At 49.1% G+C, this 71,650-nt stretch overlaps 1 protein-coding gene across 1 annotated transcript; it reads left to right on the top strand.

The window, feature by feature from the left end:
* Positions 1-14,695: 14,695 nt before the first annotated feature.
* LOC128827336 (IgGFc-binding protein-like) lies at positions 14,696-43,036 on the top strand. Its single transcript, XM_054011195.1, has 12 exons — positions 14,696-14,709; positions 16,655-17,391; positions 18,737-18,790; positions 23,117-24,343; positions 29,106-29,443; positions 29,831-30,404; positions 30,803-31,401; positions 33,280-33,847; positions 37,802-38,391; positions 39,622-40,192; positions 41,322-41,521; positions 42,484-43,036. Exons 1-12 carry the CDS (start codon positions 14,696-14,698, stop codon positions 42,631-42,633), a joined length of 5,622 nt encoding a protein of 1,873 aa, XP_053867170.1. The 3' UTR covers positions 42,634-43,036.
* The last annotated feature ends 28,614 nt before the right edge of the window (positions 43,037-71,650 follow it).

The raw sequence follows: 71,650 nt of genomic DNA, 5'->3' as shown, positions 1-71,650 counted from the left end.
TGCGTTGGGTCCCACAGGGATCAGTTCTGGGTCCGGTTCTGTTCAATATCTTCATCAATGGTTTAAATGATGGCATAGAGAGTACACTTATAAAGTTTGCGGATGATACCAAGCTGGGAGGGGTTGAAAGTGCTTTGGAGGATAGGATTATAATTCAAAATCATCTGGACAAAATAGACAAATGGTCTGAAGTAGATACGATGAAATTCAATAAGGACAAATGCAAAGTACTCCACTTAGGAAGGAACAATCAGTTGCACACATATAAATGGGAAATAACTGCCTAGGAAGGAGTACTGCGGAAAGGGATCTGGGGGTCATAGTGGATCACAAGCTAAATACGAGTCAACAGTGTAACACTGTTGCAAAAAAGTGAACATCATTCTGGGATGTATTAGCAGGAGTGTTGTAAGCAAGACATGAGAAGTAATTCTTCCGCTCTACTCCGTGCTGATTAGGCCTCAACTGGAGTATTGTGTCCAGTTCTGGATGCCACATTTCAGGAAAGATGTTGACAAATTGGAGACAGTTCAGAGAAGAGCAACAAAAATGATGAAAGTCTAGAAAACATGACCTATGAGGAAAGATTGAAAAAACTGGATTTGTTTAGTCTGGAAAAGAGAAGACTGAGCAGGGACATGATAACAGTTTTCAAGTACATAAAAGGTTGTTACAAGGAGGAAGGAGAAGAATTGTCCTTCTTAACCTCTGAGAATAGAACAAGAAGCAATGGGCTTAAATTGCAACAAGGAAGGTTTAGATTGGACATTAGGAAAAACTTCTAACTCTCAGGGTGGTTAAGCACTTGAATAAATTGCCTAGTGAGGTTGTGGAATCTCCATCATTGGAGATTTTTAAGAACAGGTTAGCCAAACACCTCTCAAGAATTGTCTAGATAATACTTAGTCCTGCCATGAGTGCAGGGGACTGGACTAGATGACCTCTCAAGGTCCCTTCCAGTCCTATGATTCTAACTTCCCTCCAGCCTGATAGTTCACCTTTCAATATGGTCTGTTGAAGTCTCCCCTTTAACAAGTTGCTTATCCACCTTTCAATTCTCATATTAATCCCCATCTTCTCCAATTTAACTAATAATTTTTCCTATGTAGAACTGTATCAAATACCTTATTGAAATCCAGGTAGATTAGATCTCTGCATTTTCTTTGTCTAGAAAAGCACTTATCTTCTCAACGAAAGAGATCAGATTGGTCTGGCATGATCTACCTTTTGTAAAAATACGTTGTAATTTATCCCATTTACCTCTATGTCCTTTACTAATCTCTCTTTCAAAATTTGTTCCAAGACCTTTCATACAATTGAGGGCAAACCAACAGGCTGTAGTTTTCCAAATACCTTTTTTCCCTTTCTTAAATATAATTACTATATTTGCAAATCTCTAGTAATAGGATATGATTCCTGAGTTTACAGATTCATTAAAAATCCTTGCTGTTGGGCTTCCAATTTCATCTACCAGTTACCGGAACATGTTTGGAGGGAGATTATCTGAGCTGCCCAAATTAACTTGAGTTTGGCTTCCACCTGTGGTCATTTGTACTTCCATATCCTCAATCCCATTATCCACTGTGACACACTGTACCTCATGTAATACCCTGTACCCCCATGTTCACCACTGTTATATGGTTATGATCTATTTTGTACAAAATATGCCTTGTGAGGCATCGTTTGAAAAGTCACAATCTACTGAACATCATTGTCCTGTTAAAATGTGTGTATCAGCATTATATATGGAGTTCTGAGATGTTGCTATAGGTTTATTACTGAAACGTTGTAATTCTGGGGAACACCCACAGACTAGCTCCTCACTATCAGGAAAGGACTGACCACAGGTGTTAAAAAACTATCAGCTACTGAAACTACCATCAGAGGGCACTGTAAGCAGAAGATCTTCTTGTCATCCCCGAGATGTCTCAAACATCACGAACACAGACTGTGCGAACAAGAAATTTACAATTCACCTGAAAGATGCTTAGAATTTCACCTACACAGAGAAATGTTTTGTCTACACCTTAGCGGGGAGGTGGGAGTGGGAAGAGGGGGTGGATCCTCAAAGAGAGGAAGAGAGTATAAGAATGGAGAACACACAGAGGTGAAAGTAAGCCGGTCCAGTCCGGCACCATGTTGGACTGGACCAGCTTCCCCAGACCGGAGCCCCTGGTCCTTTAAATTGCCACCAGAGCCCCACTGCCAGAGGCCTGGGTGGTGGAGGCGGCTCAGGCGGTGATTTAAAGGGCCCTTTAAATCGCCACTGGAGCCTCCAGCTCCCGCCGCTGCCCTGGGGACTGCGGCAGCAGGGCTCAGGCAGTGATTTAAAGGGTTTGGGATTTTTAAGGCCTGGCTTGACAAAGCCCTGGCTGGGATTGGTTCTGCTTTGAGCAGGGGGTTGGACTAGATGACCTCCTGAAGTTTCTTCCAACCCTAATCTTCTAGGATTCTATGAGTATCGGCAGGAGTAGGGGGTACAGAATACCAAAGCATTTATTTTCAGACACGTTTGTAATTCAGCAGCAACACCATGTGGCTGCTCTTGGGACTGACAGGGAGATCACAGGTTTTGGTTTTATTTTTAGCAATTTTTGAGTGTTATGTAGAGATCCAAAAACTAGTGGGGTTTCAGGCCTTTCACTATTTATATGACATAATAAGTCATCTCTTTGTAACATCCCCTTATGCACATTAAGGCAGTACTCTTTCCAAAAGCACCATGTTCAAGCTAGGCTTGGCCAATACAATTTTTTAAATAATTTTGGTAGATAATATCAATGTTTATTTTTAAGCATTTTTTATTTTTTCTCTATTTAAATTTTCAGGAATTTATTGGGGAGTCAGCCAGTAATTATTTAATAAAGGATGCAGAGCTTCAAAACGTTAAAGCTCTACAGCCATTAAAAACACAAATGGTCAACATCAGGTGTCAAACTACACAAAGTACCTAGCCTTAAAGCAAACTGTAACCAGCTCTCTAGCAGCACAACTTCATTTTCCTGTCTGTAAATTTCGCTTATTGTTGTTGGAAATATTTTTTGTGGTTGTGTGTGTGTGATGGTGAAACTGACATTTATCGACATTTCCCAGTAAAATCCAAGCCTTCCAAACCTAGTGCATGCCAGCCGGGTCTGCAGAGGCCAATTACTAGGCAACAGGTGTGCTTTTGAAATAAGCCACTAGTCCAAGTCACTGCCCCATGTAGTCCTTAGACACGTAACCATTTCTGCTGGTTTTCCAGTGTTGATTGGATAAACGCTGATTGATCCATGGATTTGGTATTGCGGGTGTTTTATCAGTAAAAAGAACAGGAGTACTTATGGCACCTTAGAGACTAACAAATTTATTAGAGCATAAGCTTTCGTGGGCTACTGCCCACTTCTTCGGATGCATACAGAGTGGAACATATATTGAGCACACACACACACACACACCATGAACAGGTGGGAGTTGTCTTACCAACTCTGAGAGGCCAATTAAGTAAGAGAAAAAAATTTTTTGAAGTGATAATCAAGCTAGCCCAGTACAGACAGTTTGATAAGAAGTGTGAGAATACTTACAAGGGGAGATAGATTCAATGTTTGTAATGGCTCAGCCATTCCCAGTCCTTATTCAATCCTGCGTTGATTGTATCTAGTTTGCATACCAATTCCAGCTCAGCAGTCTCTTGTTGGAGTCTGTTTTTGAAGTTTTTCTGTTGTAAGATGACAGACCTGCGGGTGGTGTAGCCAGCATAGGATATTTGGGTGGGCCCTGACTTCAGCTGGGTGGGCAATTATGGGGGGGTTGGGAGGGCTGGAGCAATGGGGGGGCACGCCTCCCCCCCTGCCCCTGCAGCTGGTTTTGCGGGGGGCAATGGAAGGACCCTTTGGCCAGGAGCTCCACAGGTCCCCGGGTGCACACCCAGCTCCAAGAGGAGACGCTGCTCTCCAGCACACATAGCTCCCGGCTCCCAGCTCTCTTCCAGGTTCCACCACCTGATGCCAGGCCTGGCTCCCGCAGGCAGCGGGCCTATCTTTTTTGAAGATCTCCTCTACTGCCGCTGGCCGCCACTCACTCACCCTCCTCCCAGTGGCGGATTAGCCACTGGGCCAACCTGGGGCCTCAGGAAAATGGGCACTCCTGCGCCCCCACCCGCTCCGCCTGGTGCTCCAGCCTGGAAGCGGGGTCAGGACACGGGGGCTTGCCCTGCTCCACCCACCTGGGCTAGAACAGAGTCTGGGCTGGGGGGTGGGCCTGGCTGCTAAGTGGGTGGGCCATGGCCCACCCAGGCCCACCCATCGTTATGCTCCTGGATCAGACCCAGGAAGGCCGAAGCTGTGTACAGGGCCGCTCGGGGGGGAGGCAAGTGGGGCAATTTGCCCCAGGACTGGGCCCCGCAGGGGCCCCCGGCCCCACAAGAATGTCTGAGGCTCCCCCGGCCCCGCTCCCGCCTTTCCCCATCCCCCGGCGCCTCAGAGCGCCGCATCAGAGCGGCCCTGGACAGCGCTGCAGCGGGGCCTGAGCTACTCCCACTGAGTCAGAACCGCGTGGTAAGGGGGAGCGGCTGCGAGCTCTGGTCCCACTGGAACCATGCCACTGCAGCGCTGTCCAGGGGCCAGGGCAGCTCCTGGACGTGGTGCGCTGAGGCTCTGAGAGAGGGTGGGGTTAACCCAGGAGCGCTGTCTGCTGCCGGGAGGACAAACGAGCTGCCGGGCAGGGTGGGGCCCCTGGCTGGGTGACCATTCAAACGGGCTGGAGCCTGAACCGGGGTCTGGGGCTGCTCCTGCTCCAGACAGCGCTGCTGGGGGTGGGGGGGCGGTGGTCAGGGAACGGGGCGGGTTGGATCGTGGGCATTCCGGGGGTCTGTCAGGACTCGGCGGGGGCAGTCAGGGGACAGGGAGCAGGGTGGGGTCCCGGGGTGGTGGTTGAGGGGGGGCAGTGAGAGGACAAGGAGCAGGAGGGTCAGGGATTCTGAGGGAGGCAGTCGGGGGGGCAGGAAGTGGGTGGGGGTCAAATAGGGGGCAGGGCCAGGCTGTTTGGGGAGGCACAGCCTTCCCTACCCTAAAGCTCATTCATCAGTTTGAGGCTTGCAGACAGCTATTTAACACAATGAGCCAAGCTGTTATCTTTTCCCTTAGGGCTACCATCCCTTTCACTTCTCAAATGCCAAAGTATAGTCTACATTTAATTTCAGTGCCATAGGGAGATTCATGTCAGGGGAGGGTAGCTTCATTGAAAATTAGCCACTTTAGATTAACGGTGATAGAGCCAAGAGAGCCATGGAGGAGGGATCACATGAGAAGAGCACTATCCTACACCATCTACCTCCTTCACAACCCTACAAAGGGAGACCGCCCCCCTCCCCTGCATTCCCCAAGGCTCCAGAGGGGTTATTTCAGTGGTTCTCAAACTTTTGTACTAGTGACCCCTTTCACATAGCAAACCTCTGAGTGTGACCCCCCCCCTTATAAATTAAAAACACTTTTTTATATATTTAACACTATTATAAATGCTGGAGGCAATGCGGGGTTTGAGGTTGGAGGCTGACCGCTCGTGATCCCCAGTAATAACCTCGCGACCTCCTGAGGGGTCCTGACCCCCAGTTTGAGAACCCCTGGGTTAATTTAATTTTAGCACCGTGTGTCCATTCACATGCATGTGCTATTTTTGAGCATTTCAGTTTTCACAACATAGGCTCATCCCAGATTCTGGAACAAGCTCAAATGCTCAATTCGTGGAGTATGTCCATAAGCTATACTAAGACAAACCCATAGTAACCAGTTTGTGCGGGACCCCGTGGAGCCAGTCTCTAGGAAACAACCTCCATGAATTTATCTAAGTCCATTAATGGCTATTAGCCAAGATGGGTAGGGAATGGTGTCCCTAGCCTCTGTTTGTCAGAGAGTGGATGGAGATGGACGGCAGGAGAGAGACACTTGATCATTACCTGTTAGGTTCACTCCCTCTGGGGCACTTGGCATTGGCCATGGTCGGCAGACAGGATACTGGGCTGGATGGACCTTTGGTCTGACCCAGTACGGCCATTCTTATGTTCTTATGTTCTAACCTAAATGAACCCAAAGTTATGGAGACAGATATGAGTCAAGGAAGCCAGCAGAGTATCAGAAACCTGGAAAAATCTCTGACTGGATGGGCTCAGGCATTTGGTCACAAGCTGAGGTGGTTCAAAAGTTTTGGATTTTTTTTAAGCAGAATTTTTTTATTGTTTCTTTAAACAATCAAAGACAGCAAGCAGCAAATATTTGGCCACACACTTCTGAAACCCCAAACCATGTTCAGGTTTTGGCAGACTAATTTCAGTTTTTCAATTAAAAAAAAACACAACAAATTTTGAAGGAAAGCAGACATTGTCCGTGATTTTTTCTGCTTTTTAAAAACCCCTAGTTTTCGATCCAAAAAAAGTTTTGACGGAAAATATTTGTCCAACCCTTTTAATGAGCTTTAGTGCTTTTTAGCACTAGCTGATGCTGAGAACCAGTGATACCTTGTAAAGGTTACTTGAAAAGAAGTTTTCTCAAAACTGGGTTTGTGCCAAGATGCGGGAGGTTTTTAAATGTTTATTTTTCCCAGGGCCACCCGGGGAGGGGAGGGGAAGCAATTTACCCCGGGCCCCGCAGGGGCCCCCACGAGAATATAGTATTCTATAGTATTGCAACTTTTTTTATGGAAGGGGCCCCTGAAATTGCTTTGTCCCAGGCCCCCTGAATCCTCTGGGAGGCCCTGGCTGTGTAGGCTTCTTGCCCTGGCGACAGTGAGAGAGCGGAGGCATGGTAAAACAGAGTCCTGATTGGCTTCATTCAGAGCAATTCCAGAGCATCGGCTCTGTGACACTTGTATATTAGTCTAGTCTAGTATATTAGTGGTTGTTAAAGTATAGGAGTGTATTTGGTGTTTAAGCTTCACGAAAACTAATGGGATGTTGCTTGCATTGTTTTCACTCATCTGTATCCCATTATAATGTAGTAACAAACATTTTACATTGTGTATAGTCCTGTAACTAAGTAACCATCAAACAAGAAAGAAGACTTGTGGAATGCAAATGAAAAACTTTAGCAGAAAAGTGCTAATTTAAAGCAAGTGGTTATTGTGTGTGATGAGCGGAGGCCAAAGACTCAAAATGTGGTCCTCACTCTCTGCCATCAAAGGAAAAGCCCACGCGGGTAGTGACACTGTCAGCTTGGTTTCTGTGAGAAGAAGCTGCAAGTATGGATTTAAGGAAATATCCTGCATCTACGGTAGGGAGTGTTTGGACTCTTACAGGGAATTGTATCGGATACAAAGCAGAGATCCCCAGAGACAATCTGGGTACTCTGAAAAGACTTTATTTATTACATCACTGCCACCAGCTGGAATTACAAAGTGTGACTCACCTGTGCATATATTTTATCTGCTTCAACTCTCAATAACTCTCATCTCCTTTTCTTAGCTAATAAACCTTTACTTACTTTACTGTAGAATTGGCTGCCAGCATTGTCTGTGGTGTAAGATCTAGAGTACCCATTGATCGGGGGTAAGTGACTGGTCTCTTGGGACTGGAGCAACCTGATGTAGTGTGATTTTTGGTGTAAGTGACCTTTTATCACAAAGTCCAGTTTGTCTGGGTGGCCAGACAGACTGGAGAGTCTAAGGGTACTGTTTGACTCCATGGTAGGACAGTACAGTGATCAAGGAGTTCACCTTTGTCACTGGGCTGGTGAAATCTAATCATAGACCATACAACCTACATGGGGTGTCTGCCCTGTTCTCTGACACTCTGCCCTGAGGTAGCACTCACAGTCGTGAGGCACTTCAGACAGCGTGACAGCCCATGTCCCATTCCCTGGTTCCCTGAGCTAGCATTAGAAAGCGTTGAATCAGGGCCTTTTGCCTATGTCCAGTTTGCACCCTGGGTCTGTTGTCTTCTCTCTCTGTCCACCCACTGGATCCCACTGTCCCCTGAATTCCTCTTCACTTCTGTGCTTGTCCAGGGTGCAGCTAGCCAGTGTCTCTGCCCCACTCAGCTGACAATTGTACCCTTGTGCTCAGAGCCTGAGATGAAAGGAAAAGGGACATGAGGGAACCTTACAAAAGATAGGATAAGAGAATCTGAGTCCCAACATCCTCATCAGAGTTTGTATTGGGGCCCAACCGTGATCAGGGCGCTGGGCGCTGCGCAGACCCTGACCCTAATCAGGGCCTCCGGCGTGCCGGGCACTGTGCAGACCCCGACCGCGACCAGGGCCCCAGTGTGCCGGGTGCTGCACAGACTCCGACTGCGATCAGGATCCTAGGGCCTGCAGTAGGGTCCAGTAGGTTAGAGCTGGGGACTGGGAGCCAGGACTCCTGTGTTCTACCCCTGTTTTGGGCAGGGGGAGAGTGGGGTTTAGTCATGGGGGGTTAGGGCAAAGTGCAGGGCTGGGAGTCAGTCTGGGGATAAATGTTGTTCTTTGTGCTGAGAGTCAACAATTTTGACAGGTGTGCTGACACCCATTCTCCACACAAGAGCCATCTCTGTACCTCAGTTTCCCCACTCATCTGAAAGCCCCAGTATCCCAGTATGGCTCTTTTGCCTGCTAGTGGCAAAACCTTGCACAGCAGCTCTCCCATCAGCTGCTTTTTTTAAGCCAGTGGTTTTCAACCTATGGTCCACGGACCCCTGGGGGTCCCCAGACTATGGCTAAGATTTCCAAACAGGTCTGCACCTCCATCTGAAATTTGTTAGGGGGTCTGCAAATGAAAAAAGGTTGAAAACCACAGTTTTAAGCTATTGCTCCTTTGCCTTAGGCAGAGCTGGTCTGTGGTCGTAGACTTACAGGTTGCTAGTTCAGGCCCCTGTGTGATCCAACTGGTGTTATTAGAGCAGCAGGATAACAATACCCCTCTCGGTTTGTAAGGAGATGCGATCGCTCTGAATGAAAATCCTCCCCTCTAAGCTGAGTATCACAGTATGAAATCATTGACCATCAATAATCCACAAACATTAGCTTGCGAAATCACATTGCGGGTCCAGGTGCAAATCCTGGAGGCCTCTTCCCCCAGCCCTTTCAGAGCCGGACCTGTTTATTCAAGTTGCTTTTTGGAGCTCAGGTTATTTACAGAGGCAAATACTCAGTTCCTTGGAAAAGCCAGTCCCCTAACCTGGCTGGGCCGCATTCCAGCCCCCAGCCCCCGCTCATTCAGCCATCCTAGGGGCTGAATTCCTTCAGCTGTAATCTCTGCATTGCAAAGTAAACACTCAGCCTTTCTTCCTCTTTACTTCTATTGAATGGGGAATCTGATAATGGGGCTTTATCCAGCCTCAAGGCAGAGCACTGAGCTGACTCAGGGGGGTGGAGAATGGGGCACTGGGTCTTTCCCCTCTAGGGAACTCAGGTTCCGATCCCAGGACCGGCTCGGGGGACATGATGTGTCAGTATTAATGAGAACACCCAGCGCTAGGCAGGGCAGAACAAGCCTCGGAGCAGTGGCCCTGCTGTGAGTGAGGGGGGATCGGCCCAGAGCCGTCAGCTCAGGCCCTACCACTTGTCCAACACAGACGTCTCCATTTCTTCAGGATCCGGGCAGTTCTGGCCAAAACCATGTGGGAGGCAGACTCATACCACAAAGCATGTCCCCTGGGCTCCGCGGTTTGCCTTGGCAGCCTGCGTTTATTGACTATACTTCCCTGGAGCTACAGAGCTTCCCAGGCCAGCATAGGAGCTGGGTCAGCTAAACACGGCCAGGCTAGCAGGACAGGAACACAGTGCCCTTCGATCCTGGGAGCAGAGAAAGGATTATGATCTCAGCTTCTCTGGAGTCAATCTGGAGTCACCCCCTGATTTCAATGGGGCCAGGGCCACATGCAGTTCTTGGTCACACCTGACACGGTGGCTACGGGTAGGATCTCTGGCGGGACGGAGGCACTGCAATGCTGAGCATCACAGCACCCTAGAAAATCCCAGGGACCCCTACCCAATAATGCACAAAGCCTGAGGGAGGTGAGATGCTCCTATGCCTCAGTCAGGGTGAGAGAGGTGCCTGAGAAGGGGATCCATGAAAGCCACCACACCAGGTGGGTCCTACCCTTCTCACAGAGTTTGAAATCCAAGCTGCAGGCAGGCCCCTGTGACAGGTGAAGGAACTGCAGCTGTATGTCCCTCTGTATGGTCCACAGAGGGCAGCGACCCTCAGCCTTCCGGCTCTCCAGCCATTTTGGGCAGAGACCTGGGTTTCTCTCCTTCCTGGCTGGGATACCTCCAGCAGCCTGCCTTCATGGCCAGCCTCTCTCTGCACTTGGTTTGCTCTCCAGAGACTAATAAGAGAGCAATTGTTTACAGTTGCAAGTTACCACACAGCTTACCCTAAGCAAGCACATTTATTCCGAGGGCAAAAGCAAGACAGAGAAAACACATTAAAACAATAAACAGGTTTCAGGGTAGCAGCCGTGTTAGTCTGTATCCGCAAAAAGAAGAACAGGAGTACTTGTGGCACCTTAGAGACTAATAATAAATTTGTTAGTCTCTAAGGTGCCACAAGTACTCCTGTTCTTCTTAAAACAATAAAAGAACTACCCACATAAGGCGATCCCCCCCCCCCCCGAGCTGTCTCCAGCACGAGTTCTGCCAGGTGTCTTGCCAGCCCCACAAAACGGTCTCTTTTGTGGTCCAAAGTTTCAACAAGCTCATAACAACCTCAGTTCAGAGGCAGCCCACTCATGGCCAGTTTAATCCCTCCTTTATACAGGTTGGGGGACTTTGAGTGGGACTTTCCAGGAGCAGGTGATCACTGGGTGATGGGTCTTTCGCTGCAGGGTATAGCTTCAAAAGGCCTCCAAGTACTTCTAAGGCTCCCTAGTACCTCCTAGGAAACACACATCACACGCATTGTCCTGTGGAGTCCTTTGAAAGTCCTACCATTTCCCCAAGGCTGACATTAGACATGCTGTGATGCATTAGACATGCTGTGATGTTCTGTACCTTGGGGGAACATCCAGCACCCCCATGTTCATCCTTATAATATGATTGGGTGGTATCCAATGCAAAGTTTGTCATGTCAGGTGTCTTTGGAAGGCTCATGATGCACTGAACTCTAATAAATTCGTTAGTCTCTAAGGTGCCACAAGTACTCCTGTTCTTTTTGCGGATACAGACTAACACGGCTGCTACTCTGAAACCTGAGCATTGTTGTTACAGTGATCTTATAGTAATTATTATTATAGTAATGTTATGGGTTGTAATTTCATGTATATAGTTATGAGGCTGACAATGTGTCCTCATGGCTTAAAGCAAGCCCAAGCAAAAACTCCCCAAGAGCAGAGGGGCAGTTCACACCTCATCAGGGCATGTATGGGACAAACCCAGCCCAGCCTCACAGGAACAAAGGACACTGGCCTAGGCAGCAACAAAGGATATGTTGGACTCTCGAATGAGCCACGCCCCCTTCCTTTGGTCAGTTTGGGACTGCGATGAGGTAATGCTCACCTGACTTTGAATGGGGGGAGGGAAAAGCTGAGAGGGAAGAAAGGACATGATAAAAGGGAGAGACATTAGCCATGCTCTTCCACTCTCTTCTACCTCCATCTACAGACATCACCACCAAGTGACTGAAGCGCTGATCAAAGGGAAGAGCCTGGCTCAAGGGCAACCAGCCAGCCTGTGGTGAGACGCATCTAAGTTTATAAGGGCATTGAAAGTGTTAAGATCAGCTTAGAATGCGTTTTGCTTTTATTTCATTTGACCAAATCTGACTTGTTATGTTTTGACTTATAATCACTTAAAATCTATCCTTGTAGTTAATAAATCTGTTTGTTTATTCTACCTGAAGCAGTGCATTTGGTTTGAAGCGTGTCAAAGACTCCCCTTGGGATAACAAGCCTGGTACATATCAATTTGTTTGTTAAATTGACATTGTGACGGGTTGGATCACAGAAACCCTTTTGGGAGCTGCCACCCAATGTGCCAAGACTACTTCTGCCCCTGCTTTCCCTGCCAGCTCAGGACCCCAGCACCCTGTTTTGCTGAGCCGGACACTCCCATCTGTTCCAACACAGACCCAGGGTCTGAATTACTTTCCCCAAAGCTGCAGGTTTACCTGAAAGCAGCTAACAGAAGTGTTTCTGTTTTTAACACTCAAATGCCCAACTTCCAATGGTGTCTAAACCCAAATAAATCCGTTTTACCCTGTATAAAGCGTATGCAGGGTAAACTCATAAATTGTTCACCCTCTATAACACTGAGAGAGAGATATGCATGGCTGTTTGCTCCCCCAGGTGTTAATACATACTCTAGGTCAATTAATAAGTAAAAAGTGATTTTATTAACTACAGAAAGCAGGATTTAAGTGGTTCCAAGTAGTAACAGACAGAACAAAATAAGTCACCAAGCAAAATAAAATAAAATGCGCAAATCTATGTCTAATCAAACTGAATACAGATAATCTCACCCTCAGAGATGCTTCAGTAAGTTTTTTTTCTCAGATTGGACACCTTCCAGGCCTAAGCATAATTCTTTTCCTTGGTACAGCCCTTGTTCCAGCTCAGGTGGTAGCTAGGGGATTCTTCATGATGGCTCCTTCCATCTTTGTTCTGTCCCACCCCTTCATATATCTTTTGCATAAGGCGGGAATCCTTTGTCTCTCTCTGGGTTTCCACCCCCTCCTTCTCAATGGAAAGACACCAGGTTAAAGATGGATTCCAGTTCAGGTGACATGATCACATGTCACTGCAAGACTTCATTGCCCACTTGCCAACACACACATATACAGGAAGACTTACAAGTAAAAAACACCCATCTGCAGACAATTGTCCTGGTTAATGGGAGTCATCAAGATTCCAAACCACCATTAATGGCCCACACTTTGCATAATTACAATAGGCGCTCGGAGTTATATTTCATATTTTTAGCTTTAGATACAAGAATGATACATACATACAAATAGGATGATCACACTCAGTAGATTATAAGCTTTGTAATGATACCTTACAAGAGACCTTTTGCACGAAGCATATTCCAGTGACATTATATTTACTCATTAGCATATTTTTATAAAATTATATAGACTGCAACATCACAGACATTCTCATATAAGCTTGCAGAGTCCAGCGGACATAACTGGACACTGCAAGATGGAGGTTCCTAGGGCTGTGTCTGGGACCGGAGAGACTGACTAGTGTCATTCAGTTGCACAATCCAAGAAGCAGCTTACATGCCAGAGGCTGTGCGTGAACAGCCCAGGAGTGGGGGTTCTCACAGCAGAGCAGGGCAAGGCTGGCTCCCAGAGTCAAGGATTGGAGTGATCTAGCAGATCACCAGTCCAGATAACACCAGAGGGGAAAGTCACACACACTCACCATAAACCATAAATTCAATCCAAGCCAGCTGAATTCAGTACGATTTATTTTAACTCAGTCAGTCTTGTCCAGGATCTCGTCCTTTGCCACGGTGCCCGCTCTCCACTTGTGATCCACAGCCTGGAGCCAGCTGCCTGGGGTCAGACAGGCTCGGGGCTCGCATTGCTGCTTGAGGGAATGAGGTGGGGCAGGCCGCTGCCCCACACAACCTGGCCAGTGAAGGAGAAGACGGTGGAGCCTCCCTCACTTATAACTGAATCCAGGTTCAATTCCCCCAGCTGCCAGAGAGAGAGGAAGGAGTGAAACCAAGATCTCCCACCACTCAGGAGGCTGCTCTACCCACTGCCGATGGGACATTCCGAGGCCGGGCCCCCCCACTCTGCTGTTTGAACCTGTAGCTCTCGGCATGGATAATGGAAGAGTTATTGGAACAGGAAGACAGGGCTCAGTCTCTCTTCTGTCAGGGGAGAGGTGGCTACCCTAACCCCCAGGGCTAAAGACTCATTCTCATGCTCATTCGCTCTCTCTGGCCCCATGTCTAGTTAAGTGGTCACCCCTCTTGTGGTCTAACTCCAGATCTAGAAAGGAAGTAGGTTAGAGCAGGGGGCTGGGAGCCAGGACTCCTGGGTTCTATCCCCAGCTCTGGGCGGGGAGTGGTGTCTAGTGGGTTAGAGCAGGGGGGCTGGGACCCTGGACTCTTGGCTCTATCCCTGGCTCTGGGATGGGAATGGGGTCTATTGAGTAGAGAGGGTGGGGGCTGGGAGCCAGGACTCTTGGATTCTATCCCCAGCTTTGGGAGGGAAGTGGGATCTGTTGGTTAGAACGGGGCAGGCTGGGAGTCAGGACTCCTGGGTTCTACCTGCAGCCTTCCCATTTCAGCCCGCTCCCTAGCCATGCAAATCTCTGCGTCCCATCCCCAGCCAGCTCTTTGCTTTGCGTTTCACACTTAGCAACTGATCACTGGCCAGGCCTGGCGTGATTTACTGCCGTGCTGCACCTGACCTATGCAATCAAGGGCAGCTTTGTCCAGGGACATGCTCCCACTGCGTCATTTGCATTTGCCTGAATGTTTGCTCTGTTGAGATATCCGCTTGTGATCTGTATATCAGCACAAACCACAGAGTCCTTCCTCTGCAGGAAACTCTGACATTCCAGTGACTGGTCCCTTTGTTTGGATCTGGCTGGCAAGCACTTAAGAGGGAAGTGTCTCAAGACAGAAACAGCAGCAAGGCCGGCCAGAGGATGGTTTATACGGGACCTGGGCAAAAATTTTCTATTGGAACTCCCCCTCCCCACCATGAAAAATGCCTTTTCTACAAGTTTTTGCCCCAAAAATTGCAATTTTAGGTGAAAATGTTTAGGGGGTGGTTGTTAAAAAAAACCATGAATCTGAATTAGTGAGTGTGGCGGGGGGGGGGGGGGGGGGGGATGATGATTCAAGGAGGGGGTGCTGGGAGCCAGGGCTCCTGGGATCTAGCCACAGCTCTGAGAAGTGAATGGGATCTAGTGGGTTGGAACAAGGGAGCTGGGAGTCTGAGCTCCTGAGTTCTGTTCCCAGCCCTGGAAGGGGTGTGGAGTATAATGGGTAGGGCAGGGGAAGCTGGGAGTCTAGTGGTTAGAGAAAGTTATTTCCCAGCCAGCTTTAGTTTCTCCATATTTTGTGAGAAAAGCATGAGCGAACTCTGTTAACCCTTAGGGCTCACTACTGGATTTGATATGAAATTCTAGCAGGAGCAGGGCTCAGCCATGAATTTTACTCTGGTTCCCTTTGATTTTATGAATTGTTTAATTACATCAATTTTTGGATCTAGTTAAACAGGTGCCATACCCTGTGTAGACGCACTGATATGGGATTCATTTGCCTGCATTGATTTAACCTCACGTACTCAGGACTTGTCTACACACCAAGCTTGCCCTGCTTTCCATATAGGGTTTGAAATCGATTTAATTAAACTGGTGCAAATGCCTTTATCTTCGGGTATGTCTTCACTACCCGCCGTATCGGCGGGTATCAATCGATTTATCCGGGATCGATATATCGCGTCTCATTAAGACGCGATATATCGATCCCCGAACGCGCTCACCGTCGACTCCGGAACTCCACCAGAGCTAGTGGCGGTAGCGCAGTCGACGGGGGAGCTGCGGCCATCGATCCCGCGCCGTCTGGACCCCAGGTAATTCGATCCAAGATACTTCGACAGCGTAGCTGAAGTTGCGTATCTTGGATCGATCCCCCCCCCGCCAGTGTAGACCAGCCCTTCAATGAAACAGTTCTGATTACCTCCAGTAGAGGGCAGTGATCACACGCACACAGAGTTCAGAACTTGTGACCTGGGAAATTTTCCTAGCTTAAGCTCTGATTTCATTGCAATTTTCTGTGGGAAAATGTTGATTCTGACAATTTTCCTATATTCCAATGGAAAAACGTGTGAAACAACTTACATTTCCCCACACACACTTGTCTTGTTGAAAAAAATAATTGATGTAGGAAAGTAGTTCTTGCATTTCCTTTTCCTTTTTTAAACTCCTTTTCCAGATGACAAAATAAAAAGAGGGGGAAAAAAAAATTTTTTTCTTTCCAAATCCAACATTAAATGATATTTTAAGTGGAAATAAAACAACTGTTTTCATTTTTTTAATCAAATGGAATTTGAAATGGAATTAAATTTTTTGTTACAGTTTTATATGTCCCGCAGAACACAAATTTCAAACTGTCAAAGAGGAATTTTTTCCATGGAAAATTTAGTAGGAAAAATTCTAGCTTCTCAAAACTCAAGAAACAAACAAACCAAAAAAAAAATCTCTCTCTGTGTCTTTCTATCTATCCTCTACATGCAAATCTCTCTCTCTCTCTCTGTGACTCTTAGAAAGACCGATAAGAAACCATTTTTGTTAGTTTTGTTAGTCTCTAAGGTGCCACAAGCACTCCTGTTCATTTTTGTTTAACGTTTCCACAGAAAAATTTTCCCAAAAATAATTTTTGGGGGTGGAGGAAGAAATCCAAATGTTTTCATGAAAAATTCCAATGTGGGGAGGTATTTGGGGGTGAAAAATGTTTTTCTTTGAAACTGACAGCCAGCGATGCTGATGTCACCAAATGGACTAATGGCAGATGAGACAGAGCTGCCATAGATTGCATGATGGGCTGCTATTCCCAGTTGTGCTACTAAATTACCCTGTGACCTTAGGCATGTCTCTTCTCCCCTGGGTGCCTATATCTTCCATCCCACTATATCAGTGTTGACTGTAGGCTATTTAGGGCAAGGGATTGTCTCTCAGTGGATGTCTCTGCAGTAACTAACATGATGGAGCCCTGATCTCGGTTCCTGCGTGTCTGTGCAGCGCCCAGCGCAATGAGACACTGATCTCGGTTACTGCATGTCTGTGCGGCGCCCGGCGCAGCGAGATCCTGATCTCAGTTACTACGTGTCTGTGCAGCGCCCAGCGCAATGAGAGGCTGATCTCGGTTACTGTGTGTCTGTGCAGCGCCCAGCGCAATGAGAGGCTGATCTTGGTTACTGCGTGTCTGTGCAGCGCCCAGCGCAATGAGAGGCTGATCTCGGTTACTGCGTGTCTGTGCAGCACCCAGCGCAATGAGACACTGATCTCGGTTACTGCATTTTTGTGCAGCGCCTGGCGCAGCGAGATCCTGATCTCGGTTACTACGTGTCTGTGCAGCGACCAGTGCAATGAGAGGCTGATCTCGGTTACTGCGTGTCTGTGCAGCGCCCAGCGCAGCAAGATCCTGATCTCGGTTACTGCGTGTCTGTGCAGCGCCCAGCGCAGCAAGATCCTGATCTCGGTTACTGCGTGTCTGTGCAGCGCCCGGCGCAGCAAGATCCTGATCTCGGTTACTGCATGTCCGTGCAGCGCCCGGCGCAATGAGACACTGATCTCGGTTACTGCGTGTCTGTGCAGCGCCCAGCGCAATGAGACACTGATCTTGGTTACTGCGTGTCTGTGCAGCGCCCGGTGCAGCGAGATCCTGATCTCAGTTACTGCGTGTCTATGCAGCACCCGGCGCAATGAGATACTGGTCTCAGATGCTATAAAACAACTGTGTAGATGCTGTGGCACAAGTACTGTCTCAGACTAGCCACCTGAACTTGGACCCAGAGGAGCAGGAGGGTTTGGGCTCAGGCCACTAGCTCACCTGTGTTGCAATGTCCACACTCCTTTAGCAAATTAGCTGGAGGAGATCTGGCTCGTGCCTGTCTCCCAGGCTGGCCAGCAGCAGCAGACACATGCCCTGCACGTCCTGGCACTCCAGGAAGCTGTGACTAATATCTTGCTCCATAGGTGTCACCTTAAAATACGGGGCAGGGTGTCTTTTGCTATATAAAGCCCTCAGGATCCGGTTCTGGGCTGGCCAGGTGCACAGAAGAGGTAAGTCCAATTCTCTCCTCTCTTTCTCACCCCACCAACCACCCCTTGGCTCTGTCTCACCAGGCATGGGGCTGGAAGCCTGGCATTTGGAATTCCTTCCCCCACCCCTAGTTCTCTGAGCTCCCGGGAAGTCAAATGGGCTGCCCAGGACAGCAGCGACAGGTGCAGGGTGAGATAAGCCGGTGCAGATTTAGGCAGTGTGTAGCCAGATGGGCACTGTGCGGAGACAGCCAGTACCAGACACAGGACAGAGAGATGGGCACCACTGACTGAGAGAGAGAGGAGGCTAAACCCAGCCAGATTAGGCTCCCAAATCCCTGGTTTGGCACCTCACTGAATGGCCTTGTTGGATACCCACAGGTCCAGACAAGGTCCCTGGGGTCACCCAGAGCCCCTAAAGGGAAGTCACTGAATGAGGGGCTGAAATAAGGGGTAGAAGTTTGACACTGAGTCTGAAAACTGTGACAGACAGCTAGACAGACCCATAGAGGGGTGTGTTTGGGGTGGGGGTAGGGGTAGGTGGATAGGTAGATAGATGGAAGGGTGTACATTGGGAGGTAGGGATGGACAAATAGATAGGTCTACATGGGGAGGGATACATAGGTTTTTATAGACATATATAAAGGTCACACAGTGAGTCAGCGGTGCAGCCAGAAGACCTGGCCCCCAGCCCCTAGCCCACCTGCTTTCACCCACTAGACCCCACTCCCCTCCCAGAGCTGGGTAGAGAACCCAGGAGTCCTGAGTCCCAGCCCCCCCCCCCCCCCCCGCTTTAACTATTAGATACTCTGTGATACCCTCACATTAGATCAGGTCAGAAAGTGTCTGGGTTTGTTAGGGGTACCTACCCTCCATCCCCATACTCATTGAGACCCCTAGCATCCCCATCTCCGCTCCCCAGGGGTTCCTGGGGGAATTCAAGGGGCTCCCCAACTCCTGTGGGTGAAGGTGGCCCCCAATTTCCCCTAGGGGCCCCAGGGCTGGAAGCCACAGCCTGTCTCCCCAAATTAACTGTGTCCCCTGCCCCTTGTTTTGCAGCCATGGCGACCAGAAGAAGGCTGCTGCTCTGGGCTGGGCTGGCGCTGCTGGGGGGTGAGTGTGACATGTGGGGCACGGGGGAGCCCAGCATTGGGGGTGCAACGTGGGTGTCTCTGCTCGAGAAGATGCAGCCCCCCTCCTTCTGGGCATCATCCTCAGCTGCCAAAGGGGAACTGGATTGGAGCTAGCAGGGAAATGGTTTTCCCATCCCAGGAGAGTTTTCAAGATTTTGGGGAGTGGGGTCTACTGTGGGGGCTGTGGGGCACCAGGGCCGCCCAGAGGGGGAACAAGTGGTGCAATTTGCCCCGGGCCCCACAGGGGCCCCATGAGCCCTGGCCGAGAATCCCTTTCCTGGCTAGAGGCGCCTTTTTACTTACCTGGTGGCGGTCTGGGTCTTTGGCAGCATTTTAGTGGCGGGTCCTTCAGTGCTGCCGAAGATGCGGAGCGACTGAAGGACCTGCCGCCGCCGCAGACTCGGAGCGCCGCCCGATGAGTATATCCGCTCCCCCGCTTTGCCCCAGGCCCCCTGAATCCTCTGGGTGGCCCTGTGGGGCAGGACTCCTGGCTTCTGTCCCCAGCTCTGAAAGGGGAGTGGGGTCTAGTGGTTAGAGCAGGGGGGCTGGGAGTCAGGACTCCTGGGTTTTATCTCTAGCTCTGGGAGGCAGTGGAGTCTGGTGGGTAGAGTGGGAGGGGCTGGGAGCCAAGACTCCTGGTTCTGCCAATGACTCATGCTGTGATCTCTGGGGCCAGTGACTTCCCCTTCTCGAGGACCCAAACCCCAGCCCCGCCTCTCCGCCAGCCCTGGGCCCTGGCTACTTGGTTTGGTGGGAGCGCAGGAGGACTGTGACTTTCATGTCCCCTGAGGGCCACAATCTTCCCCCTCCCTCAGTAAACTGCTCCTGCCAGTGTGAGTGAAGGGCTCTGGCATGGTTGTGTTGCACACCAAGTTTGCACTAGTGTCACTGGGGACCCAACATGCAGGGCAGGGGAGAATCTGCCTGCCACTCCCAGAATTAATTCTTTGAGTCACAGAACTGGGAACAGCCCACTAAAGCCACAGGGAGCATGACCCTGATCAACAGCAGCTCAACCCCATCTTGCTAACCGCTGCCCCTGCTGGTAGGTTCAGACATGTGTGTGTGCGTGTGTGTGTGTGTGTGTGTGTGAGAGAGAGAGAGAGAGAGAGAGAGAGAGAGAGAGAACACTGCCCCCTGCTGGTAGGTTCAGACGTGTGCGTGTGTGTGTGAGAGAGAGAGAGAGAACACTGCCCCTGCTGGTAAGTTCAGACATGTGTGTGTGCGTGTGTGTGTGTGTGTGTGAGAGAGAGAGAGAGAGAGAGAGAGAGAGAACACTGCCCCCTGCTGGTAGGTTCAGACATGCCTCTGTGTGTGTGTACGGGCGTGAGCGCGGTACCATGCTGGCTAGGTTCAGGGATGTGTACGTGTGTATGTGTGTGTACGTGTGTGTGTGTGTGGCTGTACTGTACCCTGGTGGCTAGGTTCAGAGGGGTGGGTGGGTGAGCGCTCTACCCTGCTGGATAGAATTACCCATGCCTCTCTTGGGGGGGCCGGTGGCAGGCATAGGTGCTGGAATTTGGGGTGCTGGGGGTGCTGCCGCAACCCCTGCCTTGAAGTGGATTCCATCATACATTGGGTTTACAGTTTGATTCAATGGCTCAGCACCCCCACTATATTCCAGCACCCGTGGTGCCAGGAGCAAAGCAGGGGTGGGAACAAGCTCTGAGCGGTGCATTTCCCTCCCCTTGGCTCCTATAGGAGGCAGCAATTGCTGCTAATCCTTACCAACTGCTAATTCCCCCCCACACACACACAGAGAGAGACACACACACACAGAGCAGGGTTCATCGCCTCCAGCAGGGAGCAGTGCGCACGCACACACACACACACACACACACACACACACACACACACACGAGGGCCTATTCCCTCCAGCAGGGACACACACACAGCATCTTCCCCTCCAGCAGGGGGTGGCATGGACACACACACACACACACACACACACAGCAGGGCTCATCCCCTCCAGCAGGGGGTGGCATGGACACACACACACACACACATACACACACACAGAGCAGGGCTCATCCCCTCCAGCAGGGGGCAGCAGACAAACATACACTCAGCTCTGCTAGGCAATGCTTTGGCGGAGTACCGGTGACTTCACCAGTTTTTTGTCCAGCTGCTCCTGGCTGTGGGGCTAAGGGATAGTGGAGGTGTCTCTGCTAAAGCATAAGTGGATTTCTTGATTCACAGAGTTTAAGGCCATGGAGTCTGACCTCCAACATATCACAGGCCAGGGGAAATCACCCAGCCATCTCCCCCCACCGTACTGAGCCCAGTCGCTGCGAGATGGGAGGATCCCAGGCCCAGCCAAAGATGGGCAGTTTACACAGCAATGAAAGAGCCCCGCGGCCAGAGCCCCGCGGGCCCAAAGCGGTTCGCACAGGCCAGCCGCGGATTTTTCTCTGCTGTGCAGACATAGCTGAAGAAGCCAGAACTTTCCTTGCAAGTTTGTGCCACTGCTTAATGCCGGCACTGTTAAAAAGTTGAGCCTAATTTCCAGTTGGAATATGTCTGGCTTGGACTCCCAGCCATTGGCTCTTCTGCCTTCCTTTAGCCCCTGCGTTTTCCTCTCCAGGAAGTTATTTATATACGGGAGTCAAGGTACCTCTCAATCTTCTTTTTGATCAGCTAAGCACAGCGAGCTCTGTACGTCTCTTGCTGTCATTTTTCTCCTGCCCCGAATCCTTTTGCTGGCTCTTCCCTGTCCTCTATGCAATTTTTCAATAGCTTTTTTAAAATGCAGACACCAGAATTGGATGCAGGAGGATCCCAGTGGCAGTCTCTCCAAAGCCATACACAGAGGGGAAATTGCTTCTCGACTCCTACTCACTATTCCCCTGTTTATACAGCCAAGGACTGCAGTAGCCCTGGGAGCTCATGTTGAGTGGCTTTTCCGTTATGGCTCCTCTATTCTTTCCGGAGTCACTGCTTCCCAGTGTACAGTTCCCCAGCCTGGAGCTCTCGCCTGCATTCCTTCTTCCTAGATGTAGAACTTGGCATTCAGAGATATTAAACCACATTTTGTCTGAATGGGCCCAGCTCACCAAGCGACCCAGATTGCTCTGGGTAACAGCCTCACTGTTCTTTACCATTCCACCAAACTTTGTGTCATCTGCCAATTTTATCAGCAGTGACTATTTACTTCCAGATTACTGGTGAAAATGTACCAATCCCTGCAGAACCCCCCACCCCATTTGACCATGATCCACCAGTTCTCCAGCTCTTGATCCATTTAACATGTGCTCTGTTGATATTGCATAGGGCTAATTTTTTGATCAGCACATGGTGCATTGCTAAGTCAAACCCTTACAAAAGTCTATTACATCTACAGTTACCTCCATCAACCAAACTTGTAATCTTATCAAAGAATGAAATTGGTGTGTTTGACCAGACCTATTTTCCATGCCAAGGGATGTTGTGAAGGCCAAAAGTGTAACTGGATTCAAAAAAGAATTTGATAATTTCATGGAAGATAGGTCCATCAATGGCTATTAGCCAATAGGTCAGGAACGCAACCCCATGCTCTGGGTGTCTCTAGCCTCTAGCTGCCAGAAACTGGGAATGGATGACAGGTGATGGAGTCCCTCAGTAATTGGTCTGTTCTGTTCATTCCCTCTGAAGCACTTGGCCACTGTCGGAAGACAGGATACTGGACTAGATGGACCATTGGTCTGACCCAGTATGGCCATTCTTACGTTTTTATCTCCTACAACCAGGTTGATTGGCAAGAATTATAGTCTCATTCTTTAATCCTGTATCAACTTTTCCATTATTTTGCCCAGGCTTGTTGTCAAACTAACCAGCCTCTAGCCATGACATCATTAACACTCTTCCAATCTTCTGGAAACTCTTGATGTTCTAAGTTTGTGAGATACAATCTAACCCCCTGGCAAATCTCTGCTTGCCACAAAATTGCTTCATATTCAGAGATTCTTATATTCAAAGGCCAGAAACTGTCACTGTGATCATCTACTTTGACCCCCTGTACAACATAGGCCAGAGAATGTCCCTCAATTCATTCCTGTTTGAACTAGAGCAGATCTTTCAGAGAAACATCCCATCTTGGTTTAAAAATGGCCAGTGATGGAGAATCTCCCACAACTTTCGGTAAATTGCTCCAATGGATCATTACCCTCTAAGAATTTGCACCTTATTTCCAGTCTGAATTTGCCTAGCATCAACTTCTGGCCATTGGATCTTATGAGACCTTTGTCTGCTAGATGCTGTTGGCGTGTTATGTGCTCAGGTGGTGTCTGGAATTGCCTTAGTTTTAGTTTGCTGTGTGTGCTCCTTCCAGGCCTCTGTGAGTCCAGCCACCTCGGCCGGGAGTTCATCACCGTTTTCATGCAGAACAGTCACAAGGGCGAAGATCCTGACTTCCAGCTGCTCATCACCGGCTACTCTGCCATCACCTTGGTCACTGTCACCATGCACAAGTCCACCTTCCGGAGAGAGATCACGGTGGAGCAAGGGCAGACAGTGACAGTGCATTTGCCACCTTCCGTGGAGATGGTGGGCAGTGGGACGTTCAACAGCACTGTGCTGGTCTGTGCCAATAAAGACATCACTGTCCTGTCTCTCAGCTACAAGCAGTATACGTCTGAAACTACTGTTGTGTACCCTGTGGAGAGTATGGGGAGGTTGTATTATGCCATGACGCCAAGCGGCAAGGCGGATGACCCCTACAAGGAGTTTGCTGTGGTGGCTTGGAACTTCCCCACCACGGTCAGTGTCCATCTGAAAGGAGCAGTGACTTTCCGAGGGGTCAAGTATGCAGCGGGAAGCAGACTCACCGTTTTCCTCCTGGCTTTCGAAGCTGCCCAGTTCCAAAGCCGAGAAGACTTGTCCGGCTCTAGGATAGTGTCCTGGAAACACGTGGCCGTCCTGAGCGGCCATAGCTGCACCTCCAAACACAGCTCGTGTGACCACGTGGTCGAACAGCTCTTGCCTGTCTCCAGCTGGGGCACCACCTTCATCATCCCGCCCTTATCTTTCCAACCTAAGTATGACTTGGTGTATATTGTAGCCTCCCAGAGGAGCCACCTAAGTTATCACTCAGGGAGAGAGATCTCCAGGAAGGACATGGTGGCTGGGGAGGTGGTGACCCTTGATATCACACACTCCAAGCCCTTGTACATCACCTCCAGTGCTGGAATCCAAGTTGTCTTCTTCTTCACGGGCAGAAGCAAAGAGGGCTCCACATATGACCCCTTCATCATCAACATCCCTCCCACCACAAACTACTGCAGGTCCTACCACCTGGATGGGATAAAGGGCTTCCAGAACTACGCACTGATCATTGCAAAGAGCTCCGAAGCTGACGGGACCACCAGGGATGGACAATTGCTCAGCAACGTCCAATGGAAACCAATCCAGGGCACGGATTTCTCCTGGGCAGAGTATGACTTGGGTGAAGGGGTTGGCTCCCACTCCCTGGAGAGCCCCAGCTCTGTCTTTGGGGTGCTGAGTTTTGGGATCTCAACGGAGTTTGCGGGGTACGGCTCGCAGGCTCTCTGCAGGTGCGGTAAGTCCAATTTTTTCTATCTTCGTTTCTTGTATGTGGGGTTCGGGGACAGTTTCCAGACAAATGGCTTGTTTGCTAAAAAAGGCAGTTTTAGGATGACCCAAAACCAGTCACAAATTTGACAAATAAAAAACATTTGGGTGAGATTCACAAGGAGGTTTAGAAACCATCCATGTGATAGCTGGAGCCCAGGGGTTATGCCGCTCCCCTGAGATGGGGGAGACACCTCCCAGTCTGGGCAAAGATTTAACCCCAGCTTGTGCTACATAGAGGTGAATGGCCTAACCCCAAAGCCGTGGGCTGAGCTGGTAGCGGGGGGGAATGTTTCAATGTTGAAGCGGTTCCATTTTGTATAAATAATTAAATATTCATGGAAGGCGGGGCTTGAATGAAGGCTGGGCTACTTCCAGGTGAGCACGTTCACCATCAGGCTAAACTGGGGAGGGCTGGGAAGAGAGCCATGAGAGTGATTAAAGGATTAGAAAACCTGCACTAACATGATAGCCTCAAGGAACTCCATCGACTTAGCTTAACAAAGAGACAGTTAAGGGGTAACTTGATTACAGTCTATAAGTACATAAGAACATAAGAATGGCCAGACTGGGTCAGACCAAAGGTCCATCTAGCCCAGTATCCTGTCTCCCGACAGTGGCCAATGCCAAGTGCCCAGAGGGAATGAGCAGAACAGGTAATCATCAAGTGCTCCATCCCATCGCCCATTCCCAGCTTCTGGCAAACAGAGGCTAGAGACACCATCCCTGCCCATCCTGGCTAATAGCCATTGATGGACCTGTCCTCCATTAATTTATCTAGTTCTTTTTTTAACCCTGTTATAGTCTTGGCCTTCACAACATCCTCTGGCAAAGAGTTCCACAGACTGACTGTACATTGTGTGAAGAAATACTTCCTTTTGTTTGTTTTAAACCTGCTGGCTATTAATTTAATTGGGTTACCCCTAGTTCTTGTGTTAAGAGAAGGAGTAAATAACATTTCCTTATTTACCTTCTCCACACCAGTCATGATTTTATAGACCTCTATCATATCCCCCCTTAGTCGTCTCTTTTCCAAGCTGAAAAGTCCCAGCCTCATTAATCTCTCCTCATACGGAAGCCGTTCCATACCCCTAAAGCACCGATCTGGGGAACAAAATATTTAATAACGGGCTCTTCAGTCTCACAGAGAAAGGTCTAACATGATCCAAGGGCTGGAAATTGAAGCTAGACAATTTCAGGCTGGAAATAAGTCATAACTTTTTACCAGTGAAAGTAATTAACTATTGGAACAATTTCCCAAGCGTTGTGGTGGATTCGTCATCACTGGCCATTTTTAACTCAAAATTGGCTTTTTTTCTAACAGCTCTGCTCTAGGAATGATTTGGGGGCAGTTCTCCGTTTGGGGAAAATTGCAAAACTTGGTTTCAAAATGAAATGTTCATATTGCAATTTATTTGAGAGGTTTCTGAATATTATTTTGATTATTTTTATGTTATTTCAAGACATCACAGGAGTAATGGTGCATAATATGACACAAGAGAAAAACTGGAATATTCCATTTTATTTTTATATTTTATTTTTTAAAAAGCCGCAAGTGCAGTTGCTACTTAATAGAGACAGAAACATCTGATCTTCTTTTCCAGATCAGAGTCTCCCGCTGGGCTTTGTTTCTCTGTGACACCAAATGGATGGCAACCTTGCTGTAGGGGAAAAAACCAAACCAAACCGGAAGGCCGCTACTAAGTACAGACTGAAATATCTTATCTCATTCTTTAGATCGAAATGGCTCCTGCTTGTGCTGTAAGGAAACACTCTGACACTGTGTCATACTGTCTCATTGCAAGGCAAACAGGTCACACTTTGATCTAGAAAAGAAGATCAAATGTTTCCATCTGTACTGAGCAGCTGACCTGCATGGTTAGTTTTTTTAAAATAAAACAGACTATTTTAATGGTTGTATTATGTCTAGGCTTGGCAGAATTTAACTTTTATTGTTTGATAATTTTGACAGATAATATTGAAGCTTAGTTTTAATCATTTAAGTTTAACTTTTCACCCGTGCACAAAATCATGGGTTTAAACATTTCTTTTCCATTTTTATTCATTTAAATGTTCACAGTTGCAAGAAATTATAGGGGGAGGGTCAGACAATAATTATTTAATAACAGCAAACACTGAGATATAAAAAGTTAAAGCTTTATCACCGTCAAAAAACATATTGCCAGTGTCACATGTCAAAATAGACAAAAGAAATAATCTTAAACCAAACTCTAAGGTGGTCTCAGGCTGCATCTTTCTTTCTTTGCCTAGCTATACATTTTGATTATTATGGATGGAAATATTTTCCAGTGGATCGTCTGTTCTGTGTCGTTGACATTGAACAACCAAAATCGAATCCAGACAAGCCCAGTTATTTCACACAGGCTGTATAAAAGCTAGGTATTGTTATAGGCCAGCTGAGGATCTGAGACACAAAGGGGACATCTACATTGTACTGTAAACCTGAGTCTGTGGGATTCAGGCTTGCAGACTCAGTGTTCTGACCCAGATCTGTGGCTTGAGCTGCGTCCACACTGCAAAGTGAAGGGGCTTGGCACCAGGTGGCAGCAGGACTCATGCTCTAACCGCCCCCACCCCCAGTAGGGTCCTAGGACTCTTGCTAACCCTTGTCAGACTGATTTGTGTGTGGATGGAAGGGGATCTTGGAGTCAAACCTGAGTTAGAGTCCAGGCTTAGGGTACTGTGTAGACATTCCAAGAGGGACTACAGGCCATGTTTCCAAAGGTATTTTAGGCACCTGATGACGAAGATAGGTGCCAAAAGCCAGATCCACCAAGACTTACAGATTTTTGTACTTAACGCCCCAGTCTGGCCCCTTCTTAGGTGCCTGGCTGACTCTTTAGAGGCTGAAATCTAACATTTAGGTACCACCGACATCCTCAGCTGCCTAAATTTCCTCAGTTCAGTGGTCCAAGGTTCAGTGCCTAACTCCCATCACACTCACACAAGTCACTGAGGCGTTATGACTCAGTTTCCCCATCTGAAAAATGGGGCCATTATCAGTGTGCTAGTAGCGCCGAGGAGCCCCATCATGGACCAGGACCCTGTGGTTCTACAGACACAGTAAAAAAGCCAGCCCCTGCCCCAAAGAGCTTTCGGGAATAGCAATCCTACCTGCCCCTCTTTAGGTTTTTCACCGTGGGGCCTGAATCTTAGAATGTATCTGTACAGCACCTAGCACAACTGGGCCTCAGCCTTGGTTGGAGGCTCTAGAGTGGGGTAAGGCAGCATGGGTAAATAGGTAGAGCACTGGTGTGCCCCTCATTAGTCCTGGGGGTCTATTTGAGAATTGTCGGCTCTGCTGCTGGGTGACCTTGGGTACATCACTTGCCCCTCTTTGCCTCAGTTTCCCCATCTGTCAAATGGGAATAATGATATTAACTTCCTCGGTAAAGCCCAGGGAGATCTATGGATGACAAGTGCTACAGAGGAGCTTGGTGGTGGTGGTGGTATTATTATAGGTGCTACCAAATACGCTAACAATGTAAAAAATGTTCAGTAGAACGAATCTCATGCTGATTTCTTTTCTGTCAGGAGGTGTGTCCAAACATTTTTGGCTTTATGAGCCAATGCCTTGAATTGGTCACATAATTTTCCGAGAGAACATCAATTGTTCTTTTTAATTTCTTTTTATTTTATTGTTATCGATTTAAATGTTCAGAGCTGCACAGAATTATCCATTTTAAGGTCTTTTTTATTTGTTTAAATGTGTGCAGTTGTGGGAAATGATGGGGGCAGCAGATGCTAATTATTTAATGACAGACTTTGAGATTCAAAAAGTTAAACCTTTAGAACTGTTCAAACACAAACTGTCAACAGTGCTTGTCAAAATCTACCAAGTAAATAGCTGTCAATCAATCTCCAATTAGTTCTCAAGCAGCCATCTTTTCCCTTGGCCTGTCTGGAAATGTCAATGGTTATCAATGGAAATGTTATTTCGTTAGTTTCCTGCGTGTAAGGCGAAACGGACATTAATTGACATTTACTGATAAAAAAACCGAGTCCGTCCAAGCCTAGCTCTATACTACCAAATGCACGAATGCGTGGAAGGCCTAGATTGTTGTGAGGAAATGTTGCTGGCAAATGTCACTTTCACTACCCACCCAAAACTGATAAGAAAATATTTCCACCGATGATCATTGACTTTTACAGACTGGCAACGTAAGAAAAATGCTATTTGAGAATTTATTAGAGTTTAATGTGAAGATATTTCCTTGGTAGAGTTGGACAAACAATGTGGACAATTTTTGTTTTATCGGTTCTAAAGCTTTTCGAATCTCAACATCTACTGTCATTAAATCATTAGCGTCTGCCTCCCCCCTCCCATAATTTCCCAGGGCTGTGGAAATAGAAATTGATTTAAAAAAATAGAGGGGAAAGTGCTTAAAACCATGAACATTTAAATTGATACTAATTGAAAACAATGCTTGAAAACAAATCGATATTATCTGTCAAAATTATAAAACAATAAAAATCGAACCCTGCCAAACCTGTGTTTGTTAGAGAGACAAGGTGGGTGAGGAAATATTGTTGATTGGACCAACGGGTGAAAGAGACAAGCTTTTGAGCTACAGAGCTCTTCTTCAGCTCAGGACCAGTTCTGCTCTTTGCTAGATGTTACGACAGATATGTGGGTCAATGACGCAATGCAGCACATCTATCACAGCTGGTGTGGGGGGTTTTGTGGCCTGGCAAACCTTTCTCTCTAGACAGCCCACAGTCCTGCAGCACCATTGAGTGCAGGAAGAAGGAGAGATGCGAGATCACGAACTGCAGCCCAGCGTGCGTAGCCGAGTCAGAATCCACCTGCCGGGTGCAGGGAGAATCGCATTATCACACCTTCGATGGGCAGACTTTCAACTTCACGGGCACCTGCACCTATGCCATCGCCAGGATCTGCGGCTCGGACACCACTCTCCCATCATTCAGTGTCGAGGCCAAGAACCAGAACCAGCGCAACACACGCGTTTCCTCTGTTGCTTTCGTGACAGTCCGTGTCTACAATGTCACCATTTCGATGGACAGATACACAAAGGGGCTGGTGCAGGTGAGAGTCCGCAATGTGGTAGGCCTTATTTCTGGATTTCCTTGTAGTCCTGTGAATCTCAGTGCGCCCTGTTATACCAGCCCTTGGCTCCCCCACTCTAGAGCTCTGCTGGTGCCCCTCACTCCCGACCTGCAGCCTGTATCCAAAGGGGAATGATGAATTCTTGGGTGGCCTCATTCATCGTGTCTCAAAATGGGCTGGATTTCATGGGTCCCTCGGGGAGAAGCACCACAGGATAAATCCCCATGAGAGGTCTACCCGGTCTGGAGCTGGGACTGTCTGGAAGGCTGCTGAAGGGGGGAGCTGCAGTAGCCAAGCTAAGTGGAGCTGGTGGACCTGGGGTCTCAGCAGCTTGGATAGTCAACAATTGATTTGTACACCCCGCAGGTGAATGCCCGGAGCTCCAGCCTCCCCGTCTCCCTGATGGAGGGGAAGCTGAGGGTGTATCAGAGTGGGGGCTCGGTGGTCATCGAGACTGACTTCTCCCTGAGGGTCTCCTATGACTGGGGCAGCTCCCTGGTGGTGCAGCTCTCTAGCAGCTTCTGGGAGCGTGTGTGCGGCCTGTGTGGCAACTACAACGGAGACCCTGGGGATGACTTCACCACCCCCACGGGGGTGCTGGCTGCCAGCCCCGTGGAGTTCGGGAAGAGCTGGAAGGTGGAGGATGGGGACAGGTTCTGCTGGGACGACTGCCACGGGGAATGCAAGAGCTGCTCCCCAGAGCTAGTCAGCAGGTACAAAGCTGAGCCCTTCTGTGGCTGGATCACCAAAGAGGCGGGCGGCCCCTTCAGCCGGTGCCACTCCATGATCGATCCCAAAATCTACCTGGACAACTGCGTCTACGAGCTGTGCATGAGCGATGGCCACCAGGAGATGCTGTGCCAGGCGCTGACGAGCTACGCCGATGCCTGCCGGGAAGAGGGGTTGGATATCTCTGAGTGGAGGACGCTGGTGGGATGCTGTGAGTACACCCTGGTAGAGGGGAATTGTGTAGGGTGGTCCCAGGGTGATGGGATGAGCATGAGCCAGGGGAAACCAGCGGGGAACACGTGCTAATGGGCAGATCTATGGGGCCAGGGGACCTTCTCCCCAAAGAAGTCCCATTGCTGAGGACATTTAATGCTAGATGGACAGATCTGAGAACAGGGGACAGTCCGGCCCTGGCAGAGGGGGCTGGAGGAGGTGGGACCTGAGGGGTTCTGCCACCTTCAGTTCTGTGGGTCAGAGCTCATGGTGCATTCGGGAGCATCGCTGGGGCTGCTCTGCTGCACAGCGTTTGCCGGGGCCCCTCAGCACTGTGCCAAACTGGCCAAATGCAGCGATATTCCCAGTGACCCCCATGTCCCATCCCTTTGACAGCTCTGCCCTGCCCGGAGAACAGCCAGTACCAGCTCTGTGGCTCCGCGTGTCCTGCCACCTGCAATGACCAAGCAGCCCCTGACAACTGCTCCTTGCCCTGTGTGGAGACCTGCCAGTGCAATGAGGGCTTCGTGCTGGACGCTGGGAAATGCATCCGCAAGGCCGGCTGTGGGTGCGAGTTCCAGGGGCATCTCTATGCTCCCGGAGAGCAATTCTGGGGGGACAGCACCTGCACCAGACGCTGCGTATGCGACCCACAGAGCAGGCAGGTGAGCTGCGAGGCTGCAGGGTGCAGGACTGGGGAGCAGTGCCAGGTGAAGAAGGGCTTCCCAAACTGCTACCCCACTGGCTACGCCAGTTGCACGGCCAGCGGGGACCCCCACTACACCAGCTTCGACGGGCAGAGGTTCGACTTCCAGGGCAGCTGCCTGTATCAATTGGCTGGGCGGTGCCAGGAGCGGGAAGAGCTGGTGGATTTCCAGGTCCTGGTACAGAACGACAACAGGGGCTTCCAAGCCGTGTCCTTCACCAGAGCCGTGGAAGTCCGAGTGTACGGAGTGAACATCACGGTCAGCAGGGACTATCCAGGAAGAGTTCTGGTGAGTTCATTCATCGCCCAGTCCCGAGATACCATTCATTAGAGCTTCTGCTTTGCGTTGCATTGTGTCCGCAGCTTCCTGGTTTAGGTCATTATCCAATTTTCCCCCGTCGTCTTCTTTACTGTCTTCACTCATCATTGCAGTTTTCATCTTCCTTCTGTATGTGTCATCAGTGGAGTTGGGTGGAAAATGGGGAGGGGATGGAGATTCTGCAGGGAAAATTTCAAGTTTTTGGCAAAAAAAACTCTAAATCTGAAACATTCTGCCTCAAAACCGAAATATTTCCTTTCTGAAATGCCACCACAGTGCCTCAGGGGAGTTGTAGTTTGGGTTCCTCGGTAGTTTGGGCCTTCAGGTCAGACTACATCTCCCATGATGCATCAAGCGCTCTCCTCTTGGTGAAGAAAGGCAGTGCATCATGGCAGCACATGGCCACAGGGCATCATGGGAGATGGAGGCCAGCTGGGGGGCTCAGCACATAAAGGAAAATGGCAACCCAAACTACAACTCCCATGAAGCAGGATGGTGGCATTTCAGAAGCAAAATATTTCATTTTTTGGACAAAATATTTCAGTTTGAGGCAAAAAGTGATTGATGGGGTTGAAAACTCAGTTTTGCTACAAAAAAAATATCCAATTTTTTGTGGCCGGTACTTTTGCAGAAAATGTCATTCAATAAACCAATCAATTTTCCATCAAAAAATAGTTTTGCCAGGAAAGTTGTGATCAGCCCTAAGGGTCAGCCACGGTCACCCCTTTGTTCGGGTATTCACGTGTCGTCATTGGGACCATTGTGATCATCTAGTTCACATTGTCAGAGATTTCAAAGCCAGAAAGGACTGTTGTGGTCACGTAGGCTGACCTCCTCTAAAACACAGCCCAGAGAACAGCTCTGAAAGTTTTCCCCACAAGCCTCTTCCAACTGCCAACCCCTTATTCAAAGTCAGAGATTTTCACACCCCTCTTACATTTACCATAAGAGTCAAAAATGTATCATTGACTTGTGCCATGTTTTGAGGAACTGACAAAGAACACCTGGCCTTGGAAGTGAACGGGGTGCAGATAGGAGACGAGCGAGTTTTTCTTTGCTTTAGATTTTCTCAGTGTTTTCTTCAAGTTTGTGTTTGATCATTGTCCTCCTGGGCTGTTGTGGGGTTTCATTGTGGTGCTGCTTGTTGCTGATTTGCACAAGGCAGGATTCATTCAAAAATGCGGGGTGGGGAGAGAAGAAAACCAACGTATGCCACTGAAAATTCTGAAAAGTCAAAATTCAACCAGTGTTAATAATCTAAAGGCATGAAAATGCTTTTGAGGATCATTTTTCCAATTTTATTTTTTTTTAACCAGCTAAAATGATATCAGCATCCAGCCCACAGCCTTCAAACGTGGTTTGTTTTTATAAGCCTTGAGGATTTCAGTGCTTGGTGCATGATGCCCATGTAGTGATTCTGCACGGCTGTTAAACATGCCCCACTCCAGCAGGGGCTGCATTCAGTGCTGGGTGGGTGATCCCTGTGTAGCATTTCTGCACGGCTGTTAAACATGCCCCACTCCAGCAGGGGCTGCATTCAGTGCTGGGTGGGTGATCCCCGTGTAGCATTTCTGCACAGCTGTTAAACATGCCCCACTCCAGCAGGGGCTGCATTCAGTGCTGGGTGGGTGATCCCCGTGTAGCATTTCTGCACGGCTGTTAAACATGCCCCACTCCAGCAGGGGCTGCATTCAGTGCTGGGTGGGTGATCCCCGTGTAGCATTTCTGCACGGCTGTTAAACATGCCCCACCCCACAGGCAGCTGCATTCCACTGCTGGAAGGCACATGGGGGCTTTGCAGGATGATGTCTCTGCCGCTCTCACCGGTCCCCTGCCCATTGCTCGCAGGTGAATGGCGTGCTCATCAACCTGCCGTACAGCACCGACGATGGCAAAATCTCCATGTACCGGAGAGGGCAGGATGCAGCGATTCAGACTGACTTCCATCTCACCATCGCCTTCGACTGGCAGGGCCGGGTCACCCTCACTGCCCCAAGCACTTATGCTGGCTCCCTGTGCGGTCTCTGTGGGAACTTCAATGGCGACAAGGGAGACGAGCTGACCATGAGGGACGGCAGAGTGGCCCCGAATGCAACGGCCTTCGGGCAGAGCTGGCGGGTGGCAGAGACACCTGACTGCACTGAACCTGAGAAGCAGGAGTGCTCCAACCTAGCAGCCATCGATAGACACCAGCGGAAAATCCAGGGGGAATGCGGGATGATCCTATCGACGGCTGGGCCCTTCCGAGAGTGCCATCGCAAAGTCCCTCCTGAGGGCTACTTCCAAGATTGTATCTATGACTATTGCTTCTTCAGGGGGCAGCAGGCTGTTGTATGCCAGAACCTCGCCAGCTATGCCGCAGCCTGCCAGGCTGCTGGGGTGACTATAGAGCCATGGCGATCCAACAGTTTCTGTGGTAACTTGGTCTCTTCTTCTGGGATGAACACTAATTCAGGGTGAAGAGAAAACTTGTCATCAAAGATCCTTAAAGTGGCCTCTGGGTGGGATCTAGTGGGTAAGAGCTAGGGGGGTGGGGGGAGTCAGGACTCATAGAATCATAGAATATCAGGGGTTGGAAGGGACCTCAGGAGGTCATCTAGTCCAACCTCCTGCTCAAAGCAGGACCAATCCCCATCTTCTATCCCTGGTTGAGTGGGTCTAGTGGGTTAGAGCAGGGGAAACTAGGGGATTTCCAGGTTCTATCCTCAGCACCGCAAGGAGAGTCGAGTGGTTAGAGAAGAGGGGCTGAGAATCAGCACTCCTGGGTTCTATCACCAACTCTAGGAGGGGATTCATAGATTCTAGGACTGGAAGGGACCTCGAGAGGTCATCGAGTCCAGTCCCCTGCCCGCATGGCAGGACCAAATACTGTCTAGACCATCCCTGATAGACATTTATCTAACCTACTCTTAAATATCTCCAGAGATGGAGATTCCACAACCTCCCTAGGCAATTTATTCCAGTGTTTAACCACCCTGACAGTTAGGAACTTTTTCCTAATGTCCAACCTAAACCTCCCTTGCTGCAGTTTAAGCCCATTGCTTCTTGTTCTATCCTTAGAGGCTAAGGTGAACAAGTTTTCTCCTCCTCCTTATGACACCCTTTTAGATACCTGAAAACTGCCATCATGTCCCCTCTCAGTCTTCTCTTTTCCAAACTAAACAAACCCAATTCTTTCAGCCTTCCTTCATAGGTCATGTTCTCAAGACCTTTAATCATTCTTGTGGCTCTTCTCTGGACCCGCTCCAATTTCTCCACATCTTTTTTAAAATGCGGTGCCCAGAACTGGACACAATACTCCAGCTGAGGCCTAATCAGAGCAGAGTAGAGCGGAAGAATGACTTCTCATGTCTTGCTCACAACAAACCTGTGAATACATCCCAGAATCACGTTTGCTTTTTTTGCAACAGCATCACACTGTTGACTCATATTTAGCTTGTGGTCCACTATAACCCCTAGATCCCTTTCTGCTGTACTCCTTCCTAGACAGTCTCTTCCCATTCTGTATGTGTGAAACTGATTTTTCCTTCCTAAGTGGAGCACTTTGCATTTGTCTTTGTTAAACTTCATCCTGTTTAACTCAGACCATTTCTCCAATTTGTCCAGATCATTTTGAATTATGACCCTGTCCTCCAAAGCAGTTGCAATCCCTCCCAGTTTGGTATCATCTGCAAACTTAATAAGCGTACTTTCTATGCCAACATCTAAGTCGTTAATGAAGATATTGAACAGAGCCGGTCCCAAAACAGACCCCTGCGGAACCCCACTCGTTATACCTTTCCAGCAGGATTGGGAACCATTAATAACTACTCTATGAGTACAGTTATCCAGCCAGTTATGCACCCACCTTATAGTAGCCCCCTTTAAATTGTATTTGCCTAGTTTATCGATAAGAATATTATGCGAGACCGTGTCAAATGCCTTACTAAAGTCTAGGTATACCACATCCACTGCTTCTCCCTTATCCACAAGACTCGTTATCCTATGAAAGAAAGCTATCAGATTGGTTTGACACGATGTGGTCTCAAAGAATCGTAGGACTAAAAGGGACCCTGAGCCATCATCTAGTCCAGTTCCCTGCACTCATGGTAGGACTAAGTATTATCTAGACCACTGGTGGGCAACCTGCCCCTGGGAGCTGCGGGCAGCTGTGCCTGCGGATAGTCAATGTAAACAAACTGTCTCGTGGCCTGCCAGCGGATTACCCTGATAGGCTGCGCCTGCCCACCACTAACAGGTATTTATCTAACCTGCTGTTATACATCTCCAACGATGGAGATTCACAACCTCCCTAGGTAGTTTATTCTAGTGCTTAACTTCCCTGACAGGAAGTTTTTCCTAATGTCCAACCTAAACCTCCTTGCTGCAATTTAAGCCCATTGCTTCTTGTCCTTGTCTCAGAGTTTAAGGAGAACAATTTTTTCCGTCCTCCTTGTAACAATATTTTATGTAGTTGAAACCTGTTATCATGTCCCCCAAAGTCTTCTCTTCTCCAGACTAAACAAACCCAATTTTTCAATCTTCCCTCCTAAGTCAAATTTTCTAGACCTTTAATCATGTTTGTTCCTCTTCTCTGAACTTTCTCCAATTTGTCCACATCTTTCCTGAAATGTGGCACCCAGAACTGGACACAATACTCCATTTGAGGCCTAATCCGTTTGGAGTAGAGCGGAAGAATTACTTCTCATGTCTTGCTTACAACACTCCTGCTAATACATCCCAGAATGATGTTTGCTTTTTTTGCAACAGTGTTACACTGTTGAATCATATTTAGCTTGTGATCCACTATGACCCCAGATCCCTTTCCACAGTACTCCCTTCGAGGCAGTCATTTCCCATTTTGTATGTGTGCAACGGATTGTTCTTTCCCAAATAGAGTACTTTGCATTTGTCCTAATTGAATTTTATCCTATTTACTTCAGACCATTTCTCTAGTTTGTCCAGATCATTTTGAATTTTAATCCTATCCTCCAAAGCACTTGCAACCCCTCCCAGCTTGGTATCATCTGCAAACTTTATACATGTACGTGCTATTGTATAAATCATTGATGAAGATATTGAACAGAACTGGATCCAGAACTGATCCCTGTGAGATCCCACTCGTTATGCCCTTCCAGCTTGACGGTGAACCACTGATAACTACTCTCTGGAAGTGGTTTTCCAACCAGTTTTGCACCTACCTTATAGTAACTCCATCTAGGTTGTTTTGCCCTAGTTTGTCTATGAGAAGGTCATGCAAGACAAAAAAAGCTTTTACTAAAGTCAACATGTCTACCACATCCCCCCCATCTACAAGGCTGCCAACTCTCTTGAACTGTTTTTCCCCTTAGACTTGCTTCCCATAGTAACTTACCTATCAACTGCCTGAGTTTGCTAAAGTCTGCCTTCTTGAAATCCATTATCTTTATTGTGCTGTTTTCCCTCCTACCACTCCTTAGAATCATGAACGCTACCATTTCATGATCACTTTCACCTAAGCTGCCTTCCACTTTCAAAGTCTCAACCAGGTCGTCCCTATTTATCAAAATCAAATTTAGAACAGCCTCTTCCCTAGTAGCATTCTCAACCTTCTGAATGAAAAATGGTCTCCAATACATTCCAAGAACTTGTTGGATAATCTGTGCCCTGCTATATTATTTTCCCACCAAGTCCTGTGCTTTGTATGACTTTGTTAGTTGTTTTAAAAAAACCTCATCCACCTCTTCTTCCTGGTTAGGTAGTCTACCCTACCATGACATCACCCTTGATTTTTATAGAGTCTAATGGTAAAAGCAGGGCAGTTGTACAGGAATCAAAACATTTGGGTTCCTACAGAAAGTTTCAATTTTAACAAAATGGCATCTTCCAGAGGAAAAACATTCTGGTGGAAAATTCTTGACCACCTCCAGTTTTGTCGTCCTTCATCTTCATGTTGATGATTTCATCATTCTTCTTCTAGGTGTTTGAATTTTGCAATTGCCTTCTTTTCTTCTCCTTTCTCCTCATTATATTGTCCTTCTTTTATGTCTCTGATGGTTATATTCTCCTCCCTCCTTGTCTTACTCTATCCCTTCGTCACTTGGCTTCATGCAGATCGTGTATCCTTGAGGGACTGCTTGGGCCATGGAGCCTGATCTTCCACTGAAGGGTTTGATCTTTGTATTTTACCAAGCAGAAAATATTCATTTCAGAAAATGATCAATTTTGGAAGCAAACAAATTAATATAATAAAAAAAATCATCAGAAAAAATATTTTAAAAATGGATGGAACCAAAGTGCTTTAAATTCACATGAAATTGTTCAGGGGGGATTTTTCTTTCTGACAAACTCAGTGATTTCACAAGCTCTTTCTCACCCTCATCTGCACATTCTCTCTCATCATCTCCTGCAGACCCCACCTGCCCCAGTAACTCCCACTATGAGCTCTGTGGGAGTGGCTGCCCTGCCACCTGCCATGGGCTCTCAGCGCCGGACGGCTGTGATGCTCCCTGTGCCGAAGGGTGTTTCTGCGATGCCGGGTTCCTCTGGAGCGGAGACCGGTGCGTCCCCATCGAGCAGTGTGGCTGTGTGCACCAGGGCAGGTACTACAGGAAGGGAGAGGAGTTCTACACCAGCGCCTCCTGCTGGGAGCAGTGCCGGTGCCAAGACAATGGGGTCGTCGAGTGCCAGGAGGCCTCCTGCGGAGCCAGTGAGGAGTGCAGGGTGGAGAGCGGCGTCCTGGGCTGCTATCCTGCAGGCAGATGCACCGTGGCTGGTGATTCCCATTACCTGACCTTTGATGGATGGGCTTTCGACCTACATGGCAATTGCACCTACACCTTAGCCAGAGTCTGCAGCAGCGATGCTGGGCTGGTGAACTTCTCCGTGGTAATACAGAAGGAGAATGCTGGTGATGGCCGCATGGCTCGGATGAGGACAGTGGTGGTCTCCGTTCATGGTTACACCATCACCATGGAGAGAGGGAGGAAGTGGAAGGTCATGGTAAGTTTACATTTCAGATTAATGTCACCAACATCTGAGGTCTACTCAATGACTGACCCAATATCCTCCAGTGAAATAAAGTTTATTCAGTTCAGAAAGTGGAAAGCAAATGAAAGGGTCTAATGGGTGAGGTCAACTCAGGTGACCTCATCTGCAGCTACTCAAAGCCTCAGCAGGGAGGGAAGTGTTTGTAAGGCCACATCTACACTTACAAGCTGACGGCGGCACAGCTGTAACGTGTAGTCATGTTATGCCGATAGGAGAAAGCTTTCCCGTCGCCGTAATAAAACCAGCTCAATGAGCGGCAGTAACCATGCTGGCGGGAAGGCAGGAGACGGTCTCCCACCGACATAGCACTGTGCACACGAGTGCTTATGCCAGCAAAACTTGTCTCTGAGGGTACATCTATACTTACCCGCTGGTTTGGCGGCAAGCAATCGATCTTCTGGGATCGATTTATCGCGTCTTGTCTAGACGCGATAAATCGATCCCGGAACTGCTCGCCCTCAACGCCGGTAATCCTGCTCCATGAGAGGAGTAGGCAGAGTCGACGGGGGAGCCTGCCTGCCACGTGTGGACCCGCGGTAAGTACCTTTAAGTTCGAACTAAGATACTTCGACTTCAGCTACATTATTCACGTAGCTGAAGTATCTTAGTTCGAACTTAGTTCAGTTATTCACGTAGCTGAAGTCGCATATCTTAGTTCGAACTGGGGGCTTAGTGTGGACCAGCCCTCAGGGAGGTTATTTTTTCCACATCTCTGAGCGACAAAAGTTTTGCGAACAGAAGTGCTAGTGTAGACAGGGCCTAATTCCAGCCCAGATTCTGCTCACACCTGTACAAGTGTAAATCTATTGACCTTAGTGCAAATCCACAATGACTCTATTGACACCAGTGTATATCCATTGATGTGAGTGTATATCCCGAGTTACTCCACTGACACTGATGAATATTTGGAGTTATTCCACTGTAAATTGTTATTCCAGTGTAAATCCAGAATAACTCCATTAATGACAGTGTGGATGTGGAGTTATTCTGAAACCACTGTACATCCAGAATAACTTCATGGAGGCTAGTATCTATCCACAATAACTCCACTGACGCTTGTGTTACTCAGCTGACTCTAGTGTAGTTCTGACAATATTTGTAATCCTGTGCGTGTGTGTGGCGCCAGGACACAGTTGCTGAGTTCCCACCAGTGACAGGTGAATTTTCCACTTATTGGCACAGGTGGGCGGTGAGCTCTACAATCTTCCACTGGCTACAGACGAGGGGAAGCTTCTGATCAATCAGGAGGGGAACAACATCATTGTCCAGTCAGCCTCTGGCCTACAAGTCCTTTATGACGCTGCCTCCTACCTCCTAGTGTCCATCCCCAGCAACTACAAGGGACATGTGTGTGGCTTGTGCGGCAACTTTAATGGAGACAAGAATGATGACTTCCTGCTGCCCAATTGGAAGAGCGCCCAGAATGCGGATGAGTTTGGGAGCTCCTGGAAGGTGCCCGTTGATGGTGCTATGTGCACCAATGGCTGCAATGACAGATGCCCCATCTGTAATGCAACCCAGATAGCGCCATACCAGACTGAGAGGTCTTGTGGTCTGATCAGAGCCGCCTCGGGTCCCTTCAGAGACTGTCACTCACTGGTCAGCCCTGCCGAGTACTTCAACCACTGTCTCTACGACATGTGTGCTACCAATGGGACGGGCAAGACCCTCTGCCAGAGCCTTCAGGGCTACACAGCTGCGTGCCAGGCAGCTGGGGCCAAGATCAGAGCTTGGAGAACATCCTCCTTCTGCCGTGAGTTTATAAAGCAACCTATAGCCCAGATTTCACCTTGTTGTGTGTCACTTAAAGCATGTGCAAACAGCATGTCAGTCCAGGGAGTGTGAGGGAGGATGCCAGCTGGGCCAGACTGAACTGTGGAGGAAAGGGAAATGATTCTATCCCCCGTCATCACCACATTTCAGGTCTGGGGCCTTCTGCACAGTGCTACCACTTGAGCTAATTCAGAGATTCATATATGCTGAGGCCAGGAGGGACCATTAGATCCTCTAGTGTGCCCAGTCAATCACAAGACCTTAAATTTCACCCAGTTATGCCTGAATGGAGGCCAATAACTTGTGTTGGCCTAAACACATTGGCATCCAGTCTTGATCCACCACTTCCCTTGGGAGTTTGTTCCAGTGTTTAATCTCCCACAGCCCCACTGTTAAAAAAATTGTGCCTTATTTCTGATTAGAATTTGTCTGGCTTTCTCTCCCAGCTGTTGGTTTGTGTTCTGTCTTTCTCCATGAGATTAAAGAGGCCTTTAGTACCCATTATTTTCTCCTCCTGAAGTTATTTTCATACTGTAATCAGGTCACCATTTGATGAGCTGAACAGACTGAGCTCCTTAAGTCTCTTACTGTCCGGCATTTTTTCCAGCCGTCGAATCATTTTTGTGGCTCTTTTTTCCACCCGCTGCAGTTTTGCAACATCCTTTTAAAAATGTGGGCACCAGAGCTGGATGCAGTGTTCCAGTATCAGTCTCACCAATGCCTTATACAGAAGTAAAATCCCCTTCTTGTGCCTAATGGCTACTCCCCGTTTGTATATCTGAGGGATACATTAGGCCTTTTTGCCACAGCATTACTCTGGAAGTTTGCATCTGGCTGCTCATCCAGATCCTTTGCTGTTCAGGATACAGTCCTCCATTCTGTAGGTGTGGCCTGCATTGGTTGCTCCTACATGTAGAACCTTGCAGGAATAAGTATTTCTTAATGGAAAACTGGCATCAATAGTAGGCTGTTATCCTCTAGAGGCAGACAGAGTGCACACACTTAACCAGCGTGTTTATAAGAGAAGTCAGTGGAGAGGAACGTAGTTACTATCTATGGCGGAGTTTGTGTTTCATGGATCTCTGCATCTCATTTGTTTCACAATCTAGCTCTCACCTGCCCAGCTAAGAGTCACTACGAACTCTGCACTCGCTCCTGCGATTTCACCTGTGCCGGACTGTCCAATTCACCCCAGTGCACGGAGAGATGCTTCGAAGGCTGCCAGTGCGACAACAGGCTGCTGTTTGATGGGGAGAGTTGTGTGTTTCCGGGTGGCTGTGGATGCTTCAGATACGGGAGATACATCAAGGTAGGCGACTGGTAACTAAAGCTGAGCAAATAACTGACAAAATAATTTGTGGGGGGGATTGCTTCAAGTCAAATGGAAAACTTTTTTGTTTTCTGATGCCAAAATTAAAAGCTGGAGAAAAAAATGATTTTGGGTGGGACAAAAAGTTTCATTTCATTTTAGGCTGTTTTTATCTTTTGAAAAATAAATTTCTACATGAAATGGTGTTTCAAAACGAAAGGTCAACATGTCTCATTTTGAAAAGCTTGAAATTAGACATTTAGACTTTTTTTTTCTTTTTTGCCCAGAACTCTCTCAAATTCGCCCCAAATTTCCCAAGAGTTTCAGTGGACCCAAAGCTGCATTTCTGGCAAATAAATTATTCATTCAAAAAAATGTAACCAAGCTCCGCTAGTTCCAGTGAAGCCTGTGTCTAGTTAAGATTATCCTGGCTGCCAGAATCCTGGCATCTAGGTTGTTAGAGCAGTTAAGCTAAAACAAAATGCTGTCAGGCACTAAAGAACCCTTTTTGACATGCCTTTGGAGCTGAATATCAGTTACTACACACAGTCCAGCCTCTTAGAGCCCAGTTCTTCCTGAGCTAGTGTAAATCAACATGTTCAGTCAAAGAATAATGTCTTTGGTAACTAGCCATTTGCAGAAGCTTGGTCTTGTGGGGAAGCCACAGGATTGGCAGTCAGGACTCCTGGGTTCTATTTTCAGCTTTGGGAGGGGGCTGGGATCTAGTGGATCACATAAGGGGTGGGGTGGACTGGGAATCAGGATTCCAAGATTCTAGTCACCGTTCTGGGAGGGGACTGGGCTCTAGCGCAAATCAGGTGTAGTTCAAGTGATGTCAATGGATACTGGTGGTGGGAATGGCAGTTACATTAACAGCACTGAAAGAGTCGAGTGGAGACAGTTAACCCATGTTTCTGACCAAACACTAAGGCTTCACATTTGACTCTTGCTCTCTTCCCCAGTCAATGGAGACTGTGATTTCTTCCAACTGCACTGAGAATTGCACCTGCTTCCTTAGGAGCAACCTTGTGTGTCAGAAAGTCGCCTGTGAGCCCACACAGACCTGCATGCTCAAGAACGGCACACACAGCTGCACAAAAGAGAGAGAATAGTGAGGGCCATGGCACCCAACAATGGACAAGTTAGAATGTATATGATTTATAGCTAGCATTGCAGTCGCTTTGTTTTAATGTGTTCTGTGGTGCAATCCATTAGATGGGTGCATGTGCATTGTGCTTCTGAATTATTGTTTTTTATAATATTATTGGCCAGCCACAAGATGGCGTTGTTACAATAGTTTTGCCAGTTCTGTTAACTGAATGTATAGGAGATCTTGAAGAATGCTGTGTGGTAGTTGTGGTGCATTTTCTTTCTGTCCTCAGTAAAGTGGGTTCTTTCTGCTGCAGTCTCTCTGATGGACTATAATTTCTATGGGAACAGCTGCTGCCTACATCTTGTACCTGCAAAAGTTAACAAAATCACCCCATGATGCCCAAACCTTTGCACTTTGTTTCACTCTGTGAAATCTTGCACCATACAAACCTGGACTTTATAAAAGCTAGTACATTGCAACCTGGACCTTCTCAAAGACTTTTCTTTCCCAAACTTTCAACACATAAATTGTGAGCTTTGGGGGGGGCGGCAGATTACATATCTTTCACTTCTCTGTGAAGTGACATGCACATCTGTAGCACTGTAGAAACCATAGGCGCTGACTCCGTGTGTTCTCCAGGGCTAATGGGACTTTTCAGCATGCCTGTGCAAAGGAGAGGAATTGCCAGTGGGTGGCTGCTGCTCCACGGGGGGCGGGGCACAAGACGGGCAGGGAGCAAGGACCTCGCAGCTGAGAGCAGGCCCACAGTGAGCAAGATGTTTCCTCAGCTGGAGGTATCAAGACCATCTCCAGTGAGGACAGTGACCTCTGCCCCCAGCCCCCATGAGCACTGGCTATCTACAGCCCTTTATTTTCATTTTTTACCAATTTTCACCCTTTTTAAAAGAATTGTAATAAACACTGATAAATTCCTAGGAAATATTAAACAAAATAAAAACCTAAAATGCAGGGCCTGACTCAGGGCCGACTTTAGGCACTGCGGGGCCCGATCCGAAAGAGCTGCCGCCGAAGACGGCAGCGGGACTTCGGTGGCAGCTCAATTGGCTGCCGGTGCCTTCGGTGGCACATCAGCAGAGGGTCCTTAGGGACGTTGCAGGGCCCTCTTAGGGGCACAGGGCCCGATTCGGGGGAATCAGATGAATCGCCCTAAAGCCAGCCCTGGCCTGACTTATACACTCAGTGCATAGCAGCATGCGGCCCATAGGTAAACTGAGGGAACTCGTAAAAAAAATTTTTCCCAAATTCCCACCCAAATATATAATTGACTCTACAGCAATAACCCGGCAATCCCGCTCCCAGACTGAAGTGATTAACATGGGCACCCTCTCCCCCAGAAGAAATGGACAGCGGGTGCCACAGAATTAGAGGGGTTCAGAGAAGGAGGCCGGGTATCATTGCAGACAGCTCAGTGGAGACCTCTGCTCAGTGCACAGCTGGGGTCATAAAAGCTAACAAGTCGATAAAGACAAGTGCAAAGTCCGACACTTAGGCAGGAAAAATCAAATGCACGACTACAAAATGGGGAATAACTGGCTAGGGGTTCGTACCGCTGAAGAGGATCTGGGGGTGACAGTACATTGAATATGAGTCAACAATGTGATGCAGCTGCAAAAAAGGCTAATTCCTTTCTAGAGTGTAATAACAGGCGTATCTTAGGTAAAACATGGGAGGTCATTGTCCCGCTCTGCTCGGCCCTGGTGAGGCCTCAATTGGAGTACTGCATCCAACTCTGGGTGTTGTTAGTTGGTGTGCATGTGTGTGCTCTCTCCGCATGCTGTGCCAGCCCTGCACTGATAGCTGACCCAGCAGACCTCCATAGCACTACCCAGAAAGACCACAGGTGCGGTTCAGTGGCAAAGGCGCTTGGCCAGGTTTATTGGCCTCAGGACACAGTACTAGCTTCCCGGATCAGTGTCCACAGCTACACTAAGGGTACATCTACACTACAGCGGGGAGTCGATTTAAGATACGCAAATTCAGCTACGTGAATAGCGTAGCTGAATTCAACGTATTGCAGCCGACTTACCCCGTTGTGAGGACAGCGGCAAAATCGACTTCTGCGGCTTTTTGTCGGCGGCGCTTACTACCACCTCCGCTGGTGGAGTTAGAGCACCGATTCAGGGATCGATTGTCGCGTCCCAACGGGACGCGATAAATCGATCCCCGAGAGGTCGATTTCTACCCGCCGATTCAGGCGGGTAGTATAGACCAGACCTAACACACGAGTGCCCAGTGGCAAGGAACGGCTCAGTCAGCAGCGGGACTTTCTGTGGCTCCCTAGGCTAAACCAAGGGGAAAGGTGAGGTACCCTGACACTTATACACTGAGAAAAAACAACTTATGTACCACCTCACGTGTTCCATGACAGCGGCTTGTTACCACCCCTGGTACCTTGCTCCAGTTGTCTCAGGCAAAACATCCCTGTCCATCACTTCTGTCCAACCCTCCTAGCTTATGCTAGGTCAGGATGTCCCGGGCTAAACGTGTGGAGTGTGTTCACACACATACCAGTATCTGCTGCTTCTCAGGAGTGCCTGTGTGCCAGCCACACTCATAGTCCCTTTGCCAAGGTGTGTACTGCACAGTGAACTTGTAAATATCTGCTTGAATCCATGGCCTGACTTTGGTTCACAGCCTCTGGTTCAGGCCTCAGGCCCTGGCCCCAGGCCCCAGGCCTTGCCCCAGGGCCCATGCTCCAGGCTCACTCTCTCTACTACCCTGGGCACTGCACTGTAGGAAAGATGTGAACAAATTGGAGCGAGTCCCGAGGAGAGCGACAGAAATGCTCAGAGGTTTAGAAAACCTGTCCTCTAAGGAAAGGGTGAGAACACTCGCAAAAGCAGTGGTTTTCAACCTGTGGTCCATGGACGCCTGGGGGGCTGCAGACTATGTCTAAGATTTCTAAAGGGGTCTGCACCTCCATTTGAAATTGTTTAGGGGTCTGCAAATGAAAAAAGGTTGAAAATCACTGATCTAGAGAAAATAAGACCAAGAGGGGACTTGGTAACAGTCTTCAAATAAGTTGCAGGCTGTTATAAAGAAAAGGGGGATCAATCGTTCTCTATGTCCACTGAAGGCAGGACAAGCAGGAATGGGCTTAATTTGCAGCAAGGGAGATTTAGGGTAGTTATTAGGAAAAACTTTCTAACTCTAATGGGAATAAAGCTCTGGAACAGGCTTCCAAGGGAAGTTATGGAAGCCCCATCATTGGAGGATTTTAAGAGCAGGTTGGACAAACACCTGTCAGGTCTCGTTCTATAATATATAACTAAACTATTGTTGTATGTAAAGTAAATAAGGTTTTTAAAATGTTTAAGAAGCTTCATTTAAAATTAAATTAAAATACAGAGCTCCTCGGACTGGTGGCCAGGACCCAGGCAGTGTGAATGCCACTGAAAATCAGCTCGCGTGCCACCTTTGGCACGCATGCCATAGGTTGCCTACCCCTGGTTTATAAAATAACAAATGGGCTCAGGTGTTCACCCTGTCCTGTCGTACACGTATAAAGTTTGAAGATGATATCCAGCTGGGAGGCGTTGCAAGTGCTTTGGAGGAGGGGATTAAAATTCAAAATGATCTGGACAAACTAGAGAAATGGTCTGAAGTAAATAGCATGAAATTCAATTAGGACAAATGCAAAATACTCTATTTGGGAAGGAACGATCAGTTGCACACATACAAAATGGGAAATGACTGCCTAGAAGGGAGTACTGCGGAAAGGGATCTGTGGTCATAGTGGATCACAAGCTAAATATGAGTCAACAGTGTAACGCCTTTGCAAAAAAAGCAAACATCATTCTGGGGTGTATCAGCAGGAGTGTTGTAAGCAAGACACAAGCAGTAATATTTTTGCTCTATTCCATGCTGATTAGGCCTTAACTGGAGTATTGTGTCCAGTTCTGGGTGCCACATTTCAGCAAAGATGTGGATAAATTGGAGAAAGTTCAGAGAAGAGCAACAAACATGATTAAAGGTCTGGAAAACATGATCTATGAAGGAAGATTGAAAAAATTAGGTTTGTTTAGTCTGGAGAAGAGAAGACTGAGAGGGGACATGATAACAGTTTTCAAGTACATAAAAGGTTGTTACAAGGAGAAGGGAGAAATATTGCTCTCTTTAATCTCTGAGGACAGGAAAGCAATGGGCTTAAATTGCACCAAGGGAGGTTTAGGTTGGACATTAGGAACAACTTCCTAACTGTCAGGGTGGTTAGGCACTGGAACAAATTGCCTAGGGAGGCTGTGGAATCTCCATCACTGGAGATTTTTAAGAGGAGGTTAGACAAATACCTGTCAGGGATGGTCTAGATAATACTTAGTCCTGCCATGGATGCAGGGGACTGGACTAGAAGAACTCTTGAGGTCCCTTTCTGGCCTATGATTCTATGATTAACTATTCTAACTCTGGCTGCTGCCATTTGTTATCCATTGAAATGTCAGTGCCTCTTTGAATCTGGGTATGTTCTTGGCCTCAGCGACATCATGTGGCAATGAGTTCCACAGGCTAATCACACATTGTGTGAAACAAGTCTTTTCATGGGTCATTTCTGAGTTTGCCACCTTTAAGTGTCCCCTGGTTCTAGTGATACAGGACAGGGAGAACAGAAACTCCCAATCTGCTGCCTCGATCCCAGATGTTGTTTTACAGACTGTTATCATGTCTCCTCTTGCCCTTCTCCTTTTTAGAGAGAACAATCCCAGTCTTCTGAGTCTCTCCCCATAGGGGATATTTTCCAGACCTTGGATGGTTCTCATCACCATTCAGACACAATGCTGTGAAGCTGAGAAGTACCAAGTGCTCTCACAAAAGAATAAGTCTCATGGCACAGCTGGCTAAGATCTCACCATCTTTAGGAAACTTCTCCTTTGAGCAGGCTTTTCCACTATAAGTAACACCCATAATATGAACACCCAGTTCCTTCTCCAACCCCCATCAGCTCCATGCCCCCCAGAATCACCCACCTCGGCAGAGGGGGAAGCACCAGAGACCCCATGAAATCTCCTGGAGACTTCACTATTGATGTTGACTTCATGTGGAAGGCAGCTAGATACTAGGGTGATGGATAACAGTACACAACTGAGAGAGAGAGAGAGAGAGAGAGAGAGAGAGAGATAGAAGGGCGATGGCTGAGTATGAAAATACATAGATGTGGAGCTAAGCCCCTCACCACTTCCTCAGACACCTTTCCCTGTGTCCAGGATCTGACATTCCCAGGATCCCCGCACCCAAGGGCCTGCTTGTAACCCAGCAGCTGGACCGGCCTCCCCGGCACCAATATTGACACAAGGCAGTGGGTGCCTGTAACGATGCTGCCTTTGGTGGGACACTACTGAGAGTATCAATTCAGGACAAATTGCTTAGAGCAGGGCAGTTACAGCCCAAGGCTGGGTTTCCTTCGCTACTAAGGCACAGCAAACCAGCCCAACAGAGAGGATTTCGGTTTTACCCCACTGGCTAACCAGAAGTCATACAAGCAATTCCCTCAGTCACTCCAGTTTCCCAGTATCACCACCAGAGCCACTCGTTATGGGGATGAATGGTTATGAAAACCAATACCCCAGTAAAAGAAAAAAGGTTCTCCCGATCCCAAAGGACCAAGCCCCAGACCCAGGTCAATATACAAATCAGATCTTATCCACAAATCACGCTGTTGCCAATCCTTCAGAATCTAATATCTAAAGGTTTATTCATAAAAGGAAAAAGATATAGATGAGAGCTAAAATTGGTTAAATGGAATAATTACAAACAGTAATGGCAAAGTTCTTGGTTCAGGCTTGTAGCAGTGATAGAATCAACTGCAGGTTCAAATCAAGTCTCTGGAACATCCCCAGCTGGGATAGGTCATTCAGTCCTTTGTTCAGAGCTTCAATATGTAGCAAAGTCCCTCCAGAGGTCAGAAGCAGGATTGAAGACAAGATGGAGGAGATGCAGCAGCCTTTTATATTCCCTTGCCATGTTGTCTCTGCTTTCTTCATCCCAAAGACAAGCTATCCAGCACATGGCATGGAAAAACCTTAGAGTTCTGTCCATAGGCATGTCTCTTCATGCCTTCATAGAATCATAGACTCTCAGGGTTGGATGGGACCTCATGCGATCATCTAGTCCAACCCCCTGCTCAAAGCAGGACCAATTCCCAACTAAATCATCCCAGCCAGGGGTTTGTCAAGCCTGACCTTAAAAACCTCTAAGGAAGGAGATTCCACCACCTCCCTAGGTAACCCATTCCAGTGCTTCACCACTCTCCTAGGGAAAAAGTTTTTCCTCATATCCAACCTAAACCTCCCCAACTGCAACTTGAGACCATTACTCCTTGTTCTGTCATCTGGTACCACTGAGAACAGTCTAGATCCATCCTCTTTGGAACCCCCTTTCAGGTAGTTGAAAGCAGCTATCAAATCCCCCCTCATTCTTCTCTTCTGCAGACTAAAACAATCCCAGTTCCTTCAGCCTCTCCTCATAAGTCATGTGCTCCAGCCCCCTAATCAATTTTGTTGCCCTCCACTGGACTCCGCATCCTTCTTGTAGTGTGGGGCCCAAAACTGGACACAGTACTCCAGATGAGGCCTCACCAATGTCAAATAGAGGGGAATGATCACATCCCTCGATATACTGGCAATGCCCCTACTTATACAGCCCAAAATGCCGTTAGCCTTCTTGGCAACAAAGGGACACTGTCGACTCATATCCAGCTTCTCATCCACTGTAACCCCTAGGTCCTTTTCTGCAGAACTGCTGCCTAGCCATTCGGTCCCTAGTCTGTAGCAGTGCATGGGATTCTTCTTCCGTCCTAAGTGCAGGACTCTGCACTTGTCCTTGTTGAACCTCATCAGATTTCTTTTGGCCCAATCCTCTGATTTGTTTAGGTCCCTCTGTATCCTATCCCTATCCTCCAGCGTTAGTGTCATCTGCAAACTTGCTGAGGGTGCAATCCACGCCATCCTCCAGATCATTAATGAAGATATTGAACAAAACTGGCCCCAGGACCGACCCTTGGGGCACTCCGCTTGATACCGGCTGCCTACTAGACATGGAGCCATTGATCACTACCCATTGAGCCTGACAATCTAGACAGCTTTCTATCCACCTTATACTCTATTCATCCAGCCCTTACTTCTTTGACTTGCTGGCAAGAATACTGTGGGAGATCGTATCAAAAGCTTTGCTAAAGTCAAGGAATAACACATCCACTGCTTTCCCCTCATCCACGGACCCAGTTATCTCCTCATAGAAGGCAATTAGGTTATTCAGGCATGACTTGCCCTTGGTGAATCCATGACTGTTCCTGATCACTTTCCTCTCCTCTAAGTGCTTCAGAATTGATTCCTTGAGGACCTGCTCCATGATTTTTCCAGGAACTGAGGTAAGGCTGACTGGTCTGTAGTTCCCCGGATCCTCCTTCTTCCCTTTTTTAAAGATGGGCACTACATTAGCCTTTTTCCAGTCATCCGGGACCTCTCCCGATCGCCATGAGTTTTCAAAAATAATGGCTAATGGCTGTGCAATCACATCCGCTAACTTCTTTAGCACCCTTGGATGCAGCGCATCCGGCCCCATGGACTTGTGCTCATCCAGCTTTTCTAAATAGTCCCGAACCACTTCTTTCTCCACAGAGGGCTGGTCACCTCCTCCCCATGCTGTGCTGCCCAGTGCAGCAGTCTGGGAGCTGACCTTGTGCGTGAAGACAGAGGCAAAAAAAGCATTGAGTATATTAGCTTTTTTCACATCCTCGGTCACTAGGTTGCCTCCCTCATTCAGTAAGGGGCCCACACTTTCCTTGACTTTCTTCTTGTTGCTAACATACCTGAAGAAACCCTTCTTGTTACTCTTAACATCTCTTGCTAGCTGCAATGCCAAGTGTGCTTTGGCCTTCCTGATTTCACTCCTGCATGCCATAGCAATATTTTTATACTCCTCCCTGGTCATTTGTCCAATCTTCAACTTCTTGTAAGCTTCTTTTCTGTGTTTAAGGTCAGCAAGGATTTCACTGTTTAGCCAAGCTGGTCGCCTGCCATATTTACTATTCTTTCTACACATCGGGATGGTTTGTTCCTGCAACCTCAATAAGGATTCTTTAAAATACAGCCAGCTCTCCTGGACTCCTTTCCCCCTCATGTTATTCTCCCAGGGGATCCTGCCCATCAGTTCCCTGAGGGCGTCAAAGTCTGCTTTTCTAAAGTCCAGGGTCCGTATTCTGCTGCTCTCCTTTTTTTCTTGTGTCAGGATCCTCAATTCGACCATCTCATGGTCATTGTCTCCCAGGTTCCCATCCACTTTTGCTTCCCCTACTAATTCTTCCCTGTTTGTGACCAGCAGGTCAAGAAGAGCTCTGCCCTTTGTTGGTTCCTCCAGCACTTGCACCAGGAAATTGTCCCCTACACTTTCCAAAATCTTCCTGGATTGTCTGTGCACCGCTGTATTGCTCTCCCAACAGATATCAGGGTGATTAAAGTCTCCCATGAGAACCAGGGCCTGCGATCTAGTAACTTCTGTTAGTTGCCGGAAGAAAGCCTCGTCCACCTCATCCCCCTGGTCTGGTGGTCTATAGCAGACTCCCACCACGACAACACCCTTGTTGCTCACACTTCTAAACTTAATTCAGAGACTCGCAGGTTTTTCTGCAGTTTCATACCAGAGCTCTGAGCAGTCCTACTGCTCTCTTACATACAATGCAACTCCCCAGGACCGGCTCCAGGGTTTTGCCTCCCTGAGTGGTGGTGGGGGGAAAAAAAAAGCCACGATCGCAATGGCGATCGGCGGCACTCCAGCGGCAGCTCCACTGCGCCGCTTTCTTCTTCTGAGGGAATTCGGCGGCAGGTGCTTCCCTCCGAGAGGGACCTGCCACCGAATTGCCGCCGAACAACCCGACGTGCCGCCCCTTCCCCTTGGCCGCCCCAAGCCACCTGCTTGCTGGGCTGGTGCCTGGAGCCGGCCCTGCAACTCCCCCACCTTTTCTGCCCTGCCTGTCCTTCCTGAACAGTTTACATCCATCCATGACAGTACTCCAGTCATGTGAGTTATCCCACCAAGTCTCTGTTATTCCAATCGCATCATAATTCCTTGACTGTGCCAGGACTTCCAGTTCTCCCTGCTTGTTTCCCAGGCTTCTTGCATTTGTGTATAGGCACTTAAGATAACTCGCTGATCATCCTGCTTTTTCAGTCTGAGGCAGGAGTCCTCCCCTCTTGCGCTTTCCTGCTCATGGTTCCTCCTGGTATCCCATTTCCCCACTTACCTCAGGTCTCCTTCCCCCGGTGAATCTAGTTTAAAGCCCTCCTCACTAGGTTAGCCAGCTTGCTTGCCAAGATGCTCTTCCCTCTCTTCGTTAGGTGGAGCCCGTCTCTGCCTAGCAATCCTCCTTCTTGGAACACCATCCCTGGTCAAAGAATCCAAAGCCTTCTCTCCAACACCACCTGCGTAGCTATTTATTGACTTCCACGATTTGATGGTCTCTACCCGGGCCTTTTCCTTGCACAGGGAGGATGGATGAGAACACCACTTGTGCCTCAAATTCCTTTATCCTTCTTCCCAGAGCCACGTAGTCTGCAGTGATCCGCTCAAGGTCATTCTTGGCAGTATCATTGGTGCCCATGTGGAGAAGCAGGAAGAGGTAGTGATCCGAGGGCTTGATGAGTTTCGGCAGTCTCTCCGTCACATCGTGAATCCTAGCTCCTGGCAAGCAGCACACTTCTCGGTTTTCCCGGTCGGGGCGGCAGACAGATGACTCAGTCCCCCTGAGGAGGGAGTCCCTGACCATCACCACCCGCCTCCTTCTCTTGGGAGCGGTGGTCGTGGAACCCCCATCCCTAGGACAGTGCATCTTTTGCCTTCCAATCGGTGGAGTCTCCTTCTGCTCCCTTCCCTCAGATGTATCATCTAGTCCACTCTCTGCATTAGCGCCTGTAGAGAGAACATGAAATCGGTTGCTCACCTGTATCTGCATTGCTGGTACATGGACGCTCCTCTTTCTTCTTCTGGAGGTCACATGCTGCCAATTTTCTTCACCGTCCCTCAGTCCCCTCTGCGCAATCTGCTCCAATTCTTCAGAACGTTGTGCCCATAGAAGCATATCCTGACATCTGTCCAGGAAATCTTCATTTTCTCTTATGCAACGCAGAGTCGACACTCGTTTCTCCTGCCCTCGAACCTTCTCTTCCAATATGGAGACCAGCTTGCACTTTGTACAGACAAAGTCGCTTCTGTCCTGTGGAAGAAAGACAAACACGGCACATCCTGTGCAGGTCACAACAGCTGATCGCTCACCATCCATAGCACCGTCCTTCTAAGAGCTTCCTCAGCTGCTGCAGGAACTACTCAGAGAAGCCCGCAAGATGAAAGCCTCAGTGCGCTCTCCCCAGGCGAACTCCCGCTGTTCGCCGCTCAGCTGGTTCGCTGCTGACTGCCTTATTATACCAGTCAGGCCCACACAAGGCCCACCTGGAACAAAGCACTCCCAATTCACACTTTTCAAACAAATGATCAAGCACACGGTCAAACTGACAAACTGTCCCAGCAGCAGACACTCAGATACTCACCAATACAGCCCCCCAATGCAGCACTTAGCGTATCTCCTCTCGGACAGCTCCCAGGCAAACTCCCTCTGTTAGCCTCCGCTGTTCGCTGCTGAGTCATAAGGTGTATCTGCCCTCTCTCAATGGGTCAGTTGTATAGCTGATGGTCCTTAATGGGCCATCAAACAGGCTAGGCAGAGCTGACACCAAATTGTCTGGGGTGTCACCCAGAAGCATAGCACAAGTTTGAAATACAGATAGTACAGAGCCAATACTTATAACTTTAAATACAAAAATGATACATGCATACTGATAGCATAATCATAACCCACAAACCATAACCTTGTCTTAGACACCTTATTTGACCCCCTTATACAAGATTTGGTGCCACTACAGGACCTTGGTTGCAATAATGATCTATACGGTCCCAGTTTGTGTTAATAACATTACAGCACCTGGCAGGTGTTAGCAGCTGAGCTGCGGAAATACCCTGGGCAGGAACAAACCCAGCTCCAAGGTGAGGGAGCAGTCCTTCCTCATCAGGATACGTGGCAGAGGGAGTCACTCCAGGGCCTCAGCTGCAACAGGAAATAAGTCAACTTCCTTCTACCCTGGCTAGTTCTCGTTAGCTTTGGTTTGTGACCAGCAGGTCAAGAAGAGCTCTGCCCTTTGTTGGTTCCTCCAGCACCCACACCAAGAAATTGTCCCCTACACTTTCCAAAAACTTCCTGGATTGTCTGTGCACCGCTGTATTGCTCTCCCAGCAGCTATCAGAGTGATTGAAGTCTCCCATGAGAACCGGGGCCTGTGATCTAGTAACTTCTGTTAGTTGCTGGAAGAAAGCCTCGTCCACCTCATCCCCCTGGTCTGGTGGTCTATAGCAGACTCCCACCACGACATCACCCTTGTTGCTCCCACTTCTAAACTTAATCCAGAGACTCTCAGGTTTTGCCTGCAGTTTCATACCGGAGCTCTGAGCAGTCATACTGCTCTCTTAGGGTATGTCTTCACTACCTGCTGTATCGGCAGGTAGCAATCGATTTATCCAGGATCAATATATCGCATCTCGTTAAGACGCAATATATCGATCCCCGAACGCGCTCACCGTCGACTCCGGAACTCCTCCAGAGCGAGCGGCGGTAGCACAGTCGACGGGGGAGCCGCGGCCGTCGATCCTGCACCAAGTGGACCCCAGGTAATTCGATCTAAGATACTTCAACTTCAGCTACGCTATTTGCGTAGTTGAAGTTGCATATCTTAGATCAATCCCCCCACAGTGTAGACCAGCCCTTGCATACAATGCAACTCCCCCACCTTTTCTGCCCTGCCTGTCCTTCCTGAACAGTTTATATCCATCCATGACAGTACTCCAGTCATGTGAGTTATCCCACCAAGTCTCTGTTATTCCAATCACATCATAATTCCTTGTTTCAGAGTAGCAGCCGTGTTAGTCTGTATCCGCAAAAAGACCAGGAGTACTTGTGGCACCTTAGAGACTAACAAATTTATTAGAGCATAAGCTTTCATGGGCTACAGCCCACTTCTTCGGATGCATATAGAATGGAACATATATTGAGGAGATATATTCTCCCTGCTTGTTTCCCAGGTTTCTTGCATTTGTGTATAGGCACTTAAGATAACTCGTTGATCGTCCCGCTTTCTCAGTATGAGGCAGGAGTCCTCCCCTCTTGTGCTCTCCTGCTCGTACTTCCTCCCAGTATCCCACTTCCCCACTTACCTCAGGGCTTTGGTCTCCTTCCCCCAGTGAACCTAGTTTAAAGCCCTCCTCACTAGGTTGTTCCAGAGGCGCTCAGCAGGGGGGGGCAGGCTCCAGCGGCGCGGCGCTCGGCGGGGGGCGGCGCTGGCGGGGGGAGGTGGCGCGGCGCGGCACTCGGTGGAGGGCTTGGGGGGCGGCGCTTTTTTTTGTTGCTTGGGGCAGCAAAAAAGTTAGAGTCGGCCCTGCTTAGAAGAGCTCCTCCTTCCTTCCAAAGCATCCCCCTGTGACCTGTCCCTGCAGACAGCGGAGTCCTGGATGATTTAAAAGGGTAGTACCTGTAAATGCCCACTGGACTAGACGGGGCTTGAATGACTGCCCACAAGGAAAGAGTTTGGCTCTCCCTATCTCTCTTGTTTCATTTTTCACCTGAGACAGTTTTATGGGACTTAGCTGTGCATCCCACCTGTCTGAATTACGTTATTGGCCTATTTAGGGTCAATGCTCTGTTTAAATACAAATACTAAGCACATAATTCATGCAGTGTTATCTTGGGAGGCAGCAACCTGTACCATAAACTCATTCAGAGACCAGCTGGAGTGTGCCTGCTGCAGTGTAAATACACCGGGCTCATTCCTTCCAGCAACCCTGAGTTGAAAACAATGAGTCTGAGGAAGTGGCTGACTGGGGGGTGAGGGGAGGCAGGAAATGGGGCACGGGAACTTTCCCCTCTAGGTGGCACCATTTCTGATTTACATTTCCTTAATATAGTTGCTGCCCCAACATCTGAGCAGGAGGGCCCCAGGGGTGGAAGAAGAGTCCAGCTCACCCCCTGTGCTCACTCAATGAACAAAAAGTGGGAAGGGAAACAGAGGCCCAGAAAGAAGGGACTTGCCCAAGATCACCCAGCAAGTCAGTGGGAGAGCTGGGAATACAGCCCAGTCCCTGAGTGCCAGGCCAGCACTTTGTCCAGGAGGCCACCCTGGCCACCTCTCTGGCCTACCCATCCCCATTCATATCTACCTCCCTGTCTAATGTGCACACACCCCTCTGTACCCATACAGATCTACCCATCCTCATTCACATCTATCCATCAATCAATCTACCTATCACCAGGCACATCTACAGATAGGTAGATAGAGGTTCTCAGTCTTCCCCACACTGGGAATGCCCACCCCGGGAACATCTGCCCCATCTCACTGGGATCTGTCCTGGATTCCCAACCCATGTTGATCACCACAATCCCAGGTGAGGATGCCCTGATAATTAGAGTTAGCCCTAATATATGGAGATATACCTATCTCATAGAGCTGGAAGGGACCCTGAAAGGTCATCCAGTCCAGCCCCCTGCCTTCTCTAGCAGGATCAAGTACTGATTTTGCCCCAGATACATAAGGGGCCCCCCTCAAGGATTGAACTCCCAACCCTGGGTTTAGCAGGCCAATGCTCAAACCACTGAGCTATCCCTCCCGCCTTCCTAAAGGCAGTGTTACCTGGTGGGTAGAGCACCGTGCTGGGACTCAGGACTTCTGGTGCCCTTGGATGAGTCCCTGCCCTGGTCTGTGCCTCAGTTTCCCCACCCATGAAATGGGGGTAATGATACCGCCCTCCTTTGCAAAGTACTTTACAGTTGACTGATGATAAGGGCTATAGATGGAAAGATGATTACAGCCATAAAAATACACCTGGGCGTGACTCACAGCAGGAGATGCACATTATCTCCTCCAGGAAGTTGCGATAAAGTCTGACCTCTTTGATGTCCCCTAATCCATGGGTGTCACCCATGGTACCAGGCTGCCCCTGGTGTCCCCCACCAATATAAACCCAGCAAGCTCAGGCACTGGGCTAGCCAGGTGCTTCCAACAGGTATGTGCAGCTCTGACTTCCAGAAGGTGAACAATGTAGGATCATCTGATCTGCCCATGGGGCTCTGAGGTGGGGGAGACCCCTCTCCTGTACTCAGCCTCCAGCCCCTTTCACCCCATTCTGGGGAGATACCCCTGCAATTCTCCAGAGCAACTGGAGAAAGAAACTGTTGCTCTAACTACTAGACCCCACTCCCCTCTCATAGCCAGGGATTGAACCCAGTAGTCATGACTCCCAGCTTCACCTGCTCTAACCCTCCAGACCCCACTCCGCTCCCAGAGCTGGGGCTAGAAGTCAGGAATTCTGACTACAAGCCCCCCTCCCCACACACTGCTCTAAGCAATGGTCCCCACTCCCTTCCTAGAGCTGGGATAGAATCCAGGAGTCCGGACTCCCAGACCCCCTGCTCTAAGCACCGGACCTCATTCCTGTCTCCTCCCCTTCCCAGACCCAGTGGACCCCCCTGACTGTCCTTCTTCACTCCAAGGGGGTGTCCTGGGGGTGAAGACGTCCCTGGACTCCTCCCCCCACTGGCCCCAGGGCTGGCAGCTGTGACCCCATCTCCCCTGATTAACCCTCTCCCCTGCCCCTTGTGTTTCAGCCATGGTGACAAGGAGGATGCTGCTGCTCTGGGCTGGACTGGTGCTGCTTGGGGGTGAGTGGGGATCTGACACAGGGTCGGGGGAGCTCAGGATGGGGGAGGGTCACAAGGGCAAAGTGGGGACGTGGGGTTACTAGAGCTGGGAGTGGAGCAGTAAAGAGCATCCAAGGGCTGGGAACAGCCTCAGGCGAAGGAAAACGCAGGGCAGGGAGGTATGGAGAATTCTCCAATCACACTGGGTAAACCAGGAGTGACTCCACTGGGGTCACAGGGGCTGAATCACCTCTCACTGCCCCCGTGTAAATCAGGAGTGACTCCACTGGGGTCACAGGGGATTCCCCTCTTGCTGCCCCCATGTAAACCAGGAGTGACTCCACTGGGATCCTGGGGGATGGTTCTTTTCTCATTCCGTGAGTTACAAATCAAGACAGAGTTTGGATCAGGGAGTCTGAGATCACCAACGCGGGCTCCACTCAGCTGGGATTCTTCCTGGGGAAATGCACGTTACTGATTAGCAAGCACTGGATAGTAATGGATAGTTAACCAGATCACCCCAGAGCGGCAATTACTTTCCAGTTAGTTAGTTGCTATTGTTAATTATCATTTGAATGGTTTATTAACTCTTGTAATGGTTCATTACTGACTGTCGGTGTTCAGGGGGTAGCCAGGGGGTAGCCAGTCATTTTTAATAAATAATTCATAGCTATCTGTTGGTCGGGACTGACCGGCAGAACTTTGGGCTGGGCGGACCCCAGGGCTGGGATAGCAGGGGCTGTGGGTCGGGACTGAGGGGCATCGGCAGAGCTGTGGGTGAGGGGAGCCCAGGGCTGGGATAGCAGGGGCTGTGGGTCGGGACTGAGGGGCACCGGCAGAGCTGTGGGTGAGGACAGCCCAGGGCTGGGATAGCAGGGGCTGTGGGTCGGGACTGAGGGGCACCGGCAGAGCTGTGGGTGAGGACAGCCCAGGGCTGGGATAGCAGGGGCTGTGGGTTGGGACTGAGGGGCATCGGCAGAGCTGTGGGTGCGGGCAGCCCAGGGCTGAGATAGCAGGGGCTGTGGGTCGGGACTGAGGGGCACCGGCAGAGCTGTGGGTGAGGACAGCCCAGGGCTGGGATAGCAGGGGCTGTGGGTCGGGACTGAGGGGCACCGGCAGAGCTGTGGGTGAGGACAGCCCAGGGCTGGGATAGCAGGGGCTGTGGGTCAGGACTGAGGGGCACCGGCAGAGCTGTGGGCTGGGCGAACCCCAGGGCTCGGATGGCAGGGGCTGTGAGTTGGGACCGAGAGATGCTGGCAGAACTGGGGTCGGGAGAGCCCAAGGCTGGGATAGCAGGGGGCTGCGGGTCGGGATTGAGGGACACCAGCAGAGCTGTGTGTGAGGAAATGGGGAACCTGTGATACACACATGCTAAACCACCCCATCTCACTATCTATTCATCTCTGCTCCCAGCCGCCTCTGGCGCCGGCCCCCTGGGGAAGCGATTCGTCACAGCCTTCCTGGAGAACCACTTCCCCTATATGTCCACTCCCCAGACAGCCCTCCAGCTGCTCATCACCGGCTACTCCCCCTCCACCACGGTCACCGTCACTGGGGAGAGCTTGGGCTTCCAGAAGGTCGTCACCCTCGGCTCTGGCCAGACAGTGCCCGTCCAGCTCCCGGCCTCGGTGGAGATGGTGGGGGGTGGCCTGTTCAATAGCGCAATCGTGGTGGAAGCCAACAACGATGTCTCCATCCTCGCCCTGAACTATAAACACCAGACGGCAGACAGCACGGTGGTGTACCCCTTGGAGTGCCTGGGCAATGAGTATTACATCGTCACTCCCAGGGAGATACTGGCCAGGGTCAGCAACTCCCCAGAGTTCGCTGTCGTAGCCGGACCAGCTTCCACCACCATTCAGATCCACCTGAAAGGGTTAGTGTTTTTCAGGGACCGTTACTATAACCAAAGTAGCCCGCTGTCCGTCACGCTCCGGCCCTACCAGGCCATCCAGCTGCAAAGCCGGGATGGCTTTTCCGGCACCAGGGTGTCTGCCCAGCATCCTGTGGCCGTCTTGACTGGACACAGCTGCATCTCCCTCATGTACGGTCAGAGCCACGTGGTGGAGCAGCTGCTGCCTGTCTCCAGCTGGGGATCCACCTTCGTGGTGCCTCCTCTCGGGGCGGGTTACTTCAACTTTGACCGAGTTTACATCATTGCCTCCCAGTCCACCCACGTCAGGCACCAGCGTGGGGAGGAGTCCGGGGTCTGGGACATGGCAGCCGGGGACATGATGGAGGTGGAGATGGGAGGCACCAAAGCTCTCTCCATCAGTGCCAGCGCCCACATCCAGGTCCTCTACTACTCACCCGGCGGGGAGAACTACGGCACCGACTATGCCCCATTCATCATGAACGTCCCGCCCGTCACTAGCTACTGCCCGTCCTACCGCCTTGGCGGGCTGCAGGAGTTCGATAACTACATCGCGGTCATAGCCGAGAACTCGGCGGTCCCAACGCTCACCTTGGATAAGCAGACACTGGGGCGTAGCCAATGGCACCCAGTGGACGCTATGCCGTACCTCTGGAGCATACGCAGCCTGGGAAAAGGGTCCAGCAGCCACGTCCTGGAGCACCCCAACTCCACCTTCGGAGTCCTCAGCTTCGGGGTCTCCCGGCTCAATTCGTATGGCTCTGCGGCTGTCTGTGCCAAAGGTGAGGGGTGCTTCGGAGCTGGTCTCATCTGCTGGCTCTGCACAGTGAGAGCTGGTTCCCACCCCAACCCCTGCAGCACGTCCATATCCTCCCAACATGGACGGTGCTGCCCCTTCACCACCCGCCTCGCAGTCTCCCCCCTCCCTGCACCAAGCAAAGGGGAATCCGGTGCCCTCATCCCCTGATAAACAATTGCTTCCTTAATGGCAGCCTCCCACATGACCCTTTCCACATTGGTCACCTGTGCATCTAACTGGCTCTTCTGGCGTTATTCTCTCCAGCTGATGCAGACTCCCCAGTTAACCCAACGCCCTCTTGTGACACCGTCCAGTGCAGGAAGAAGGAGACGTGCCGGATGGTAAATGGCAGCCCAGTGTGCGTGGCACAATCCTCAGCCACTTGCTGGCTCTCGGGAGACCCCCATTACAAGACCTTCGACGGGCGCTATTATGACTTCATGGGCACCTGCACCTACACCGTAGCCAAGACCTGCGGGTCCAACGTGATGCTCCCATCCTTTACCGTTGAGGCCAAGAACGAGAACAGGGGCAACACGCGGGTTTCCTATGCTGGTTTCGTGATGGTCCGTGTCTACAACGTCACCATCTCGGTAGTCAGACGTGAGACCGGGTTCGTGAGGGTAAGAAATTAAAATGATTTTCAGAGGGTGCTCAGCAGTGTTTCATTCGTGGACCTTAGAGAGCAGGGGTAGACAACCTATGGCACATGTATCGAAGGCGGCAAGCGAGCTGATTTTCAGTGGCACTCACACTGCTCGGGTCCTGGGCACTGATCCGGGGGGCTCTGCATTTTAATTTAATTTTAAATGAAGCTTCTTAAACATTTTAAAAACCTTATTTACTTTACATACAACAATAGTTTAGTTATATATTATAGACTTAGAGAAAGAGACCGTCTAAAAACATATTAAAATGTATTACTGGCATGCGAAACCTTAAATTAGAGTGAATAAATGAAGACTTGGCACACCACTTCTGAAAGGTTGCCGACCCGTTAGAGAGCTTTGTAAAAGGAGGGTTAGTGAGTGTCCGTGTCCCCATTTTACAGATAGTGGGAACAGGCATGGATGGGTGAAATGATTTGCCCAGGATCACAGAATGGGTCACTGGTAGAGCCGGGGAGAGAACTCAGGTGTCCTAGAATCATAGAAACATAGAAGATTAGGATTGGAAGAGACCTCAGATAGTCATCTAGTCCGACCCCCTGCTCAAAGCAGGACCAATCCCCAACTAAATCATCCCAGCCAGGGCTTTGTCAAGCTGGGCCTTAAAAACCTCTAAGGATGGAGATTCCACCACCTCCCTAGGTAACCCAATCCAGTGCTTCACCACCCTCCTAGTGAAATAGTGTTTCCTAATAGCCAACATAGATCTCCCCGACTGCAACTTGAGACCACTGCTTCTTGTTCTGTCATCTGACACCACTGAGAATAGCTTAACTCCATCCTCTATGGAACCCACCTTCAGGTAGTTGAAGGCTGCTATCAAATCCCCCCTCACTCTTCTCTTCTGCAGACTAAATAACCCCAGTTCCCTCAGCCTCTCCTCATAAGTCATGTCCCTAATCATTTTCGTTGCCCTCCGCTGGACTCTCTCCAATTTGTCCACAGGCTTTCTGTAGTGGGGGGCCCAAAACTGGACACAATACTGCAGATGTGGCCTCACCATTGCTGAATAGAGGGGAAAATCACTTCCATCGATCTGCTGGAAATGCTCCTACTAATGAAGCCCAATATGCCGTTAGCCTTCTTGGCAACAAGGGCACACTGCTGACTCATATCCAGCTTCTCATCCACTGTAATCCCCAGGTCGTTTTCTGCAGAACTGTCGCTTAGCCAGTCAGTCCCCAGCCTGTAGAGGTGCCTGGGATTCTTCAGTCCAAAGTGCAGGACTCTGCATTTGTTGAACCTCATCCGATTTCTTTTGGCCCAATCCTCCAATTTGTCTACGTCCCTCTGGACCCTATCCCTACCCTCCAGCGTATCTACCTCTCCCCCCAGCTTAGTGTCATCTGCAAACTTGCTGAGGGTGCAATCTATCCCATCATCCAGATCATTAATGAAGATGTTGAACGGTAGCAAGCATAGAGATTAGAGTTGGTTACCAAAGGGTACGTCTATACCCAGCCGCTAGTTCGGCGGCTGGCAATCGAACTTCTGGGTTCGACTTATCGCGTCTTGTCTGGACGCGATAAGTCGAACCTGGAAGTGCTCGCCATCGACTGCGGTACTCCAGCTAGGCGAGAGGAGTACCGCGGAGTCGACGGGGGAGCCTGCCTGCCGCGTGTGGACCGAGGTAAGATCGAACTAAGGTACTTCGAACTTCAGCTATGTTATTCACGTAGCTGAAGTTGTGTACCTTAGTTCGATTTGGGGGGTTAGTGTAGACCAAGCCAAAGAAATAAAAATAAATTCACAGTCTAAATTCTAACTTAAGCAGACTAAGCAAGATTTGAATCAGGCAGTTTCTCACCCTAACAGATGGTGCAGGCAGCTCATGGTTCTTCAGTACACAGACTGCACCCCCTCCCAGCCTGGGCCCAATCTCCCTGGTCCAAAGTCTTTGTTTTCCAGGCAATCTTGCAGGTCTTGAGATGAAGTGGGAGAGGCCCAATGATGATGTCACTGCCCTTCTTTTATACTTCCTTCCAGCTAGAGTGACCAGATGTCCTGATTTTATAGGGACAGTCCCGATTTTTGGGTCTTTTTCTTATATAGGCTCCTATTACCCACCATTCCCTGTCCCGATTTTTCACATTTGCTGTCTGGTCACCCTACTTCCAGCTACTAGAAAGATCTGTGAAAGAAGCTGTGACATGGGTTCGTTGGCCCCCATGGTGTAGGTGCCTTCTGTGAGAACTCTCCGGGATAGTTGATTCTTCTACCTGGGCCATTAACACCTGTCTGGCCCTCCTTTGTTGCAACTGAAGCGCTGGTCGTGGGTGTTCCCAACCTCACAACATATTTCAGTAGCACATGTAGCAATACCCCATAACTCCACATACAATGCTAGTATATACAATCCAACTGGTTATTAATGTTCCACAGATCAAGACGATACCACACAAGGCATGTATTGTACCAAACACATCATAATCATATCACAGTGGTGAATATGGGGGCTCCAGGGTGCTACTTTGAGGTACCACATGTCAGGGATAGAACCCAGGAGTCCTGACTCCCAGCCCCCATGCTCCAACCCACTAGACCCCACCCCCGGCTCAGAGCTGGGGAGAGAACCCAGGAGTCCTGGCACCCAGTCTAGTGCCCTGTCCTTTGGCAGACATTATGTCTTAGCTCCACACATGTAATTGTCACCTTCTATTCCCCTCCCAGGTGAACGCCCAGCGCTCCCACCTCCCCATCTCCCTGCTGGAGGGGAAGCTGAAGGTGTATCAGAGGGGGGTCTCCGTGGTCATCGAGACTGACTTCTCTCTGAGGGTCTCCTATGACTGGAACAGCTACCTGGTGGTGCAGCTCTCCAGCAGCTTTTGGGAGCATGTGTGTGGCCTGTGCGGCAACTACAACGGGGATGCCAGGGATGACTTTGCCACCCCGGCCGGGACGCTGGCTGCCAGTCCCGTGGAGTTCGGGAAGAGCTGGAAGGTGGAGGATGGGGACAGGTTCTGCTGGGACGACTGCCACGGGGCGTGCAAGAGCTGCTCCCCAGAGCTGGTCGGCAGGTACAAAGCTGAGCCCTTCTGCGGCTGGATCACCAAAGAGGCGGGCGGCCCCTTCAGCCAGTGCCACTCTGTGATCGACCCCAAAATCTACCTGGACAACTGCGTCTATGACCTGTGCATGAACGACGGCCTCAAGGACATGCTGTGCCAGGCGCTGGCAAGCTACGCTGATGCCTGCCGGGGAGAGGGGGTGGATATCTCTGACTGGAGGATGCCGGCAGGGTGCCGTGAGTACACCACTGGGGAAGGGAATTGTGTAGGGTGGCCCCAAGGGAAATGGGATGAGCATGAATGCAGGGGAAACCAGCAGGGAGCACGTGCTAATGGGGAGATCTATGGGGCCAGGGGATCTTCTCCCTAAGGAAGCCATTCTGTCGATGGTGCACAAAAAGCACTCCAGCCCCTTCTCCCATCGCTGGGCTCCTGAGAACGAAAAGCAGGAACATGTGTTTGTCCCTCCGATCAGCAGTGGTGACCCTGATCCACCCTGGGTTGGGCCAGAAGGCAGGGAGAGCCTTTGCTATGTCACTTTTCAGGGCAGAACTGCACACAAACAAAACCAACACATTCCATTTTGTAGGGGGCAAGGTGGCAATAAAGTTGCCAAATGCAGCCAGATGCCCACAGGTTAAGGGGTGACTTGATCCCAGTCTCTCAGAGCCTACATGGGCTCGTCAGCCTAGCAGACAGAGGTCTCATCAGCTCCAAATTCAGGCTGGAAATCAGGCACACATTTTTAACAGTGACGGAAATTAACCACTGGAATGATTTGCCAAGGGTAATGGTGGATTCTCCACCACTGGCAATTTTTCAATCAAACTCAGATTCTCTTCCTAAACATCTGCTCTAGTTCAACCAGGAATTATGCTGGGGCAGTTCCGCACCCTGTGTTCTGCAGGAAGTCAGACTAGATGATCACAATGGCCCCTTCTAATCTATGAATCTATAAATCTATGAAGCCTTATAACTGGGGAATAGAGCTTGTGGGAGCTGGAGGAGATGGGACCTGATGGGGCTCTGCCAGCTCCAAGTCTATGGGTCAGAGCTGATGGCAGGTTCAGGGCATTGTTAGGGGCTGCTCTGCTGCAGAGCATCTAGCTGGGACCCCTCAGCGCTGTGCCAAGCTGGCCAAATGCAGTGACCCCCGTGTCCCGTCCCTTTGACAGCTCTGCCCTGCCCGGAGAACAGCCAGTACCAGCTCTGTGGCTCCGTGTGTCCTGCCACCTGCAATGAACGAGCAGCCCCTAACAACTGTTCCTCACCCTGCGTGGAGACCTGCCAGTGCAACGAGGGCTTCGTGCTGGACGCTGGGAAATGCATCCGCAAGGCCAGCTGTGGGTGCGAGTTCCAGGGGCATCTCTATGGCCCCGGAGAGCCATTCTGGGGGGACAGCACCTGCACCAGACGCTGCGTTTGCGACTCACAGAGCAGGCAAGTGAGCTGCCAGGCCACGGGGTGCAGGACTGGGGAGCAGTGCCGGGTGGAGAATGGCATCCAGAACTGCTACCCCAGCAGCTACGGAACCTGTTCTGCTTCCGGGGACCCCCACTACACCAGCTTCGACGGGCAGAGGTTCGACTTCCAGGGCAGCTGCCAGTATCAATTGGCTGGGCGGTGCCAGGAGAGGGAAGAGCTGGTGGATTTCCAGGTCCTGGTGCAGAACGACCACAGGAGCCACCGAGCCGTGTCCTTCATCAAAGCTGTGGAGGTCCGAGTGTACGGACTGAACATCACGGTCAGCAGGGACTATCCGGGCAGATTCCTGGTGAGTTCAGTCATCGCTCCGTTCTTCTTTCAGTCTTTGGTCATCATTTGTCCTACCCTTTTTGTGTGGTGAGTTGTGAACTTCTTTGTCATTTAACTGTCCCGTGTCGGGTTCTCATCTGTCGCGGATTCACAGGGTCTGGCTTATGCTCCAGCCCATAACCATCGGGAGTGTCCTCTTTAGAGGGCCAAACCCCAAGGGTCCACACAGTTCCATAGGGCAGACACGTGGCCTCCACCACTCTGATGCTGGGCCTTCGGGCAGCAGCAAACCTGTCCCTCTCCGTGGCTCCCTGCAGTGAATTCAGCCACACCAGACTCCTGCGGGTGGCTTGTCCCTGCCCTTCTGGGCGCAAGGCTCTCAGTGAGTATTTGCAGTGACACCGGCAGCCTTTTTCAAAAGAAGGTGACAATTCATTAGTCCCCTGGCTACAGAATCTGAAAGTCCCTAGGTCAGCCCAGAGAAGCAAAAGTTACGGCCGAGTTCAGACTGGCGAACAGCGAGGCCCTCTGAAGGCACGCTGCTGAAGAAACCAGCTTTGCTTCTCTTCTCAGTGTCCATCCCTTTGTTTCTCAAACCCAGGTGATTTCCACAAGTGTCTCCATGAGCTCAGCTCATACCACAGATACCCGAAATCGGTCATGCCAGTCTACTCCTCCTGCACACCAGGCTGAGTCCGTATGCTCCGCTTGCCTGGCCCTCCCACTGTTAGGTGCCAGTTGTTCAGTCCTTGCGGATCCCCTTGCCGTACTGGATTCTCTGTTGATATGGATTGGTTTCAGCCAGTCCTTCACGACCCATTCATATCACAGCAGACAGTTATGTGATCCAAACACCTCAAATCTCCTGTTCTGCCCCAACAGCGGCTGTTTAATTCTTCTGCACCCACTGGCTAGCAAACCCTAGTCAAGTACGTCACTGCCATGGATATCATTCATAAAAATATTACAGCAAATTACCACTTTCATCACATCATCAGGATTTTCTTTTTTCTTCTGATCTTTCTTGTTCTTTGAGTGTGCAACCATTGCCTTACCTGTCTCCTTAAGTTTTGGTTGTCATGTCTTCTTTTTCACATTCACACACGGTCAGCACCTGTGTGTGCACGCGTTTGTTCCTCAATTGTATTTTCTCCTCTTCTCTTGTATTTGTTGTTTCTTGGGGAAGGGGGACTTTCCCCTACCTTTTGTGTTCCAGGGCCGCTAAGAGCGGGGGGCAAGTGGGGTAATTTGCCCCAGGTCCCGGGCCCCACAGGGGCCCCCATGAGAATATAGTATTCTATAGTATTGCAACTTTTTTTATGGAAGGGGCCCCCAAAATTGTTTTGCCCCAGGCCCCCTGAATCCTCTGGGCGGCCCTGTTGTGTTCTGATATTTTTATGTCTTCTTCCATTTTGCCATCAAGCTTCTTCATCTTTGTGGTGTGTCATCAATGTGGAACCTTCCTTCGTTTGATGAGTTTGCTTGTCATGGCCATCACCAAACCTGTTCTGTATCCTCAGCCTGTTTTTCTTCATTTTTTTATGTGGTTGTTGTCATTGTTGAGCCTCTCTTCATTTTCGGGTTCAGTCACTGTTGTCAAGGCTTTCTTTATTTTGTTGTTGGGTTTGACACAATGATGTTGACAACAGCAATTCTTTGTTTTTGTGTTTGCTCATTGCTGTGGTCATTGTTATAGAGTTTCCTTACTTCCTTTTCATGTTTCATCAGCATCATCTTTGATTCTCATTTGGTTGTCATCTTCATACAGCCTTCTATGTTTTGAGGTGTCCATTATAGTTCAGCCTCTCCATTTTTGTGTTTGGTCATTGTCAAGGTGGCTTCCTTCATTTCAGTGTTCAGTGTTCAACCAGTTTTCTTCATTTTCATTTTCAGGTTTTACCATCAGCATCTTTGTCATCATCATCGAGTCTTTTTACATTTTGCTGTTAATCTGTCCTTCATTTCAGTGTTTGGCTTGATGATCATGATCATGATGAAAAACAAATCTGAATACAACCTTCAGCATCTTTGTCATCATCATCGAGTCTTTTTACATTTTGCTGTTAATCTGTCCTTCATTTCAGTGTTTGGCTTGATGATCATGATCATGATGAAAAACAAATCTGAATACAACCTTGACAATGATGACAGCCATTCTTCATTTGTAGGTTTGGTCATCATCATTGTCGCTGTCACCAAGCCTCTCTTCAGTTTTATGTCTGTTTGCTGTCAGCCCCATCCATCTTTTTGTCAGTTTTGCATTTGCTTGTTGTCATCATTGTGTCTTTCTTCCCTTCTGTGTTTCATCATCATCATCATCATCATCAGTGAATCTTTTGTCATCATCAATCATCATCACTGAATCTTTTTCATCTTTGGGTTTCTTTCCTGTCATTGTCACTCAGCCTCTTTCTTCCCATTTGTGATTAATTATTGGCATCAGCCAGCCTTTCTACATTTCATGTTTGGTCATCATCACTTGTCATTGAGCTTGCTTCATTCCTAAATCAGGCTTGATGACCAAATACAGAAAGGAAGACATACCCAATTAGGCTGACAACAGTCATTCTTCCCTTTTATGTTTAGTTGTCATCATTATTGATCCTTTCTTCCTCTTTGTGTTTCATCGTTGTCATTCTTATGAAGTCTTACTTCCTTGTTGGGTTTCACTGTCATCATCTTCTCCATTGTTGGGTTTTGTCATTGACATTTTTAACCTTTTTTCCAGTGTTAGATTTCTCATCATCATTATCTTCAAACCTTTCTTCATTGTTATGTTTTGTCATCATCCCTGTGGGGGTGATGCCATCCCTACGCACCACTTAGTTGCATGACACAGCCCTGAAGCAGCCCTGCCTCAGTTTCCTCAATGGAGTCTTCATCACATTTCTGTTATGGATGTAGCTCAGTGCTAGACACAGAAAAAGTTCAACCCCTCCTGGGGTAGCAGAGTCCACAAGTCAAAGTCCAACATAAACACAAACCAAAAAACTCTTTGGACCCAATGGGCTCAACTTTCAGCCCCCTTCCTTTCAGGTGGGCCCTGGATGCAGTGGTTTCCTCAATGCCCACCAACACTTCCTGTTAATAAATCTAGCTAACAGCTGGTGTCACACAGCAAGGCCCTGGCTGCCATGGTCTTCAGTCATCTCCTGGCCCACCCATGCCTCTTGCATGACGTGGGAGCTACCAGGCTGCTCTCTTTCCTGGTCAGTCCTAATGAATCTGTCTCTCTCTCTCTCCTTTTTACCACACCCCCATCCAATAATAATAGTAATATATGGATCTCATAGAACTGGAAGGGACCTGAAAAGTCATTGAGTCTAGCCCCCTGCCTTCACTAGCAGGACCAAGTGCTGATTTTGCCTCAGATCCCTAAGGGGCCCCCTCAAGGATTGAACTCACAACCCTTGGTTTAGGGAGGCAAGGCTCAAACCACTGAGCTACTCCTCCCCCCATCTAAGACAAAAGGAAGCAGGCTGAGGCTGAATGACCCTCAATGAGGGTTGTTATCTCTTCCTGACAGGGTTTGTACATCCCATCACAGTTACCTTCAAGCCTTTCTTCATTGTTGGGTTTCATCATCATCATCATCGTTCAGCATCTCTCCATTGTTGTGTTTATTTGCTGTCATTGATCAGCCCACAGCCTCCCAACTTGGCTAGGTTTTCGCCTTTCTTCATTTTTGTGCTTGCTGTCATCATCCAGCCTTTCTCCAATCCTGTGGTTGGCCTTTCTAAACATTGGCCTCTGGCCATCACCATCATTGTCAGGTCTGTCTTCATGCTTCTGTTCAGTAATTGTCACCCAGGCTTTCTTCGCAGCAGTGTTAAGCTAGGCAATAATAACACAACAATGGAATGAGGTCATCATGATTGTTGTCCACCCTTCTGCATTGTCATACTTAGAATTGACATCGTGGGATTTGCTTGCTCTTTTGTTGATTGCTTTCTTCATCACCAGTTTTCATGCACCGGGATACTTTTCAAATGCAAAAATAGAAAATTAATAAAATATTCTGCAGAAAATGTTGAGAAATGAAAAATCAGACCCCTTCAAATATTAATGGAATAAAAAAAGCTTTCCAAATGTTTCAATTTTTGCTCTTTCTCCCCTTTCCACTTCTTTGGTGAGCTCTACTAGCCAGGTGAAAGCACAATTAAAATTGATCAGACTTGTTTTTATAGAACCTCAAGAATTTCAATGCCGAGTAGGTAACCTGTGAGCGGTGGTGCTATGCAGCTGTTAAATTGGCTGCTTCACCGCACCCCTGAAGAAGTTGCATTTCAGAGCCAGGGAAACCAATCCTTGTATATGCATTTTATTTCCACTGATCACTTTGCAATTGCTCACAGCTGAACGGCTCACTGATCAACCTGCCATACAGCACCGACGACGGCAAAATCTCCGTGTACCAGAGAGGGCAGGATGCAGCGATCCAGACCGACTTCCATCTCACCTTTGCCTTCGACTGGCACGGCCAGGTCACACTCACTGCCCCGAGCACCTATGCCGGCGCCCTGTGTGGTCTCTGTGGGAACTTCAATGGCGACAAGGGAGATGAGCTGACCATGAAGGATGGCAGAGTGGCCCCGAATGCAACAGCCTTCGGGCAGAGCTGGCGAGTGGCGGAGACACCTGACTGCACCGAAGCTGACAAGGGTGAGTGCTCCAATTTAGCATCCAGCTAGAGGAAAGCGAGGCGAATCCATGGGGAGCACAGGATGATCCTAGCGAGTGATCCTAGGGCCCCTCTGAGAGCACCACTGCAAAGCCCCACCGAGGGCTACTTCCAACGCGGCAGGTACGACTATTGCTCCTTCAGGCTGTCGTGTGCCAGATACACCAGCTACACTGCAGCCTGCCAGGCTGCTGGGGTGACTGCAGAGCTCTGGAGATCCGACAGCTTCTGCGGTAGATTGGGCCAGCTTGGGCATTCCATGTGGGCTGGACATTGGTCTGGGCTAGAGAGAAACCGTGGCAATGTGCTTTTTCTAATAGAGAGCCAGGAGTGCTCAGGAAGGGCTCCTGGGAGCAGAGAAGGGGGTGCTGTGGGGAGCACAGGCTGAGGGGATCACGGGGGCTGGCCAGAGAGGAGATTTGGGTGGGGTCCCCAGCAACGGGGGTGGCACGCAGCCCACAGAACGAGGAATGGTGTTTCTTAAAGAGAGATGGCTGCATTCGTATTTTTAACTTTTCTTAGAAAAATGGCATATGTTTTAATGCCAAAATGTTGGCAAAAATGAGAAAATCTGTCTTTAAAATAATATGCTCTGGCTCAGGCCCAAGTTAGAATTATTTCATTATTTTATTGCCATAGTGCTGGGCACCCCCATCCTGGACCAGTACCCCATTGTGCCTGGCTCTGTACATTATTACTGCTATTTATTTGGAGCATTATGGTAGCTCCAGTCCTGGATCAGGCCCCATTGTGCCAGGTGTTGTACATTATTATTGCTGTTTATTAGGTGTATTATAGTATTCCCAGTCATGGAAAAGGACCCCATTGTGCCAGATACTGTGCATTATTATTGCTATTTATTAAGTGTGTTACGGTAGCCCCATTCATGGAAAAGAATCCCATTGTACCAGGCACCGTGCATTATTATTGCTGTTTATTAGGTGTATTACAGTAGCACTGAGGCACATCAGTCACGGCCCAGGGTTTTATTGTGCTGGGGCTGTACAATATTAGTGCTATTTCTTAGGTGTATTATGGCAGCACCCAGGCACCCCAGTCACAGCCCAAGTCCCCATGGTGCCAGGTGCTGTACAAACACAGAAAAAAAGACTGTCCCTGCCCCGAAGACCTGCTCATCTAGGTACAGTAGAGCCCTACTTTTATGAACATCCATCTTACGAACCACTCCTCTGCCTCCAAATGTGACTTCAGCCCTTCAGCCGACATTCAAGGGGCTGCACAGATTTGAACAGACCCCTGGGCTGAGGCAGAACCAAGTAACCCTGGACCAGCCCTGATAGGGGTTTGTCCGGCCCTTGGCTTAGAAACCTCCAGTGACAGGGATCCCACAACCTCCCTGGGAAGCCTGTTCAGAGCTGAACTTCCCTGGTAGTTCAAAAGTTTGTCCTAATATCTAGCCTAAATCCCCCTTGCTGCAGAATAAGCCCGTTCCTGCTTGTCCTATCCCAGTGGACATGGAGAACGAGTACTGGAATAGAACGGGAGCAT

Source organism: Malaclemys terrapin, chromosome 21, assembly GCF_027887155.1.
Source record: "Malaclemys terrapin pileata isolate rMalTer1 chromosome 21, rMalTer1.hap1, whole genome shotgun sequence".
In the NCBI taxonomy this organism is placed as follows: domain Eukaryota; kingdom Metazoa; phylum Chordata; order Testudines; family Emydidae; genus Malaclemys; species Malaclemys terrapin.
The sequence above is the reverse complement of the archived record's forward strand: the minus strand, read 5'-3'. Positions and strand labels throughout refer to the sequence as shown.

What these genes read in the sequence shown, in the direction of transcription:
- LOC128827336 (XM_054011195.1), top strand. An exon ending in GAGAACATCCTCCTTCTGCC is followed by an intron (nt 40,193 to 41,321) that starts GTGAGTTTATAA and finishes TTCACAATCTAG; the next exon opens with CTCTCACCTGCCCAGCTAAG. An exon ending in GATACGGGAGATACATCAAG is followed by an intron (nt 41,522 to 42,483) that starts GTAGGCGACTGG and finishes TCTCTTCCCCAG; the next exon opens with TCAATGGAGACTGTGATTTC.